This window comes from Ranitomeya imitator, chromosome 3 (genome assembly GCF_032444005.1).
Source record: "Ranitomeya imitator isolate aRanImi1 chromosome 3, aRanImi1.pri, whole genome shotgun sequence".
Classification (NCBI taxonomy): domain Eukaryota; kingdom Metazoa; phylum Chordata; class Amphibia; order Anura; family Dendrobatidae; genus Ranitomeya; species Ranitomeya imitator.
The window spans coordinates 816,526,706-816,598,794 of record NC_091284.1 but is presented as its reverse complement, the minus strand read 5'-3'; positions in this window follow the sequence as shown (position 1 = coordinate 816,598,794).

Below are 72,089 nucleotides of genomic sequence, written 5' to 3'. Positions count from 1 at the left end.
CTTTGTAGGACCACGTTTCACTACAATGCCTGCTGCAGTCTTTTGGGGTCTGTTTCTACCAGCTTCGCACATCTAGAGGGGATATTTTTGACCCTTCTTTGTACACTTACTCTGACTCGGTGAGATTGGATGAAGGCGTCTGTGATCACAAATTTCCGCGTCTTGTCACAGATTCTCAATGGGACTAAGGTCTCTGGACTGTGATTTGGCCAACTACACAAACGAATATACTTTGATCTAAGCCATTCATTGTAGCACTGGCAGGATGTTTACGGTCGTTGTCCTGCTGGAAGGTGAAGCTACGCTCCGGTCTCAAGTCTTTTTGCAGCCTCAAATAGGTTTTCCTATAGGATTGCCCTGTATTTATTTCCATTCATCTTCCCATTAACTCTGACCAGCTTCCCTGCCCCTGCTGAAAAAAAGCCTCCCCACAGCAGGATGCTGCCCCCACCAAATGCGATGATGGGGATGGTGTTTTCAGGGTGTTGGTTGTCTTCCACACATAGCATTTTGCCTTTAGCCCAAAAAGTTCTCTTTTAGTCTCATCTGACTGGAGAACCTTCTTTCAAATGCTCGCTGTATCCTCTACATGGCTTCTTGCAGACTGCAAATGGGACTTCTTATGGCTTAATTTCAAAAGTGACTTTTTTCTTGCCACTCATCCATAAAGGCCAGATTTGTGGAGTAAACGACTAATAGTTGTTCTGTGGACAAATTCTCTCACCTGAGCTGTAGATATCTGCAGCTTCACCAGAATGACCATGGGCTTCTTTGCTGCTTCTGTAATTAGCACTCTCTTTGCTTATGATGTCAGTTTAGGTGGATGGCCAAGTCTTGGCATACTCCACCCATTTTTGGAGGATGGATGGAAAAGTTCTTCGTGAGTTGTTCAAAGAATGTTTTTTTTTTTTTTAATAACGTAACACTTTTCTCTCTCTTCTCAACTTTATCCCTGACCTGTCTGGTGTGTTCCTTGGTTTTCATGATGCTGTTTGATCACTGATGTTCTCAACAAACTTCTGAGGCCATCATAGAACAGCTGTAGTTATACTAAGATTACACAAAGGTGGACTTAATTTACTAATTATATGATTTCCGGAGGCGATTGGTCACTCAGGATTTTATTTTCTGGGGATCAGACTACAGGGGGTTGAATTTAAGTGCACATCACTGTCATATCTATCTATCGATCGATCGATCGATCGATCTATTTATCTATCTATCCATCTCCATGCATATGATCCAGGAATTCTTGCACATTGCTCCTTGCTGCTGTCATATACAATTTCTTACATCTTCTTTTATTTCTTTCATGTAACGCAGTAATAAAGTTGTTGACAAGTTCTGCTATTTAATTCAATTCTTCTGAGGCATATTACCTGGAGGGAACATCGAAATGTAATTATGATTTTTTTCTTTTTAACAAAGAAAGGTTTTGTTCCTTATGAAAATCTACTTTTGCTCTCATAAAATAATAAAAGTGCGTTTGAGCTGTCGTATAAACCAGCAGGTAAGTGGCTTCACTATAAGGAGCTGTATGGAGACACGAGGGTCAGTGGGTGCTCTCGTTCGCTGGCCTGGCTGTGTTTAGAAAGACTGCATGGACCAGGACTCATCTCACTGAACGTTCATACTCCTTTCCCGTGGGCATAATACTACTCAGACAACACAGAGTAAGGGTTGCACAATTGGGTGATACTTTATTGGATCACCTACAGTCAATAACATATAGTACAGTCCCAGCAAGTACATAAGATTCAGCAAATTACAGTCTTGGCCTTCCACTGGATCACCATAGAACATCTAACAGACTAACATAGTTATTAAGGTTGAAGTCCATCTAGTTCAACCCATAGCCTAACCTAACATGCCCTAACATGTTGATCCAGAGAAAGGCATAAAAAACCCATGTGGCAAAGAGTAAGCTCCACATTGGGGAAAAAAATTCCTTCCCGACTCCACATACGGCAATCAGACTAGTTCCCTGGATCAACGCCCTATCAAGGAATCTAGTGTATATACCCTGTAACATTATACTTTTCCAGAAATGTATCCAGTCCCCTCTTAAATTTAAGTAATGAATCACTCATTACAACATCATACGGCAGAGAGTTCCATAGTCTCACTGCTCTTACAGTAAAGAATCCGCGTAGGTTATTATGCTTAAACCTTCTTTCCTCCAAACGCAGAGGATGCCCCCTTGTCCCGGTTTCAGGTCTATGATTAAAAAGATCATCAGAAAGGTCTTTGTACCGTCCCCTCATATATTTATACATTAAAATAAGATCACCCCTTAGTCTTTGTTTTTCCAAACTAAATAGCCCCAAGTGTAATAACCTATCTTGGTATTGCAGACCCCCCAGTCCTCTAATAACCTTGGTCGCTCTTCTCTGCACCCGCTCCAGTTCAGCTATGTCTTTCTTATACACCGGAGACCAGAACTGTGCACAGTATTCTAAGTGTGGTCGCACTAGTGACTTGTATAGAGGTAAAATTATGTTCTCCTCATGAGCATCTATGCCTCTTTTAATGCATCCCATTATTTTATTTGCCTTTGTAGCAGCTGCCTGACACTGGCCCCTGAATATGAGTTTGTCATCCACCCATACACCCAGGTCTTTTTCATTGACGGTTTTGCCCAGAGTTTTAGAATTAAGCGCATAGTTATACATCGTATTACTTCTACCCAAGTGCATGACCTTACATTTATCCCCATTAAAGCTCATTTGCCATTTATCAGCCCAAGCTTCCAGTTTACATAAATCATCCTGTAATATAAAATTGTCCTCCTCTGTATTGATTACCCTGCAGAGTTTAGTGTCATCTGCAAATATTGAAATTCTACTCTGAATACCCCCTACAAGGTCATTAATAAATATATTAAAAAGAAGAGGGCCCAATACTGACCCCTGTGGTACCCTACTGCTAACCGCTACCCAGTCCGAGTGTGCTCCATTAATAACCACCCTTTGTTTCCTATCCCTGAGCCAGCTCTCAACCCACTTACACATATTTTCCCCTATCCCCATTATTCTCATTTTATGTATCAACCTTTTGTGTGGCATCGTATCAAAAGCTTTTGAAAAGTCCATATACACTACATCCACTGGGTTCCCTTGGTCCAATCCGGAACTTACCTCTTCATAGAAACTGATCAAATTAGTCTGAGATGAACGGTCCCTAGTAAACCCGTGCTGATACTCGGTCATGAGGTTATTCCTCTTCAGATACTCCAGTATAGCATCCCTTAGAATTCCCTCCAGGATTTTACCCACAGTAGAGGTTAAGCTTACTGGCCTATAATTTCCGAGTTCAGGTTTTGTCCCCTTTTTGAATATTGGCACCACATTTGCTATACGCCAGTCCTGTGGTACAGACCCTGTTATTATGGAGTCTTTAAAGATTAAAAATAATGGTCTATCAATGACTGTACTTAATTCCTGCAGTACTCGAGGGTGTATCCCATCCGGGCCCGGAGATTTGTCAATTTTAGTGATTTTTAGACGCCGCCGCACTTCCTGCTGGGTTAAGCAGGTGACATTTAATTGGGAATTTTTATCACTAGTCATTTTGTCTGCCATGGGATTTTCTTGTGTAAATACTGATGATAAAAAGTCATTTAGCATATTGGCTTTTTCCTCATCCTCATCCACCATTTCACCCAGACTATTTTTAAAGGGGCCAACACTATCATTTTTTAGTTTCTTACTATTTACGTAGTTAAAGAATATTTTGGGATTATTTTTACTCTCTCTGGCAATGAGTCTCTCTGTCTCTATCTTTGCTGCCTTGATTTGCTTTTTACAGAATTTATTTATTTTTCTGTATTTATTTAATGCCTCATCACTACCTACTTCCTTTAATTCTCTAAATGCTTTCTTTTTGTCACTTACTGCGCCCCTTACAGCTCTATTTAGCCATACTGGTTTCCTCCTATTTCTAGTATGTTTATTCCCATCTGTGACTTTGGAGCTTCCAGGGCCAACTGCCCAAACAGTAGCACCCCACTTTGGCAGACACCCAAAGAGAGGAAGTAGTGGCAAGCTTAGAAAGCTAACAGAGCCCATTGAGGTATGTGGCCAGATGACCTGATTCTCCCAACCTGGGTTCTCCAAATGTCTTAGTGGGTTCAGTGATGGGCAGTGAATCAAATTTGTATTTCTCCGGTTGGAGCCATGGTGCCTTGACTACTGTCCTCTAGAGTCTCTGGAAGCAGAGGCATATCCCCTTTTATAGTTCACAGCTCTTATTCAGTCATTTTTCCACAGGATTGGGGGAAGGTGTGAGATAATCCCTCATTGCTCGAGTGTTCAATTCACCTGCATATTCTGTCCCTCAAAGATAACAGAACAACAATCTACATGGGCGGATACAATAGGTAGTCAGCAAGCATTCAACAAATCAACAATCATTAATTCAACCTACAACAAGAGTCTGGATCATATGAACAATGACTTATGTCTTTTGACCTGCTGAATAATATGTTTAGCGTAATTAAAAATATATACAGTGTCCACACAAGCTGAAAATCAGCCAGGCAATAAGATCCTACTGATCTCTTAAAGGGAGTCTCCATTTACAATTGATTTGTTTATTGTGCCTGGTACAGGACCAGAGGGGTGTGATGGCATAATTTAGATCTTCAAAAAAAAAAAAGTCTTGGAGCCTGAACTTATTATCAATTCACAGGACAGGTTAACATTGCTGATCACTGGTGGCTTACTGCTGAGTACTAGTGATGAGCAAGTATGCTCGTTACTTGTGTTTCTTTGAGCATGCTCGGGTGACCTCCGAGTATTTCAAAGTACCAGAGATTTAGTTTATGTCAACGCAGCTTCATGATTTGTGGCTGCTAGACAGCCTGAATACATGTGGGGGTTGCTTAACAAACAGGCAACCCCCACATGGTATTCAAGCTGTCTGGCAGCTGAAAATCATGCAGCTGCGTCGACATAAACTAAATCTCCGAAATACTCGTAGACCACCAGAGCATGCTCAGAGAAACCCGAGTAACAGTATACTTGATCATCACTACTGAGAACCCACAGACCACAAAAAACTGTTTTCACTGTCCCCCATGTGAATGAAGCAGAGAGCACGTGGACTTGGCTTTCTTTGATAATCCTTCAAGCTTTTAATGGAGCTGCAGTATAGAGGAACATGGGTGTTAGGGGTCGAGTTCCCGCTTCTGCACTGGGGGAATCTCGAGCCACTTCCGCTGCGGTCTCCCATTCTTGTCCAGCCGCAGTGGAGCCTGCTCAGCAAGGACGTCGGTCCCAGCGTCTTGCTCATTCTCACTCTGTTCAGAGAGTTAGTGCTGCTTCTCCAGTCTCTGCCATTAAAGTCAGTACTGGTCAGCAACGAGCGGACTTCTCTGGGACTAAGTCCTTGTCTGCATGTACTGAGCATGCCCAGCGTAAGGTCTCCCGTTGGAGATAGATCGAGGGTCATGTGCTCAGGCTCTGCAGCACATTCCATTGGTCCTCTTGGCAGGTCCTAGAAGGGCAAAAGTGCTGTGGCCACTTCCTGTGCTGTTCCTATATAAACTGCGCATGACCGCACGGCCATGCGCTAGTATTGTCTTGTTATTATGTGTGTGTGTAGATGGATGTATGTCGAAGGATGAAAGCTCCTAAATATCCCTCCCTAGTGTTGTTGACTGTTCGCGGATGACGGTAGCTATCTAGCGCCCGACTTGCCATCTACACGATACACACATCTCAGCGTCCTATAGCTGTGCCTGCCTGTACGGCGCCGTGCGCTTTCCTTGCGCTTTCCATACCCGAGTCTGGGTGGTTAGTGGCGTCCGTTAGTGCGGCATCGCTCGCACTCTTGTGCACATATTTGTCCTAAGGTTCTCTACACACCCAGTTGCGGTGTTACGCCAGCAAGGGTCTAATCGGGCTTCAATCCCGTCTGGGGTTAAGTCCGCTGACCACTTGCTCGCGCTCTAGTGCGGTACTGCGGTCCTGTGAGTTAACAGGATCGCTTTCTTCACGCTGCGTGAGGTTTAACCCACGCGTGTATACTTTAGTGTACCGCCATATTGTCTGCCAATTACTAGCAGCAGGTCTCCACCTGCACGGTGGACCCCGGACTGCGAACGCACCTTTATCATCTGTCTTGGTGCGTTCCGCCAGTCCTATCAGAATACTAGCGCCAGGGTCTGGCTAGTAAAATGGCGGACGACCAGCGTTTACAGCGGTACATCCAGCAGCTGGAGGGAAGGTTGGCGGCTCTTGAGCGTACAACCTCAGCTGTGGATGTCACTGCTGTAGCTGTGCAGGCTGCAAGTGTAGCCGCAGCCAGTTTGTCCACTGCCACCCCTGCTCCGACTTTATCCCGTCTCCCACTACCTGACAAGTTTGCTGGAGAGAGCAAACATTGTCGTGGATTCGTGAGCCAGTGCTCTATCCATCTCGAGCTCCTGGCTGCACGTTTTCCTACAGAGCGGGCTAAGGTGGGATTTATTGTCTCGCTGTTGTCGGGCAGGGCGTTGGAGTGGGCTACGCCGCTGTGGGAGCGTGATGATCATGTGGTGCAGAGTGCTCCGTTGTTTCTGGGCACGCTGAAAAAGGTCTTTCTAGGACCTCAACTCACCCATGATACAGCGCTCCAACTACTGGCATTAACTCAGGGTGAGTCCTTGGTCAGCCATTTTTCCGTCCGATTCCGTACTTTAGCTTCCGAGCTGGAGTGGTCGGATAAAGCCCTTATCCCCATATTCTGGAGGGGCCTGGCTGACCATGTTAAGGACGCTCTGGCTACTAGGGAGATTCCTGCCACACTGGAGGAGTTAATATCTATTTCTACTCGTATAGACCTCCGTTTTAACGAGCGGAGGTTGGAACGAGCCCAGTGTAGGCAGAGGTTTCGGCTGGCTCCTACCTTCGCCAAACCTTTGAAATCTCCAGTCCAGGCATCTGAGTCACATGAGACCTTGGAGGTGACACGAGCGGGATCCAAGTCTCAGTCCGCTCGTGCACATAAGGTTCGTCATGTTTGCCAGCAGTCAGGACGTCTTGCCTCCAAGAGTCCTCAGCGGTCGGGGAAACGTCAGCGTCTAGTGGCAGTTGGAGGAGGTACACTAGACACGGCGATGTTTGCCTCAAAGTTGTCCTTCAGGGGGACAATTACCATAGGCCCATCCACTCTCACGGTCGAGTTATGCTTGGATTCTGGGGCAGAGGGTAACTTTATGTCCTCCGCCTTTGCCCAGCGTCACGCAATACCCTTGGTGATGCTCGCCCAGCCAGTGACCGTTCGAGTGGTAAATGGGTCAACACTACCTTCACAGATTACCCACCAAACCATTCCTTTCACCCTATCTGTGTCTCCATCACATCAGGAGATAATCTCCCTATTAGTCATTCCTGAGGGAATTGATGAGGTCCTGTTGGGGATGCCATGGCTTCGCTACCATTCTCCTCATATTGAGTGGTCCTCTGGGAGAATTTTGGGATGGAGTAAATCCTGTGAGGGTAGATGTCAGAGGGAGTGCGTTCAGGTTGCTACTACACAGGTACCCGCAGATCTTTCCTCTCTCCCCAAGCACTATTGGTCCCATGCAGACGTGTTCTCCAAAAGAGCTGCGGAGACCCTTCCGCCTCACCGCCCCTATGACTGTCCTATTGACCTCTTGCCTGGTGCTGAGCCTCCCCGGGGTCGAGTCTACCCGTTATCTCTCCCGGAGACGGAGGCAATGTCCCAGTATATTCAGGAGAATCTGGCAAGAGGATTCATTAGGAAGTCAGTGTCACCGGCAGGGGCTGGGTTCTTCTTCGTACAGAAGAAGACTGGAGACTTACGTCCATGCATAGACTACAGGGGTCTTAACGCCATTACCGTTAAGAACAAGTACCCATTACCCCTGATATCTGAGCTCTTTGATAGGCTACGGGGAGCAAAGGTATTTACAAAGTTAGATCTGCGGGGTGCTTACAACCTGATTCGCATCCGTGAGGGGGATGAATGGAAGACGGCTTTTAACACCAGGGATGGGCACTATGAATATCTAGTGATGCCCTTTGGGCTCTGTAATGCCCCAGCCGTTTTCCAAGACTTTGTGAACGACATCTTTCGGGATATGCTCACCACCTCGGTCGTAGTCTATCTGGATGACATTCTCATCTACTCTCCAGATATAGACTCCCATCGGAGAGATGTTCGCAAAGTCTTCGACCTCTTACGGGCAAACTCCCTCTACGCTAAGTTGGAGAAGTGTGTGTTTGAGCAGGAGTCCTTGCCTTTCCTTGGTTATATCATTTCTGCCCAGGGTTTGGCTATGGATCCTGCCAAGCTACAGGCTGTAATGGACTGGCAGGAACCCCATTCTCTTAAAGCGGTGCAGCGCTTTATGGGGTTCATTAATTATTATCGCCAGTTCATTCCACACTTCTCAACTTTGGTAGCTCCCTTGGTCGCCCTCACCAAGAAGGGAGCAAATCCCAAGTTGTGGTCAGAGGAGGTCTCCAAGGCCTTTCTCTCGATTAAGTCACACTTCGCTAGCGCTCCCATCCTACATCGCCCCGATGTAGATAAACCATTCATCTTGGAGGTGGATGCCTCATCCGTTGGTGCTGGAGCAGTCCTTTTCCAAAAGGATGCTCAAGGTCGGAAGCATCCTTGCTTCTTCTTCTCCAAGACCTTCACACCAGCGGAGAGGAATTATTCCATCGGGGACAGGGAGTTGCTAGCCATGAAGTTGGCTTTTTCAGAGTGGAGACACCTCTTGGAGGGAGCTCGCTTTCCCTTCCAAGTCTTCACTGACCACAAGAACTTGGTGTATATACAGACGGCCCAGCGGCTGAATTCTCGCCAGGCTAGATGGTCCCTGTTCTTCTCCCGGTTCCATTTTACTCTCCATTTTCTCTCCGGGGAGAAGAACGTTCGTGCCGACGCTCTCTCCCGCTCCGTAGTGTCATCTGAGGAGGAGGAGGAGGAGCCTCGGCTTATTGTCCCTTCTGAGAGCCTGAGAACTGTAGCTCCGGTTTCGCTAGAGTCTGTGCCCCTGGGCAAGACTTTCGTGCCAGCTAACTTGCGACCGGAGGTTCTCTCTTGGGCTCACTCCTCCAGAGTGGGGGGGCATTTTGGGACCAAGAGGACATCAGAGCTTTTGGCGAGAACATACTGGTGGCCGCATATGGCCCGAGATGTCAGGGACTACATTCAGGCGTGCGTTTCTTGCGCCCAGAATCGGTCTCCTCGGCAACGGCCTGCTGGGTTGCTTTACCCTCTACCGGTGGCAGACAGGCCCTGGGAGATGGTCGGGATGGACTTTGTGGTGGGTCTACCCAAGTCGCGTGGCTGCTCCATTATTTGGGTTGTCACTGACCATTTCTCTAAGATGGTGCATTTGGTGCCGCTTCCTCGGTTACCCTCAGCACGGGCCTTGGCGGTGTTGTTCGTTAAACACGTTTTCCGTTTGCATGGTATGCCTGATAAAATTGTCAGCGATCGGGGTCCCCAGTTCGCATCTCGGTTTTGGAGAGAGCTCTGCCGTTTACTCAGCATAGAGTTAAACCTCTCCTCTGCTTACCATCCCGAGACGAATGGGTTGGTGGAGAGAACCAACCAGACTCTGGTGACATATTTGCGACATTTCGTCTCTGCTAGGCAGGATGACTGGGCATCTTTGCTACCTTGGGCGGAATTTGCCCTGAACAACGCCGTAGCCGATTCCACTGGTCAAACTCCTTTTCTCCTTAATTACGGCCAGCATCCGCGTGTCCCTGTGCCCATGCCCGTGTCCTCCACCGATTCTAGGGTGGCAGACTGGGCGGTGGAGGCACGTGACATCTGGGACCGCACACAGGATGCTATCCGGGCCTCCAAGGAGAGAATGAGGGTTTCGGCTGATACACACCGGCGCCCCGCTCCGGTCTTTGCTCCCGGCGACTTAGTGTGGCTCTCCGCCCGTAACATCAGGCTGCGAGTTGAGTCCACTAAGTTTGCTCCTCGCTACATTGGCCCGTTTAAAGTTCTGGAACAGGTCAACCCTGTGGTTTACCGTTTGGCCATTCCTCCACGCCTTGGTATCACCGATACCTTTCACGTTTCCCTCTTAAAGCCCGTTCATTTGTCTCGGTTTTCTGAGTCATCTGCTGGGACATCGGGTTCATCCACGGATGAATTTGAGGTGAATGCTATTGTGGGAAGCAAGGTGGTACGTGGCAAAAAATTTTATTTGGTGGATTGGAAGGGTCATGGTCCAGAGGATAGAACCTGGGAGCCTGTGGAGCACATTCGGGCTCCGCAGCTCATTGCTGCCTTTGAACGTAGCGAGGCCCAAGGAGGGGGGGGGCCTAGGAGGGGGGGTAATGTTAGGGGTCGAGTTCCCGCTTCTGCACTGGGGGAATCTCGAGCCACTTCCGCTGCGGTCTCCCATTCTTGTCCAGCCGCAGTGGAGCCTGCTCAGCAAGGACATCGGTCCCAGCGTCTTGCTCATTCTCACTCTGTTCAGAGAGTTAGTGCTGCTTCTCCAGTCTCTGCCATTAAAGTCAGTACTGGTCAGCAACGAGCGGACTTCTCTGGGACTAAGTCCTTGTCTGCATGTACTGAGCATGCCCAGCGTAAGGTCTCCCGTTGGAGATCGAGGGTCATGTGCTCAGGCTCTGCAGCACATTCCATTGGTCCTCTTGGCAGGTCCTAGAAGGGCAAAAGTGCTGTGGCCACTTCCTGTGCTGCTCCTATATAAACTGCGCATGACCGCACGGCCATGCGCTAGTATTGTCTTGTTATTATGTGTGTGTGTAGATGGATGTATGTCGAAGGATGAAAGCTCCTAAATATCCCTCCCTAGTGTTGTTGACTGTTCGCGGATGACGGTAGCTATCTAGCGCCCGACTTGCCATCTACACGATACACACATCTCAGCGTCCTATAGCTGTGCCTGCCTGTACGGCGCCGTGCGCTTTCCTTGCGCTTTCCATACCCGAGTCTGGGTGGTTAGTGGCGTCCGTTAGTGCGGCATCGCTCGCACTCTTGTGCACATATTTGTCCTAAGGTTCTCTACACACCCAGTTGCGGTGTTACGCCAGCAAGGGTCTAATCGGGCTTCAATCCCTTCTGGGGTTAAGTCCGCTGACCACTTGCTCGCGCTCTAGTGCGGTACTGCGGTCCTGTGAGTTAACAGGATCGCTTTCTTCACGCTGCGTGAGGTTTAACCCACGCGTGTATACTTTAGTGTACCGCCATATTGTCTGCCAATTACTAGCAGCAGGTCTCCACCTGCACGGTGGACCCCGGACTGCGAACGCACCTTTATCATCTGTCTTGGTGCGTTCCGCCAGTCCTAACAATGGGACCCCTCATTCTCATTATCGGTGGTGGTCTCATCAGTCAATCAACAGGAAAACAGCAATAGTTGTAATTGTAGGATAGCTCCTTTAATAGGCTCCGCTTGACCATTTCCAAACTTTTATGTACCGATCAAGAGAGTTCTTTGATCCCTTCTATGGCAGCATTGGCTGCGTCATGTCTGGACTGAAGCAAAGTCCATATTAACTTCATCTGCTGCCAAGCTTCCCAGTGGTCTGCCACATTATATTACCAGTAATATATTACTGTACCTAGTAGTGGCAAAAAGTTCTCAGATAGTACCAAACTATTTTGACGTAATGCTGCTATACTATTAGGTGGTATAGTGTGTAACAATACTATTCACATGGGAGCGATCTGAGGTATCACAGGAACCTTTTTATTTAAAGTCCAGCTGATTTAGTTCAGTCCTCATAAACAACACAGAAAAGCTTAAATGCAGCCTTTGTCCTGCACAAAAGTAAAACATAAAGTAAAAAGTCCATATAATAGTGCTGGTTAGTCTGCCTGGCTTAGAGTATAGCTTCTTAGTCCTTTAGCAAAGGCACTCAATCCAGGAGATCTGCACACCTCCATATACATAGATGTGAGAGACAAATAAGTCTCACTTTACAAAGTAAACCACATCCAGGGGTGGAGATATGGTGAGCAGCCCTTTCTCCCAACTTTTCAGCTGCTCACAAGGCCAATTAACCCTTTTCAGCCCTACTAAAGCATTATTTCAGGTTTATCTCCCATCCACTAGATGTCCTACAGCCACCTTACAAGTCCTAATCTAATCCTGTCATATTGTTTCTGCAGAATAGTGCTATAATATGCTACCTGGTAACTCCACTGGTTGATTCTGGGATCACCTGTGTGCAGCCATTTCTGTGGTAGCTTATGGAGGTTACTGAAATATCCAACTGTTCTAATAAACTTTTCATGAGTGAGCTGTGGCCACCTATCCTTTGATGTGTGTGGACAAGAATGGCACAAAAAATGGCACATCTCATCCTTAAGTACATCATAAGCGTCTAAAATAGGTTGCTCCTAAACCAGGGTTGCCTAACTCCAGTCCTCAAGAGCCACCAACAGATCAAGTTTTCAGGATTTCCTTAGTATTGCCCAGGTGATGGAATTATTCTCACCTATCCTTATTGACAGTGGTCCTTATGGTCTTTGATAGTGGTCCAACAGTGATGACAGTAACTTTTTTGACTGGTTCTGGAGGGGCAGGATATTTCCAGTCGAGTCTTTAAAGTACTTAGTTTTTTTAATCATATCCTCCCTTTTCTGGCTTTAAAAAAAATGGACAAGCCTTAAAAAAAATAATTTAGGTTCACGACCTTCCGAAAACTTCCTGCTGTGCCCAAGGAGACTCGGAGAGCAATAATTGTACTTGTACTTTGTAAACAAGTCAGGTCGCAGCTTTCGGCTCAGGCTCGCCAATATGCTGACATAAAATGTCAATGCTTTTATTCTGTAAATAAATTGCTTGATGCTAATTGACCTTTTTATTGTCAGAATTGTAAACTTATTTAATTATCCAATCACTCAGCCTCGGTCAATGGAGTAATGGTCCTGGGGGAGGAAGGTTGGATCATCTAAAAATTGATAGAAATAACATTTCAATGGGAATATAAATAAACCCGGTCAATGGCGCCGAGGTTCGGCGTGAAAATGAGTGAACTTATTTCAATACTTCTCAACTTGTGTCAAGTAAACAAAGAGTGACACAGACACAGCATTTATAGAAATGGGGCCATTCCTTCTTTGCCTCGTAGTAGGGTAAATGCAGGTGTCCAATACACTGTCCTTGGGGCATAAGTCAGTCTGAAATTCTTTGCTGTTGATAAATATCCATTGATAAATGTCTCAAGGTCTCTAATTTCTCATGATGAAAAGTACAATACATTATTGGTATATGCTAGCAAAACCCTCCACAGGTTGCAATACACAGCACAACCACTGTGTGGCCACATAAAGATACATATAGCATAAACATCTCCTGACAGAGTTATATATATATATACACACTAGATGGAGGGCGGTAATGTCACGATGGGGGCAGGCTTTGCAGCGTTGAGAATCTCCCCCCATGTGCTCACCCACCTATCCACGCTCTCTTTCCCCATGTGCTGACTTCTCCCTTCTGTGCTCTTTTCTTTGACCTGTCTACCCCATGTTTTATCCGCCGTCTCTCTCCGTCCTGTGCTGTGTTCTCCCCTTAAAGACAATACTGACATTACAGCAAGAGATCGCAGAGGATACATTTTGTGAGGTAAAATATTGTTTAAAAACAGTCAGTGATATATTTTACCTCACAAAATGAATCCTCTGTGATCTCCTGCTGTAATGTCAGTATTGTCTTTTGCTTCCTCCCCTGCCCAGGAGATGTGCTATGCTCTGTTCACGGTCAGACACAGACAATTTTTAAAATTAACTTTCGTTTGTGGGAAAACCCCTTTAATGTGACCGGCTTCCTCTGCCTGTAGACACGTTCCGTATCTGCCGCCGGGATCACCCGAATAATTCACTGCATCTGCGAGTAATTTGCAGTAAATCAGACCGCCGCCATCTTTGTGCAGATAGATAGCGGAGGTCACAATAAAACTGCGCATGCGCTCCTCCTGTACAAAGATGGAGGTGAATCATTCAGCTGATCCTGGCGGTGGCGTGTTTGCGATGGTGTTCCGTTGGTGGTACCGCGCAAGAGGCAGCGTACGGCATATACAGTGTGTGTATGTGTGTGTGTGTGTGGTGCGTACGGCGTATACAGTATGTGTGTGTGTGGTGCGTACGGCATATATAGTGTGTATTTGTGTGTGTGTGTGTGTGTGTGTGGTGCGTACGATGTATATGGAGCGCCCCCAGACACAGGGCCGCGGGTTACTCGGTACCGGTCCTCTCTGTCTCAGCTCCTGGGTTGTCATGGTGGCTGGACCCGGTCCGTGACCCTGCTAAGGGGCGTCCAATAAAAGGGGTAATGAAAGTCGGCTAAAGTTTCGTGACGCCACCTGTGGTATTCAGTCAGGTCGACCGACGCTGCTTGGGGTCCACTGGGGTGATGTGATGGCAGCTAGATGGTATTCCTTCCCACAGGTGAAGTATGTCCCCAGGGCTTCCCAGTAATGTAGGTGGCGATGGTGTGAGGTGCAGTCAATAACAAGGACACAGGGTTGCAGTCTCTTTACCTTTTACTGAAGACTTCGGGATCCACAATCCAGAGCACTGCTAACAGGGCTGTCTGAGACCGGCCGGTCCGATGGCACATCCAGAGTTCCCTTTGCAGGTGGAAATCAGTGCCTACCACTAGCGCCTGTGTGTTGTAGTCCTTCCCTGCTGAGCATTCGGGATAGTCCTCACAACTTCTGTTCTCGTTCTTTCTCTTTCTCTCTCTCTCCGTCCCCCAAGTTTATCTGGATAGGACGCACCCGTTTGACGGGAAGGCTCGGAGCTATTCTGGGACCCTCTCCACGCCCCTCTCCACGCTTGCCCCCTATGTCTGCTTAGGTGATGTAAGGTAGACAACCTATAATTAACTGTCCTGCGGTATTTGAAGTAAGGCATAGAGTCAGTTACTTTCTCGGTGTTCCGGTCACCGGCTACGTGCCTCAATAGGAAGTTGCTGTTCTCGGGGCACGACTCCTACTGGCTCTCCTTTGTGCTTGATCTCGTTTCTCACTTTCCACAATATCCTTCTCTTCGTGTCCTTTCTTAGGATACCGCCGCAAGGTAGTGCAGGCGAGGTTCCGTTGCTTTCTATTCGTTCTGTTCGGCCCCTGTCAGGAACCCACCCCTGACAGGTCCTCCCTGGAGCTCTCCCAGGCTGCGTTCTGTCCTAACTTCCTATCCGACCCCTAGTTTTACCAGTGTGAGGAGTGGCCTAATACATAGTGCCTTTTGCTCCCCCTAGTGGCCGGAGTGTGAAGTGTAATGTGTGCTGTGATACCTGGTCAGGTGAACTCCTTTAGTGCAATCAGACATAACATTACTCCCCTTAGTGGCAGAGCGACATTACTGCAACGACCAGGCCTCTGGGGCGCTGCATATACTGTGTGTGTGTGTGTTGCATACGGTGTATATAATGTGTGTCTGTGGTGCGTACTGTGTATACAGTGTGTGTGTGGTGCGACGGTGTTCCACTGGTGGTACTGCGCAAGAGGCTGGTACCACCAGCATTTTCTATTTTGAGACACCCATCAATTGAGTGTCCCAATATGGAGGTCGGTGAACTTCCGCCGCTTGGAATTCTGGGATCCGGACATATCTGGACGGAACAGGATATGAAGACATTAAAAGGCATATATATATATATATATATATATATATATATATATATATATATATATAGGTGGACAGAAAATAATAAAATTTATTTTGATTTATATATAAAATTATATTTTCTAACACAAGCATAACATTGATAATTAAATTTTATTCTGAACAATAATACAAAAGCCCTTAAATGTTATCATCGCAGGTGCTCAAACTTTTTTCCATTACAATTTGCACAGCTTTGAAGGCTGCCTCTTACGCTTCGACAAACATTTTTGCACAAGTCTCATTGGGTATTAATTTCTTGAAAAGCATCTCTTATGTCATTTTTCAAATCACTGATACTTTTTGGTTTTCTTGACAAATTCTAAGAGACGAACGGCACCAGGACTCAACAATGCAGTATTGGGAGCACTGAATCAAATACACCTCTTTAGACCCACAGCAGTATCCATGCAGTACTGGAGCGTGGTGCTCAGCGTAAAAAGCCATAGCAGCACAGTAAAACTTTGCACAAGAAAGGGGAAGAATGCGGCACTCAACCAGGTTGCGAAGTGAATATCTTTAATCTGTCTTTAATCCATGTACAGACTTTTCATAAAAGACAAGCGGAGACGACGAGGGTGCGGGGAAAGTGAGCTGGACGACGGCCGTTTCGCACAATTAGTGCTTCCACGGGTCCATGTCAAGTTTTAGGGTTTGTGCACCCGTCAGGATTTCTTGCAGAAATTTTCCTGAGAAAAACCGGACATTTCTGCCAGAAATCCGCATGCGTGTTTACCACGATTTTACCGCGTTTTCCACGCGTTTTTGACGCGTTTTTATGCGTTTTTTTCCCAAATGCATAGAATAGCAGGAAAAACACAGAAAATCCGCAAAATTAATGAACATGCTGCTTTTTCTACCGCGATGCATTTTTTTCGTGGAAAAAAATGCATCATGTGCACAAAACAAGCAGAATGCATTCTAAATGATAGGATGCATAATGTATGCGTTTTTAATGAGTTTTTATAGCGTTTTTACCTAAAAAAAAAACGCGAGAAAACCTGAACGTGTGCACATAGCCTTACTTTTTGGTTTTCGACTATAAACTTTGTCCTTGAGTACTCCACAAAAGAAAAAATATATTGGGGTCAAGTCTGGTGAATGTGCCGGCAAATCAAGTGGGTCTCTTCGGCCAATCCATTTATTAGGAAATGTTTCATCCAGATACTCGCGGACTACTCTTAAATAATGTGGAGGAGCCCCATCTTGTTGGAAATAAAGGTCATTTGAATTAGGCTGTTGCTGTAACTGGGGAACAACTTGATTCATTAGAATTTCGAGATACTCATCTCCTGTGACTGTTCCATAAAAAATAAAAAAAAGATCCAACAACACCAAAACTTGAAATACCACCCCAAACATTGACCCCAGGCTCATTTCGTTGTTGCTCTAATGTTAAATGCATGTTCTCATTATACCAGTAAATACAATTCTGTCTGTTAATATGGCCAGATAATCACTCCACATAATGTTATCTAAAATTACTGGATTTTCTTCAATTTCGTTAAGCATTATCTCACTAAATTGCAGCCGCCTGTTTGGATCATCCTCCAATAAACCATGAATTAGATGTGGACGCTTTTCACCCAATAGATTTCAGGATTCGCATGATGGAAGCTCGTGAAATTCCCAATTCTAAATAGACTCTTCTGGTGGATTTTTTGGACTCTGAACAAATGTTTCACCAACAAGTTGTTTATTATTTTCTGTACAGGCTGTTTTGGGTCAACAAGTATTTGAAGCATTAAGGATTGGGCCAGTGGCATTGAATTTGTCACAAATGCGTTGAATAGTTTGTCTCTTTGGGGCTTGAGTACCAAATGTTTCGACCGAATTTGCTCTGTTTAAGCATTTTGAGATTTCCAATACTCTTTTAAAATCCATTTTCTTTTATCTGTATTTAAATTATTTGCCAATATGGGTTATCGGAATTATCTGAAAAGAAAACAGATTTGGGGGAGATTTATCTGTGAAAACTGGATCTGTGAAACTGACTCAGTTGTCCTTAGCAACCAATCAGATTTCACCTTTCATTTTCCAAAGAGTCTAAGAAGAATGAAAAGTGGAATCTGATTGGTTGCTAAGGGCATCTGAGTCAGTTTCACTTTACACCATATTTGATAAATCTCCCCCTTTATAACCCTACTACACATACTGTCCACCTACTTTTGGACCACCCTGTACATATATGACATATGAGCAGAAAGAGATACGGCAGCACTCACCAATCTTCTGTGCAGGTTACTTTATTAATACATCAACTTCACGGCACGGGGGTGTGTGTCCAAGGTAATGTGAAGGCTGAACGACGGCCGTTTCGCACCTATCCGGCGCTTCAACGGGTTCAATGTGTGGACGGACATGACGCCTTAAGAGGAGTGCTCGAACCCCACACCCTCCTCCGGCTTCACTCCGCCCACTCACAGTCCAAACTATTAATATTACAATAAAACGTACAATTAAAAACAAATGATAGTACAGCAAAGTACACATTAGCAAACAATTGTGTATATGTCGGCCACTAAAAAATAGCGAAGAATATTCCATATCTTTGTACCTTCTATCTGCATGAGTCAACCTTAAGATGTAACAGACAACCAACTGAAAATCCCTGTATCGCAGAGAGAATATTTAGGTGGGATATATGTGTCTAATTGGTTAGAACCTCTCTATCCACCTGTAGTGCAAAGGGGCATAAGGGGCATGACCTGTCTACGTCCGTGTGTCAGTGCCAAATAGGACCTAGGTGCTCAGATGTATGAACCTAACTTATTATGCATTACGTATACAACTATGAAGGGCCGAATTGTTTCTTGACAGGACTCCATAAATCTACGGTACAGTGAAGTCTTAATCCTTCCATCTTCTATATCAATGGCCACATCTAAAAAGTCCACATGCAGGCCTCCAAAGACTGAGGTAAAAAGAGGAGGCGACCATCATAACCTATTACTTAGGCGAGAAACAGAATGGATCATGCGGACAGGAGCAATGGGTCCCGCAGGACTTAACGAAAAAGTAGACATGTCTATTTTTTTATGAGATTTATGGAGTCCTGTCAAGAAACAATTCGGCCCTTCATAGTTGTATACGGGGTTCGAGCACTCCTCTTAAGGCGTCACGTCCGTCCACACATTGAACCCGTTGAGGCGCCGGATAGGTGCGAAACGGCCGTCGTTCAGCCCTCACATTACCTTGGACACACACCCCCGTGCCGTGAAGTTGATGTATTAATAAAGTAACCTGCACAGAAGATTGGTGAGTGCTGCCGTATCTCTTTCTGCTCATATGCACGTTCAAAGGCTTTCTCGGCTACAGCACCCGATATCTAGCAGACCAGCATAGGTTCATCTACTGGACCGTTCACAGTGAGTTTTACTTTAGTGGTGCGGATCGCTGTTTTCTTTGCCTCATTATATATATGACATAATTTGCTTTACTATGTAATGTACCCAAAGAAAGGAAAAAAATCCAAGTGGGTTGGAATTGAAAAAAGACGCCAATTGGCCCCTATCCTATAAGAATGTCTCCCATCCTGTCAGACATCTTGTAATAATGTCCCCTATCCTGGCCCCTATGCTATAGCAATGTCCCCTATCCTGTAATAATGTCCCCTATCCCGGCCCTCATCCTGTAGCAATGGCCTCCATCCTGTAATAATGTCCCTCATTCTGGCCCCCATTCTGTAGTAATGGCCTCTATCCTGTAATAATATCTCCTGTCCTGGCTTCCATCCTGTAATAATGTCCCTCATTCTGGCCCTCATCCTGTAGTAATGGCCCCTATCCTGTAATAATGTCGCCTGTCCTGGCCCTCATCCTATAATAATGTCTCCTGTCCTGGCCCCCATCCTGTAATAATGTCCCTTATTCTGGTCCCATACTGTAGTAATTGCCACCATCCTTTAATAATGTCTCTCATTCTGGCTCCCTTCCAGTAGTAATTGCCTCTATCCTGTAATATCGTCTCCCATGCTGGCCCCATCCAGTTGTAATGTCTCCTCTTCTGGCCCCCATCCTGTAATAATGTCCCCTATGTCGGCCCCCATCCTGTCATAATGGCTCCTATCCTGTAATAATGTTTACCGTCCTTTCCCCCATTCTGCAATAATGTCCCTCATTCTGGCCCACATCCTGTAGTAATGTCCTTTGTCATGACCTCATCCTGTAATAATATAATCTGTCCTGACCCCCATCCTACACAAATGTCCCCCAACCTATAATAATGTCCACATAATGGCCCCTATCCTGCAATGATGTCTACCATCCTTTCCCCCATCCTGCAATAATGTCCCTCATTCTGGCCCCCATCCTGTAATAATATCCTCTGTCATGACCTCATCCTGTAATAATGTCACCTGTCCTGGCCCCCATCCTGCAATAATATCCTCCATCCTATAATAATGTCTACATATTGGCCCTTCACGACACGCCCGCTACTAGTAAGGCGCTTGTCATGTCTCCCCCTTTGATGTCGGCTCCGGCGCTGAGCCCACATCAAAGTGGCGAGATGTCAGCTGTTATGTACAGCTGACATGTGCGCGCAATGGGTCCCGCAGGACTTAACGAAAAAGTAGACATGTCTATTTTTTTATGAGATTTATGGAGTCCTGTCAAGAAACAATTCGGCCCTTCATAGTTGTATACGGGGTTCGAGCACTCCTCTTAAGGCGTCACGTCCGTCCACACATTGAACCCGTTGAGGCGCCGGATAGGTGCGAAACGGCCGTCGTTCAGCCCTCACATTACCTTGGACACACACCCCCGTGCCGTGAAGTTGATGTATTAATAAAGTAACCTGCACAGAAGATTGGTGAGTGCTGCCGTATCTCTTTCTGCTCATATGCACGTTCAAAGGCTTTCTCGGCTACAGCACCCGATATCTAGCAGACCAGCATAGGTTCATCTACTGGACCGTTCACAGTGAGTTTTACTTTAGTGGTGCGGATCGCTGTTTTCTTTGCCTCATTATATATATGACATAATTTGCTAAACTATGTAATGTACCCAAAGAAAGGAAAAAAATCCAAGTGGGTTGGAATTGAAAAAAGACGCCAATTGGCCCCTATCCTATAAGAATGTCTCCCATCCTGTCAGACATCTTGTAATAATGTCCCCTATCCTGGCCCCTATGCTATAGCAATGTCCCCTATCCTGTAATAATGTCCCCTATCCCGGCCCTCATCCTGTAGCAATGGCCTCCATCCTGTAATAATGTCCCTCATTCTGGCCCCCATTCTGTAGTAATGGCCTCTATCCTGTAATAATATCTCCTGTCCTGGCTTCCATCCTGTAATAATGTCCCTCATTCTGGCCCTCATCCTGTAGTAATGGCCCCTATCCTGTAATAATGTCGCCTGTCCTGGCCCTCATCCTATAATAATGTCTCCTGTCCTGGCCCCCATCCTGTAATAATGTCCCTTATTCTGGTCCCATACTGTAGTAATTGCCACCATCCTTTAATAATGTCTCTCATTCTGGCTCCCTTCCAGTAGTAATTGCCTCTATCCTGTAATATCGTCTCCCATGCTGGCCCCATCCAGTTGTAATGTCTCCTCTTCTGGCCCCCATCCTGTAATAATGTCCCCTATGTCGGCCCCCATCCTGTCATAATGGCTCCTATCCTGTAATAATGTTTACCGTCCTTTCCCCCATTCTGCAATAATGTCCCTCATTCTGGCCCACATCCTGTAGTAATGTCCTTTGTCATGACCTCATCCTGTAATAATATAATCTGTCCTGACCCCCATCCTACACAAATGTCCCCCAACCTATAATAATGTCCACATAATGGCCCCTATCCTGCAATGATGTCTACCATCCTTTCCCCCATCCTGCAATAATGTCCCTCATTCTGGCCCCCATCCTGTAATAATATCCTCTGTCATGACCTCATCCTGTAATAATGTCACCTGTCCTGGCCCCCATCCTGCAATAATATCCTCCATCCTATAATAATGTCTACATATTGGCCCTTCACGACACGCCCGCTACTAGTAAGGCGCTTGTCATGTCTCCCCCTTTGATGTCGGCTCCGGCGCTGAGCCCACATCAAAGTGGCGAGATGTCAGCTGTTATGTACAGCTGACATGTGCGCGCAATAGCGGCAGGTAGAATCGTGATCCACCTGCTGCTATTAACCTGATAAATGCCGCTGTCAAACGCTGACAGCGGCATTTAACTGGCACTTCCAGCCGCACGTCCGGAAATTAGCGCATCGCTGACCCCGTCACATGATCGGGGGTCAGCGATGCGTCAGGATGGTAACCATAGAGGTCCTTGAGACCTCTATGGTTACTGATGCCTGCCTGCTGTGAGCGCCACCATATGGTCGGCGTTCAAAGCAAGCCTGTAATTCAGCTACATACGAGCGATCTGATGATCGCTGCTATGTAGCAGAGCTGATCGAGTTGTGCCAGCTTCTAGCCTCCCATGGAGGCTATTGAAGCATGGCAAAAGTTTAAAAAAATGTTTTTAAAAATATGAAAGAAATAAAAAAATATATAAAAGTTTAAATCACCCCCCCTTTCGCCCCATCCAAAATAAAACAATACAAAAAAAAAAAATCAAACCTACACATATTTGGTATCGCTGCATTCAGAATCGCCCGATCTATCAATAAAAAAAAGCATTAACCTGATCGTTAAACAGCATAGCGAGAAAAAAATTAGAAGCGCCAGAATTACGTTTTTTTGGTCGCTGTGACATTGCATTAAAATGCAATAACGGGCGATCAAAAGAACGTATCTGCCCTGAAATGCTATCATTAAAAACGTCAGCTCGGCACACAAAAACTAAGCCTTCACCCGACCCCAGATCATGACAAATGGAGACACTACGGGTATCGGAAAATGGCACAATTTTTTTAGCAAAGTTTTGAATTTTTTTTCACTACTTAGATAAAAAATAACCTAGTCATGTTAGGTGTCTATGGACTCATAATGACCTGGAGAATCATAATGGCCGGTCAGATTTAGCATTTAGCGAACCTAGCAAAAAAGCCAAACAAAAAACAAGTGTGGGATTGCACTTTTTTTGCAATTTCACCACACTTGGATTTTTTTCCCCATTTTTTTATACAAGACATGGTAAAACCAATGGTGTCGTTGAAAAGTACAACTCGTCCCCGCAAGAAAAAAAAACCCTCACACGGCCATATTGACGGAAAAATAAAAAAGTCATGGCTCTGGAAAGGAGGGGAGCGGAAAAAAGGAAAACGCCGAAGCGAAAAAGGGCCGCGGCGTGAAGGGGTTAACCTGTAACAATGTCCCCCATTGTATAATAATGTCCTTTGTTTAATAATGTCCCCGTCCTGTAATAAAGTCCAGTTGTGGTGCACCCTCTGTGACCGTAAAAATGGCTATACCCCTGAATGTAAGTCCTCCTGTATTATTTTTATTATGTGTTTACTCCACGCATTGTATGGCACGGGCATAACTCCTGAGCCTGCTCATCATATCCCATAGTGAATGTCACTCAGGGGTTAAGACAATCTCCTGCTCATCTTAGCTGTAGACTACAAGGGCATGATGGGGTTGCAGATTCTTGACTGCTGCCCTACAGAGTGAAATAAATGCCATATAGATTCAGCAACCTAAATTTCTAAATGAAATTCTTGAGTCCTTACAAGGGTTAATAAAAAAAATAAGCCCTACAAGCTCTGACAATAAGTCTGATTGATCCAGCCACACATAGACAGCCAGCATAATCCAGCCGACATGGAAAGGAAAATGTTTAATTTTCTCTCCCTGTACTTTCAATTAGAGGGCTCTTTTAATCTCTGTGAAGTCGTTTTTTTTTTTTTTAACTGTATAAAACAAATTAAAAATAATGAAGATAGAAAAAATTGTGCAGACATGTAGCAAGCACCTGTCCAATTCCATAGCAATAACCTATTATAGAGTGAGAAAAGAGGCAGGAGACTAATAAGCCAGATAGGAGTCAAAAATGTACGAGGGCATAAAACCTTATTTAAAGCCATCATTAGCGTGGACAACATTGGAGTTTAAAAATGAAAAATTCTTGAAGTTAAAATCTGTGACTTTTTTTTTTTTAACTTGTTGAAAACTCCTTTGCGAAGAAGACTGAAATGAGAAAATTGTGACCACCTGCAGCCGCCACTAGAGGGAGATGGTGAGCTTACCGTTCATACTCTAGACGCTATATTAAAACAGTATTCAGTGAGCTCCCTCTGGTGGTGACTTTGGGCCAGCAATTATATCATTTGGATGAATGTTCATGAAACAGTTTTGGAACTTTGTACTATCAAAGGTTTGATTCAAATATGTTTATTGCGGCCCAGTTAGAGAAACAAGGGTTATTTTATGCATCCATGAAAGAAATACCATTTACTACAATCTTTAAATGACTGACATAAAAAAATTATTTATGGTGTAATGTGTCTTCCATTTTCTTTTTCTTTAGATGAAAACTTTATTTAAATAGTTCTCCAAGGCTGTGTGTTTACTAGCCCAGTTTCAGTCCTTCTGAGCCCTTATCCACACACACGTCACTTGACAAAAGGTAAGGTTTTAATATTAGAGGTTGGGACCATCCGAATAGGGTCACCATGACGTGGTGGAATGGCTTTTTACATTTGTTTAATCAAAATTATGTTAAATAAGCACCCTATGGGCAGCACGGTGGCGCAGTGGTTAGCACTACAGCCTTGCAGCGCTGGAGTCCTGGGTTCAAATCCCACCAAGGACAACATCTGCAAAGAGTTTGTATGTTCTCTCCGTGTTTGCGTGGGTTTCCTCTGGGCACTCCGGTTTCCTCCCACGTTCCAAAGACATACTGATAGGGAATTTAGATTGTGAGCCTCATTGGGGACAGTGATGATAATGTCTGTAAAGCGCTGCGTAATATGTTAGCGCTATATAAAAATAAAGATTATTATTATTATTTATTTATTTTCATAAGGGTGCTTGCTGTTTATTTATTTACTGTAGAGCATTTGCTTATTATGTTTTCATCTTGTTTTTTGGTAAATAAGTAGATAATGGCCCAAGAACCAGATAAGATACATGTTTTTTCCTATTCCGAAGAAGAGAGATCCTACTGATTTTGAAAACTATCGGACTATTGCGCTCATACTTCATTCCAGCAAAATAGTACTGAAGATCCTACCAAGATGGTTACAGCCTTACTTTGACAAAGAGCTGAGGAATCAGCAGGAACAAGAGATGTGATTAGAAATGAGCGAACTTGTTTGGAAAATTTTTGTCTCAAATTCGGAATGAATGTAGCAGATTCAGATTCATGTTCACATTCCAGAGCATTTTCCTCAAAATTTGGTCAAAGTTCGGTGAATGATTGAGTTTCCACTAATGGCTTTGTTAAGACTTTGGCTATGACAGTGGTGCTGTATAATGAGCTGTGGGGATGTGTTTGTTAGATGAGGGGAAGGAGTGGGGAGTAGAGATGAGCGAACTTGTTCAGAAAACGTTCAGTAATTCTCAATTTTTGTTAGGCCACATTTCCTAATCAAAATCGCTAGGGCTAATAATGTTGTGCAGGCTCCAGGCCACATTTCCTAATAAAAATTATTTGGGCTAATAATGTTGTGCAGGCACCAGGCCACATTTCCTAATCAAAATCGTTTGGGCTAATATTGTTGTGCAGGCATCAGGCCACATTTAGTAATCAAAATCATTTAGGGTAATATTGTTGTGCAGGCACCAGGCTACATTTCCTAATAAAAATCATTTGGGATAATATTGTTGTGCAGGCACCAGGCCACATTTCCTAAGCAAAATCATTTGGGCTAATATTGTCGTGCACATACCAGACCACATTTCCTAATCGAAATCGTTTGGGCTAATATTGTTGTGTAGGCACCAGGCCACATTTCCTAATCAAAATTGTTTGTCCTAATATTGTTGTGCAGGCATCAGGCCACATTTAGTAATCAAAATTATTTAGGCTAATATTGCTGTGCAGGCACCAGGCTACATTTCCTAATCAAAATCATTTGGGATAATATTGTTGTGCACATACCAGACCACATTTCCTTATCAAAATCGTTTGGGCTAATAATGTTGTGCAGGCACCAGGCCACATTTACTAATCAAAATTGTTTGTCCTAATATTGTTGTGCAGGCATCAGGCCACATTTAGTAATCAAAATCATTTAGGCTAATATTGCTGTGCACGTAGCAGGCCACATTTTCGAATCAAAATAGTTTGGGCTAATATTGTTGTGCAGGCACTCGGCAACATTTCCTAATAAAAATCATGTGGGCTTATCTTGTTGTGCACAGGGGCGGATTATCAGAGGGTCAATATGGGCGGTAGCCCAGGGCCCAGTGGTCTGGGGGGGGCCCTGGGCTACCGCACAGATTGACCCTCCACTAATTGTCTGAATGCCCGCCGGCATTTGTGTGCCCCCGGGCCCGGTGGGCAGAGAGAGGGGGCCCGCATTGGTTGGGAGGTGCGTGTATCAGCCGGTCAGCTGAGAGCTCCGAGTCCCTGCACCAGGCCTGCACAGCAGCACACCACATAATGGCTGCTCTGTGCACAGGACCTGTGATGAGGTCACAGGATGGGAGGAGTCAGGGGTCACATGATCGGGAGGAGGACCTCCGTGTACAGGACTTTGCTGGTTGCCATGACGCCGGAGGAGGGTAAGGCAGCGTATGTGTGAGGTCAGGAGGTGTTTACAGGGTGGATGTAGCAGAGCCGTGTGTGTACGAGGTGTATATATCAGAGCAGCGTGTGAAAGGTGTATGGAGCGGAGTCGTGTGTGTACGATGTGTACGGAGCCGTGTGCATGAGGTGTACGGAGCGCAGCCGCGTGTGTACGAGGTGTACGGAGCGCAGCCGCGTGTGTACGAGGTGTACGGAGCGGAGTTGTGTGTACGAGGTGTACGGAGCACAGCCGCGTGCGTTAGAGGTGTACGGAGCGCAGCCGCGTGTGTACGAGGTGTACGGAGCGGAGTCGTGTGTACAAGGTGTACGGAGCACAGCCGCATGTGTACAAGGTGTACGGAGCGGAGTTGTGTGTAAGAGGTGTACGGAGCCATGTGTACGAGGTGTACGGAGCACAGCCGCGTGTGTACGAGGTGTATGGAGCACAGCCGCGTGTGTACGAGGTGTACGGAGCGGAGCAGCATGTGAAAGGTGTACGGAGTGGAGTCGTGTGTACGAGGTGTACGGAGCACAGCCGCGTGTGTACGAGGTGTACGGAGCACAGCCGCGTGTGTACGAGGTGTACGGAGCACAGCCGCGTGTGTACGAGGTGCACGGAGCGGAGCAGCATGTGAAAGGTGTACGGAGTGGAGTCGTGTGTACGAGGTGTACGGAGCACAGCCGCGTGTGTACGAGGTGTACGGAGCACAGCCGCGTGTGTACGAGGTGTACGGAGCGGAGCAGCATGTGAAAGGTGTACGGAGTGGAGTCGTGTGTACGAGGTGTACGGAGCACAGCCGCGTGTGTACGAGGTGTACGGAGCACAGCCGCGTGTGTACGAGGTGTACGAAGCAGAGCAGCATGTGAAAGGTGTACGGAGTGGAGTCGTGTGTACGAGGTGTACGGAGCACAGCCGCGTGTGTACGAGGTGTACGGAGCGCAGCCGCGTGTGTACGAGGTGTACGGAGCCATGTGTACAAGGTGTACGGAGCACAGCCGTGTGTGTACGGAGCGGAGTCATGTGTAAGAGGTGTACGGAGCACAGCCGCATGTGTACAAGGTGTACGGAGCGGAGTCATGTGTAAGAGGTGTACGGAGCCATGTGTACGAGGTGTACGGAGCACAGCCGCGTGTGTACGAGGTGTACGGAGCGGAGCCGTGTGTACGAGGTGTACGGAGCACTGCCGCGTGTGTACGAGGTGTACGGTGCACTGCCGCGTGTGTACGAGGTGTACGGAGCACTGCCGCGTGTGTACGAGGTGTACGGAGCACTGCCGCGTGTGTACGAGGTGTACGGAGCACTGCCGCGTGTGTACGAGGTGTACGGAGCACTGCCGCGTGTGTACGAGGTGTACGGAGCACTGCCGCGTGTGTAAGAGGTGTACGGAGCACTGCCGCGTGTGTACGAGGTGTACGGAGCACTGCCGCGTGTGTACGAGGTGTACGGAGCACTGCCGCGTGTGTACAAGGTGTACGGAGCACTGCCGCGTGTGTACGAGTTGTACGGAGCACAGCCACGTGTGTACGAGTTGTACGGAGCACAGCCACGTGTGTATGAGGTGTACGGAGTAGTGCCGTGTGTGTACGAGATGTATGGAGAGGAGCCGTATGTGTATGAGGTGTACGCAGCGGAGCTGTGTGTGTGCAAGGTATGCGGAGCAGTGTGTGCAATGTGTATGGAGCGGAGCGGTGTGTGTATGAGGTGTACGGAGTAGTGCCGTGTGTACGAGATGTATGGAGCGGAGCCGTGTGTGTATGAGGTGTATGGAGCGGAGCCGTGTATGAGGTGTATGGAGCAGAGTCGTGTGTGTATGAGGTGTATGGAGCAGAGCCGTGTATGAGGTGTATGGAGCGGACCTGAATGTGAACGGAGCGGAGCCGTGTGTGTATGAGATGTATGGAGTGGAGCCGTGTGTACGGAGCGGAGCCGTGTATGCAAAGTTTACGGAGCGCAGCCGCGTGTGTAGGAGTAGCTATGTGTGGCCATTATCATGTGCGGCCAATATACTGTATAGAGCATCATGTGTGGCCATTATACAGTATGGAGCATCATGTGCGGTCATTATACAGTATTATTGAGCATCATGTGCGGTCATTATACAGTATGGAGAATCATGTGTGGCCATTATACAGTATGGAGCATCATGTGCGGTCATTATACAGTATGGAGCATCATGTGGGGTCATTATACAGTATGGAGCATCATGTGCGGTCATACAGTATGGAGCATCATGTGCGGTCATTATACAGTATGGAGCATCATGTGCGGCCATTATACAGTATAGAGCATCATGTGCGGTCATTATACAGTATGGAGCATCATGTGTGGCCATTATACAGTATGGAGCATCATGTGCTTTCATTATACAGTATGGAGCATCATGTGCTGTCATTATACAGTATGGAGCATCATGTGCAGTCATTATACAGTATGGAGCATCATGTGTGGCCATTATACAGTATGGAGCATCATGTGCAGTCATTATACAGTATGGAGCATCATGTGTGGCCATTATACAGTATGGAGCATCATGTGTGGCCATTATACAGTATGGAGCATCATGTGTGGCCATTATACAGTATTGAGCATCATGTGGGGTCATTATACAGTATTGAGCATCATGTGGGGCCATTATACAGTATTGAGCATCATGTGGGGTCATTATACAGTATTGAGCATCATGTGTGGCCATTATACAGTATTGAGCATCACGTGGGGTCATTATACAGTATTGAGCATCATGTGGGGTCATTATACAGTATTGAGCATCACGTGGGGCCATTATACAGTATTGAGCATCACGTGGGGTCATTATACAGTATTGAGCATCATGTGGGGCCATTATACAGTATGGAGCATCATGTGTGGCCATTATACAGTATGGAGCATCATGTGTGGCCATTATACAGTATTGAGCATCATGTGGGGTCATTATACAGTATTGAACATCATGTGTGGCCATTATACAGTATTGAGCATCATGTGGGGTCATTATACAGTATGGAGCACTGTGTGGCCATTATACAGTATCAAGCACTGTGTGGCCATATTTTTTTTTTCATAATTATTCTTTATTAGTGTTGAGCATTCCGATACCGCAAGTATCGGGTATCGGCCGATACTTGCGGTATCGGAATTCCGATACCGAGATCCGATATTTTTGTGATATCGGGTATCGGTATCGGAAGTGTAAAATAAAGAATTAAAATAAAAAATATTGTTATATTCACCTCTCCGGCGGCCCCTGGACATCAGCGGGAGGATCCGGCGTCCGGCACGGCTTCTTTCTTCAAAATGCGCGCCTTCAGGACCTGTGGAATGACGTCCCGGCTTCTGATTGGTCGCGTGCCGCCCATGTGACCGCCACGCGACCAATCAGAAGCCGCGACGTCATTCCTCAGCTAAAGTCCTAGAATGAGCGCCTTCTAGGACCTGAGGAATGACGTCGCGGCTTCTGATTGGTCGCGTGGCGGTCACATGGGCGGCACGCGACCAATCAGAAGCCGGGACGTCATTCCACAGGTCCTGAAGGCGCGCATTTTGAAGAAAGAAGCCGTGCCGGACGCCGGATCCTCCCGCTGATGTCCAGGGGCCGCCGGAGAGGTGAATATAACAATATTTTTTATTTTAATTCTTTATTTTACACTTTAATATGGATCCCAGGGCCTGAAGGAGAGTTTCCTCTCCTTCAGACCCTGGGATCCATGAGGATACATTCCGATACTTGATGTCCCATTGACTTGTATTGGTATCGGATATCGGTATCGGCGATATCCGATATTTTTCGGGTATCGGCCGATACTATCCGATACCGATACTTTCAAGTATCGGACGGTATCGCTCAACACTATTCTTTATGAACAGTGTGATCAGTAGTGCTAAATGGGTGTGGTTGAGACATGGATATGGGTGTGACTAGTGAATGTGTGTGGTCAGAGGTGTGGCCTAAAATTTGCTGCGGCGCGCAACTTTGTCCCTCTTTCCCAACTTCAAAAGTTGGGAGGTATGGTAATATGTGGTCTGGAAATGGTGCGGTGGTATTTGTCCCTTGTATGTGATATTATTGGTCAATATATACCTAAATTGTATTGCAGATTTTAACAAATATTTCCTAGGTTACAGTAGAGTAGGGCCCGGCCCTTTTTCTGGAATAATCTGGTTCGGGTATATCATGACCCCCCGTCACATGACCCCCTTCACATGACCCCCGTCACATGACCCCCGTCACATGACCGGGGGGGCCCACAGTGTGTGAACAGCCCGGGCCCTGGCTACCCTTAATCCACCCCTGGTTGTGCAGGTACCAGGCCACATTTCCTAATCAAAATCATTTGGGCTAATGTTGTGTATGCACCAGGCCACATTTCCTATTCAAAATTGTTTGGGCTAATACTGTGTTGCAGTCTGGAGGCCACATTTCCTAATCAAAATCGTTTGAGCTAATTTTGTTGTGCAGACAACATGCCACATTTCCTAATCAAAATCATTTGGGCTAATATTGTGTATGCACCAGGCCACATTTCCTAATCAAAATCATTTGGGCTAATATTGTCGTGAACATACCAGACCACATTTCCTAATCAAAATAGTTTGGGCTAATATTGTTGTGCAGGCACCCGGCCACATTTCCTAATCAAAATCATGTGGGCTTATATTGTTGTGCAGGTACCAGGTCACATTTCCTAATCAAAATCATTTGGGCTAATGTGTATGCACCATGCCTCATTTCCTATTCAAAATTGTTTGGGCTAATACTGTGTTGCAGTCTGGAGGCCACATTTCCTAATCAAAATCGTTTGGGCTAATTTTGTTGTGCAGACACCATGCCACATTTCCTAATCAAAATCATTTGGGCTAATATTGTGGTGCAGGCACATGGCCTAATTTCCTTATCTAAATCTTTTAGGCTAATATTGTTTTCCAGGCACCAAGGCACATTTCCTAATCATTTGGGCTAATACTGTGCTGCAGTCAGTAGGTCAAATTTCCTATTCAAAATTATTTGAGCTAACATTGTTGTGCACACACCAGGCCACATTTCCTAATCAAAACCGTTTGGGTTATGGGTACAACCAACATGAGTGGGAAAAAGCAAGGTCATGGTAGAAGGGTGTGTGTTCAATGTGTATGTGGGTTAGGTGGCAATGTTACTGAAAGCTCTACTGAACAAACACTGTCTAGTCCTATCCAAAGACAACTGACAACTTCTGTTACTGGATGGACTACTTGACTACTTTTCTTTGGCAGCCACACAGTGGTACACTTTGTACATGAAAGCCAGAAAGAGCATATGCTCCACTGACTGGCAAGTGCTGCATCAAGTGGCCTCTCCTCCTCTTCTTCCACCTTAACATTACACACAATACATTCCTCAGAGGTGGCACCCCATTTACCCTTTTTTCACCTTATGTCACAAGTATGCAACCTCCCAACTGACTGTGAAGAACCAAAGATGGGCGAGTCTGCAGAGTTGTTCACACATTATTTTCCATGGGCATCAGAGGTCTTCTCCAAAGATTCACAGAATCAAGAGGAGGAAAGCATATTCACCGATGTCCAAAATTTTTTCCAGTTGGATCAAGGGCTGGATGAAATAGGGTCCTGGCAGAATCTAGACCCTCATCACTAGACATTAATCCCCAAAGAGTGGGGATTATCCTGATGAGACTCAGATATCTGAGGTGAAAGCACACTGTACTGTGCTGTCAGGGTAGGAAGAGGAGTATTGTGCCTATCAGGGCGGATAGTGGGAGTACAGAGAGGATGATGATAAGGTAGTAGATATCACTTGGTGTAAACCCGGAGTCACGTAGAGGAGCAGCTATTCAAAGGAGATGGAGAAGGAGGAAGAAGAACAGGAGTGATGCAACTACAGTTGTGTTTAAAAGTTAACATACCCCGGCAGAGTTTTTGCTTTCTTGGCCTTTTTTCAGATAATATGAATGATAACACCAAAACCTTGTCTACACTCATGGTAAGTGGTTGAGTGAAGCCATTTATTGTCAAACTACTGTGTTTTCTCTTTTTAAATTATAATGACAACCCAAAACATCCAAATGACCCTGATCAAAAGTTTACATACCCCATTTCTTAATACCGTGTATTGCCCCCTCTAACATCAAAGACAGCTTGAAGTCTTTTGTGGTAGTTGTGGATGAGGTTCTTTATTTTCTCAGATGGCAAAGCTGCCCACTCTACTTGGCAAAAAGCCTCCAGTTCCTGTAAATTCCTGGGCTGTCTAGCATAAACTACACACTTGAGATCTCCCCAGAGTGGCTTAATGACATTGAGGTCAGGTGAGATGGCCACTCCAGAACCTTCACTTGGTTCTGCTGTAGCCAATGACAGGTCGACTTGGCATTGTGTTTTGGATTGTTGTCATGTTGGAACGTCCAAGTACGTCCCATGCGCAGCTTCCGGGCTAATGATTGCAAATTTGCCTCCAGTATTTGCTGGTAATGTACTGCATTCATCTTTCCTTCACCTTTGACTAAGTTTCCAGTGCCTTTGTAGCTTACAGATCCCCAAAACATCAGCGATCCACCTCCATGCTTTACAGTAGGAATGGTGTTCTTTTCATCATAGGCCTTGTTGACCTTTCTCCAAATGTAACATTTATGGTTGTGGCCAAAAAGTTCAATTTTGATCATCACTCCAATTTACCTTGTTCCAGAAGTTTTGAGGCTTGTCTCTGTGCTGCTTTGCGTATAGTAGGCGAGTTGCTTTGTGGCATTTGCACATTTGCGATTTGACCATGCAGCTCATTTTTCTTCAAGTGCCTGCTTATTGTGAATCTTGAAACAGCCACACTGCTAGTTTTCAGAGTCCAGTATTTCAGCTGATGTTATCTGTGGGTTTTTCTTTGCTTCCAGAACCATTTTCCTGGCAGTTGTGGATGAAATTTTTTTGGTCTACCTGACCGTGGTTTTGTTTTTGCAGAGCCCCTGATTTTCTATTTGTTAATGATAGTTTGAATGTTGCTGACTGGCATTATCAATTCCTTGGATATCTTTTTGTATCCCTTTCCTGTTTTATAAAGTTCAACTACCTTTTCCCGTAGATCCATTGACAATTCTTTTGCTTACCCCATGACTCACAATTAGTGTTGAGCCACCCCCCTGTTCGAGTTCGGTTCGTCGAATTGGGGCGTGTTTGACGAATGTTCATCGAACGTTTGACAAACACCGTCAAACCCCATTGAAACCAATGGCAGGCAAAAAAAAACCCATACAAACACATATAAAACACATAGACAACACATAGAAAACACCTTAAAAGGTGTCCAAAAGCTGACAAACTGCTCAGAAGACACAACAAACACAAGGAAAAGACACAACTACATATAGTCATGTGAAAAGAAAAGAGGTGGAGGACTAAAAGGAGGAGGAGACACTGATATAGGCATGTCATGCCCTTTTAAAATCATAAAGAAGAAAAAGCTGTAGACCAAACAACAGGGGATCACCACAAAATAACTGAATAAATTTTATTGATACAAAACACAAACATACACACAATATAAGTTGTTGTCTGCCCTTTTAAAATCAAGAAAGGCTGGAGTAAAAATCTAAAATCACTGTACCAACACCCAGACGTCGTGACAAAAAAATTTAAAAAGGAAATATCTTTAGGTAGAATGGCGGCGGGTCCATTCAGAACACTTTCCTTAGAAGACGTAGTGGTATCCCCGTTGGGAGTCGTGCCAAAAAATGAACCCAATACATTCAGACTAATCCACCATTTGTCATATCCAAGGGGCAGGTCAGTAAACGACAACATCGACGCGGAACCAAGTACAGTACTATGTACTGTACCTCCTTTGACGAGGCAATCATGCGGGTCAAGAAGTTGGGAAGGGGCACCCTAATGGCCAAAACAGCAATTGAGGGGCGTTCCGGTTACTACCTGTGCCTCCGAATAGTGTCCTCCCATTGGGCTGCTTCTGTGAAGGGGCATACTACATACAGTTAGGGCCAGAAATATTTGGACAGTGACACAATTTTCGCGAGTTGGGCTCTGCATGCCACCACATTGGATTTGAAATGAAACCTCTACAACAGAATTCAAGTGCAGATTGTAACGTTTAATTTGAAGGGTTGAACAAAAATATCTGATAGAAAATGTAGGAATTGTACACATTTCTTTACAAACACTCCACATTTTAGGAGGTCAAAAGTAATTGGACAAATAAACATAACCCAAACAAAATATTTTTATTTTCAATATTTTGTTGCAAATCCTTTGGAGGCAATCACTGCCTTAAGTCTGGAACCCATGGACATCACCAAACGCTGGGTTTCCTCCTTCTTAATGCTTTGCCAGGCCTTTACAGCCGCAGCCTTCAGGTCTTGCTTGTTTGTGGGTCTTTCCGTCTTAAGTCTGGATTTGAGCAAGTGAAATGCATGCTCAATTGGGTTTAGATCTGGAGATTGACTTGGCCATTGCAGAATTTTCCACTTTTTGGCACTCATGAACTCCTGGGTAGCTTTGGCTGTATGCTTGGGGTCATTGTCCATCTGTACTATGAAGCGCCGTCCAATCAACTTTGCAGCATTTGGCTGAATATGGGCTGAAAGTATATCCCGATACACTTCAGAATTCATCCGGCTACTCTTGTCTGCTCTTATGTCATCAATAAACACAAGTGACCCAGTGCCATTGAAAGCCATGCATGCCCATGCCATCACGTTGCCTCCACCATGTTTTACAGAGGATGTGGTGTGCCTTGGATCATGTGCCGTTCCCTTTCTTCTCCAAACTTTTTTCTTCCCATCATTCTGGTACAGGTTGATCTTTGTCTCATCTGTCCATAGAATACTTTTCCAGAACTGAGCTGGCTTCTTGAGGTGTTTTTCTGCAAATTTAACTCTGGCCTGTCTATTTTTGGTATTGATGAATGGTTTGCATCTAGATGTGAACCCTTTGTATTTACTGTCATGGAGTCTTCTCTTTACTGTTGACTTAGAGACAGATACACCTACTTCACTGAGAGTGTTCTGGACTTCAGTTGATGTTGTGAACGGGTTCTTCTTCACCAAATTAAGTATGCGGCGATCATCCACCACTGTTGTCATCCGTGGACGCCCAGGCCTTTTTGAGTTCCCAAGCTCACCAGTCAATTCCTTTTTTCTCAGAATGTACCCAACTGTTGATTTTGCTACTCCAAGCATGTCTGCTATCTCTCTGATGGATTTTTTCTTTTTTTTCAGCCTCAGGATATTCTGCTTCACCTCAATTGAGAGTTCCTTTGACCGCATGTTGTCTGCTCACAGCAACAGCTTCCAAATGCAAAACCACACACCTGGAATCCACCCCTGACCTTTTAACTACTTCATTGATTACAGGTTAACGAGGGAGACGCCTTCAGAGTTAATTGCAGCCCTTAGAGTCCATTGTCCAATTACTTTTGGTCCCTTGAAAAAGAGGACGCTATGCATTACAGAGCTATGATTCCTAAACCCTTTCTCCGATTTGGATGTGGAAACTATCATATTGCAGCTGGGAGTGTGCACTTTCAGCCCATATTATATATATAATTGTATTTCTGAACATGTTTTTGTAAACAGCTAAAATAACAAAACTTGTGTCACTGTCCAAATATTTCTGGCCCTAACTGTAGATCGCTGTTTGCCCATGGGGTGCTCCATATCCTGCTCACTATTTGAGGCGTTCAGTTGCTTCCTCAAATGGGTCATCATGGACGTTTCTAAGGGGGCACATATTATCCATTACCTCGACGACTTCTTATGCCTGGGCCCAAAAGATTTGCCACAGTGTGAAAACACGCGGTAGTCCACCTGTGAGAAGGAGAGAGCTGGAGGGAGAGCGGACACCCCAGAGCTGTGGGGTAAGATTGAGAAAGGATGAAGGCGGTGTAGGCTTCATGGATGGGGTACTCTGCTGAGTTACAGAAATTGCTACTAGGCCCAAAGTATTGCCTGGGCTAGATGCAGTTAAAAATTAGTAATTAGGTAAACAGGTGGTGTAGCTTGCTTGATGGGTGTGTACTCTGCTGAGTAGCACAAAATGCTACTAGGCCCAAAAGGATTTCCTGGGCTAGATGCAGTTAAAAATTAGTAATTAGGTAAACAGGCGATTTTGCTTGCTTCATGGGTGGGGTACTCTGCTGAGTAGCACAACATGCTTCTAGGCCCAAAAGGATTTCCTGGGCTAGATGCAGTTAAAAATTAGTACTTAGATAAACAGGTGGTGTAGCTTGCTTCATGGGTGGGCTACTCTGCTGAATAGCAGACACTGAAGCTTTGGAGCAGACCTATGAATCCCAGGCCATAGTATGAATAAACAACTCTGCAGTGACCCCACCCACCTGGAATTGATGATGGTAATGTCATGTAAAACAAAGCAAGGGGACTCCAAAAAGAGTCTCCATTTTTCCAAAAATTCGGCCACAGACACCACTTAAGTGGCATCAATTTCGCCAGAGTTTTTTAAAATGGTTGGTGAGGTGATTTTCAAAAATCATCAAGCTTTTATTCTCCCTAGGATAACACAGGGGTAGAAAAGTCCTTACGGATCCAGGATTTGTTCATCTTGATGAACGTTAGTCTGTCTACATTGTCACTGGACAGCCGAGTTCGCTTATCTGTCAGCACACCACCAGCAGAGCTGAACACACGTTCAGAGAGAGCGCTGGCTGCGGGGCACGACAAGATCTCCAAGGCGTGAGTGGCGAGCTCAGGCCATTTTTCAAGATTGGAAGCCCAAAATGAGCATGGGTCAAGTTCCACAGTCATAGAAGGAAGAAACCTGGCACTCAACTTAATGCTTGTGTCAATTTAATGTAGTACTCAAAACATTTTGGTCCTTTGCCCGGACCTTCATCAGTTACGCACTTGTAGTGTAATCATGGATATTGGAGACAAAACAAGATGTCAGGATGCACACCATGGTCTGCGTCTGTCAATACGCAGTGGATTAGGTAATGGAAGGTGGACTTGGGTTACTCATAGCGCTTGTGTGTGCCAGTGTCCAGATGCGGTATCCCCCGCTGGAGACCACAAAGATTCTGGGCTTCAGTGCAGATCATTTTCTCATCTGGATTCACAGAAGCTCAGGAGCAGACCTCTGGTTCCCAGGCTATAGTATGAGTAAACAGCTCTGCAGACTCAACCATCTGTGTTACCCCATACTCAGACGGGCGTCTGGAGACTTGGAGCTGTGAGGAAGCAAGTGAGATTGGGGTGACACCTCTGAGGACTGGAGTAGTTGTGATGTTGAAGTTGACATGGAGTAGAGCCCACTTGAACGAGCACTTGATATCCGTTCAAGCACCTGCTGTTTTTGTGCCTCATCTAGAATTTGTAGCGATGCTCATAGCGAAAATCGTAAGAAAGGGATCATATCAGATTGTCCACGAAAATAAGTAGAGATCTTACTTTAGCTGGAAGATGGTCTTTCTTCTGCAGATGTTACTGTTGCTTTACCACCTACGCCATGGACGCAACCTTTTTTCCCTGTCCAACACGCCTATTCCCCTTTACACCAGGAGCAGACCTTTTGCCACTCATTTTGGTGCTTAACCTATTGGCAACTCTGTATCTGTAGTTGTTGGCACAAAAAATGATGTATGAAAATCGAGCAGAGTTGAGTGGCCAAACTGTGGTACTAGGTCAAAAAGGATTTACTGGGTTAGATGCAGTAAAAATTTAGATACACAGGCGGTGTAGTTAGTTTCACAGGCGGGCTACTGCGCTGACGTGCAGACACTGCTCCTAGGCCCAAAACAATTTACTGGGTTAGATGCAGTAAAAATTTAGATACACAGGCGGTGTAGTTAGCTTCACAGGCGGGCTACTCCGCTGACGTGCCGACACTGCTCACAGGCCCAAAACTATTTACTGGGTTAGATGCAGTAAAAATTTAGATGCACAGGCGGTGTAGCCAGCTTCACAGGCGGGCTACTCCGCTGACGTGCAGACACTGCTCCTAGGCCCAAAACTATTTACTGGGTTAGATGCAGTAAAAATTTAGATACACAGGCGGTGTAGTTAGCTTCATAGGCGGGCTACTGCGCTGACGTGCAGACACTGCTCCTAGGCCCAAAACAATTTACTGGGTTAGATGCAGTAAAAATTTAGATACACAGGCGGTGTAGTTAGCTTCACAGGCGGGCTACTCCGCTGACGTGCCGACACTGCTCACAGGCCCAAAACTATTTACTGGGTTAGACGCAGTAAAAATTTAGATGCACAGGCGGTGTAGCTAGCTTCACAGGCGGGCTACTCCGCTGACGTGCAGACAATGCTCCTAGGCCCAAAACAATTTACTGGGTTAGATGCAGTAAAAATTTAGATACACAGGCGGTGTAGTTAGCTTCACAGGCGGGCTACTCTGCTGACGTGCAGACACTGCTACTAAGCCCAAAAAGATTTACTGGGTTAGATGCAGTAAAAATTTAGATACACAGGCGGTGCAGCTAGCTTCACAGGCGGGCTACTCTGCTGACGGGCAGACACTGCTACTAGCCCAAAAGAATTGTCTGAGCTAGATTACACCAAATGCTATGAAAAACACTTGCACAGCACTGGCACAGACCTGCCTGGCAAAAAGTGCTATGAACTGCTGTAACCTACCCTGAAAAGGGCTGTTATTACAACTAGTCCTGACTCCCTAAACCTATCTCTCAGAAAATTTGCTCGCAAAAATAGGCTCTTTGACTGTATAGCACCCACAGCAGCAGTGGTGTCTAACACTAAGCGGCAGCTGTGAGGAAATGGTGGCGATGAGGAAAATGGCTGGTTCTTATAGGGCAAGGACATGTGACATACACAGCCAATGACACATGCCCTTGCTTATGTGCATCACATGCACATTGATTTTTGTGTGCACTGCTGATAGGCTGAGAGACTGCACCGCCCCACTGTAAATGCTGGAATGAAAAAAAAAATGGAGATCGGCATTATTTCAGCACAGATCTATCCCCCGCCCCCCCTTTGCCCACTATACACTGAAACAGTCTATTAACAATGATAAACAGTTTTAATGTTCAAATCAAGTTAGGCTTTTGGTGAACGAACAGTTATCGAACAGAAAGTCGAACAGCCGAATTTTAAGCAAATTGTTCGAGTTCGTCTAACGACTCGAACACCGCCCAAAACAGCTCGAATTTGAAATTATTATTATTATTTATTATTATTATTTATTGTTATAGCGCCATTTATTCCATGGCGCTTTACATGTGAGGAGGCGTATACATAATAAAAACAGGTACAATAATCATGAACAATACAAGTCACAACTGGTACAGGAGGAATGAGGACCCTGCCCGCGAAGGCTCACAATCTACAAGGGATGGGTGAGAATACAGTAGGTGAGGGTAGAGATGGTCATGCAGCGGTTTGGTCAATCGGTGGTTACTGCAGGTTGTAGGCTTGTCGGAAGGGGTAGGTCTTCAGGTTCTCTTTGAAGGTTTCGATGGTAGGCGAGAGTCTGATGTGTTGTGGTAGAGGGTTCCAGAGTAGGGGTGATGCTTGAGAGAAATCTTGTATGCGATTGTGAGAAGAGGAGATAAGAGGGAAGTAGAGAAGAAGATCTTGTGAGGATCAGAGGTTGCGTGCAGGAAAGTACTGGGAGACGAGGTCACAGATGTATGGAGGAGACAGGTTGTGGATGGCTTTGTATGTCATGGTTAGGCTTTTGTGCTGGAGTCTCTGGGTAATGGGGAGCCAGTGAAGGGATTGACAGAGGGGGAGGCCGGGGAATAGCGGGGGGGACAGGTGGATTAGTTGGGCAGCAGTGTTTATAATAGATTGGAGGGGTGCGAGAATGTTAGAGGGGAGGCCACAGAGCAGGAGGTTACAGTAGTCGAGGTGGGAGATGATGAGGGCAAACAGTTCGACTCGAACACCGCTCATCTCTACTCACAATCCAGAAACATTAGTGGCTGGATGAAAGATGCAAGAGTCTGTCTGGATCCCAGAAACTCACTCAGCTTTTATGCACACAAACTGATTACAAGCAAACAGATCACAGGTGAGGCTGTTACCTTTAGTAGCCATTCAAATCCATTTGTATCAACTTTTGTGCATGTTATCAGGCCAAAATCACCAGGGTATGTGAACTTTTGATCAGGGTCATTTGAATGTTTTGGGATGTCCTTATGATGTAAAAAGAGAAAACACAGTAGTTTGGCAATAAATGGCTTCACCCAACCACTAACCATGAGTGGAGATAAAGTTTTGGTGTTATAGTTCATATTCTCTGGAAAAAGGCCAAGAAAACAAAAATTCTGCTGGGGTATGTATACTTTTGAGCATAACTGTGTGACAAGCACTGCATCCCCAGAGACCACGGGTCCGCAGTTCGCAGGAGCAGCAAGGGTTGCCTAACCTGGGATTTTTTTGAGAGCCCAAAGGATGACCCAACTCACGTTATCTGCCAACTTTGCAAAAAATGACTCAGTAGAGGCAAAAATTGCAATAATTTGACTTCTACATACATGAACTGGCATATGAGCAATCAACATGCATTAGTCTGGGAATCTCACTTCACTAAAACGTGGACAAGCGGGCCTCGACAAGTTCTTTAATAATCTTAATTAAACCATACTTATGACCTTTCCCATTTCCCCGATGCCCTCGTCATCTGCAAATAAAAAAACCAAACAACAATATTCCTCTCCTTTCCGCAGAGATGCTTTTAATCCATTTGTCCCAGGATGGGTTCAGCTCGGCTACATCTAGATGGTAGGCTGCATGATGTGACCATGCAGCCTATCATCCAGTAGACACTGAGCACCGTGTGCTCAGTGTTGTGAATTCTGTGGCAGAGTTCACTCCTGTGGTCACAAGTGGTACTTCGGCTGATTCTCTCTGGGAGCTTCCGTTTGTGGAGGAAAGTGGTACTGCAGCTTCTGAGTTTCCTCCCTCAGGTGATCTGGTGAGGTCGTTAGCTGCTTCTCTACTTAACTCCACCTGATGCTTTGATCCATGCTTCCTGTCAATGTTCCAGTGTTGGACTTGTGTTTCTCTGGATCATTCCTGTGGCCTGCTGCTCTGCATAGCTAAGTGCTTCTTTGCTATTTGTTGCTATTTTTTCTGTCCAGCTTGTCTATTTGTTTTGCTGGAAGCTCTGGGACGCAAAGGGTGTACCTCCGTGCCGTTAGTTCGGTACGGAGGGTCTTTTTGCCCCCTTTGCGTGGTTTTCTTTAGGGTTTTGTGTAGACCGCAAAGTTATCTTTCCTATCCTCGTTCTGTCTAGAATATCGGGCCTCACTTTGCTGAATCTATTTCATCCCTACGTTTGTCTTTTCATCTTACTCACAGTCATTATATGTGGGGGGCTGCCTTTTCCTTTGGGGTATTTCTCTGAGGCAAGGTAGGCTTATTTTTCTATCTTCAGGCTAGTTAGTTTCTCAGGCTGTGCCGAGTTGCATAGGGAGCGTTAGGCGCAATCCACAGCTGCCTCTAGTTGTGTTTGGAGAGGATGAGGAATTGCGGTCTACAGAGTTTCCACGTCTCAGAGCTCGTTCTATTATTTTGGGTTATTGTCAGATCACTGTATGTGCTCTGATCGCTATTTACATTGTGTTACTGAATTGCCTACCATAACAGTACAGGAAGCCAAAAGTACTAATGATTCTCAATAGAGGGAAAAAAGAAGTTCTGAGACCATTTTTTTTCCTTTGCACTGTGATTTGTCTTTTTTTTCCCCTAGACATTTGGGTGGTTCAGGACACAGGTGTTACAATGGACATTAAAGGTCTGTCTTCAGGTGTAGATCAGCTCACGGCAAGAGTTCAAGATATTCAAAATTTTGTGGTTCAGAATTCTTTGTTAGAACCGAGAATTCCGATTCCAGATTTGTTTTTTGGAGATAGAACTAAATTTCTGAGTTTCAAGAATAATTGTAAACTGTTTCTGGCTTTGGAACCTCACTCCTCTGGTGACCCAGCGCAACAGGTTAGGATTGTCATTTCTTTTTTGCGTGGCGACCCTCAGGACTGGGCATTTTCTCTTACGTCAGGAGATCCTGCATTGAGTGATATCAATGCGTTTTTCCTGGCGCTTGGTGTTGTGAGTTCTGTTTTTGGGCTCCCTCTGGTGGTTACTGATGGTACTGGGTGACTTGTCTTTCCTGGGTCTCTGGGTTCCACCTGTTCCATCAGGATATGGGAGTTTCCTATTTAACCTGGCTTTGCTGGCATTTCCTCGCCGGTTATCAATGTATCCAGTGTGTCTTGTTACCTCTGCTCCCTGCTCCTAGAACCTTCTGGTCAAGCTAAGTTTGGATTTTCCTGTTTTGGTGTTTTGCTTTATTTGGTTTTTTTAGTCCAGCCTGCAGATATGTGTTTATTGCTGCTGGTTGCTCTAGTGGGCTGAAATTGCTCCTCATGTACCATGAGTTGGCACATGAGTTCAAGTAATTTCAGGATGGTTTTTTGAAGGGTTTTTCGCTGACCGCGCAGTTCACTTTTGTATCCTCTGCTATCTAGCTTTAGCGGGCCTCATTTTGCTGAAACTGTTTTCATACTGCGTATGTGCTTTCCTCTCATTTCACCGTCATTATATGTGGGGGGCTGCTATTTCTGTGGGGTATTTCTCTGGAGGCAAGAGAGGTCTGTGTTTCTTCTAATAGGGGAAGTTAGATCTTCGGCTGGAGCGAGACGTCTAGGATCATCGTAGGCACGTTCCCCGGCTACTTTTATTTGTGTGTTAGGTTCAGGGTCGCGGTCAGCTCAGGTTCCATCGCCCTAGAGCTTGTTTGTATCTGTGCTTGTCCTTTAGTGATCCCCTGCCATTGGGATCATGACAGTATAACCGGCCCACAAAGTGTTAATTGTATTGGCTGAAGTAGGAGGATAAGTAGTCTGAGGAAGTTTTTTTTTTTTTTTTTTTTTTCCCTCAGAGTTTGCTGCCTAGCCTTATTGCAGCCTGGCTACTTCCTCCTCCTCTTAATCTTTGAATGGCTCTGATCCCAGCTGTTTATCATGGACGTCCAGAGTTTGGCTTCCAGCCTGAATAATCTTGCCGCTAAGGTTCAAAATATACAGGATTTTGTTGTACATGCTCCTATGTCTGAACCTAGAATTCCTGTCCCAGAGTTTTTTTCTGGAGATAGATCTCGCTTTCTGAATTTTAGGAACAATTGCAAGTTGTTTCTTTCTTTGAAATCTCGCTCCTCTGGAGACCCTGCTCAGCAAGTCAAGATTATTATATCTTTCCTGCGGGGTGACCCTCAGGATTGGGCATTTGCATTGGCACCAGGGGACCCTGCATTGCTTAATGCGGATGCGTTTTTTCTGGCATTGGGTTTGCTCTATGAGGAACCTAACCAAGAGATTCAGGCTGAAAAAGCTTTGTTGGCCCTCTCTCAGGGGCAAGATGAAGCAGAAATTTATTGTCAAAAATTTCAGAAGTGGTCGGTGCTTACTCAGTGGAATGAGTGCGCCCTGGCTGCAAGGTTCAGAGATGGCCTTTCTGAGGCCATTAAAGATGTTATGGTGGGGTTCCCTGCGCCTACTGGTCTGAATGAGTCTATGACTATGGCTATTCAGATTGATCGGCGTTTACGGGAGCGCAAACCTGTGCACCATTTGGCGGTGTCGTCTGAACCGTCACCTGAAATAATGCAATGTGATAAAATTCAGTCCAGAAGTGAACGGCAAAATTATAGGCGGAAAAAAAGGTTGTGCTTTTATTGTGGTGATTCAGCTCATGTTATATCAGCATGCTCTAAACGCACAAAAAAGGTTGATAAGTCTGTTGCCATTAGTACTTTACAGTCTAAGTTCATTCTGTCTGTGACTCTGATTTGTTCATTATCATCCATTTCCGTCGATGCCTATGTGGATTCAGGCGCTGCCCTGAGTCTTATGGATTGGTCATTTGCCAATCGCTGTGGGTTTAGTCTGGAGCCTCTGGAAGTCCCTATTCCTTTGAAGGGAATTGACTCTACACCTTTGGCTATGAATAAACCTCAGTACTGGACACAAGTGACCATGCGTATGACTCCTGTTCATCAGGAGGTGATTCGCTTCCTGGTACTGTATAATTTGCATGATGTCCTAGTGCTTGGTCTGCCATGGTTACAAACTCATAATCCAGTCCTTGACTGGAAATCGATGTCTGTGTTAAGTTGGGGTTGTCAGGGGGTTCATGATGATGCACCTCCGATTTCTATCGCTTCATCTACTCCTTCTGAGATTCCTGTGTTTTTGTCTGACTATCGGGATGTTTTTGAGGAGCCTAAGCTCAGTTCGCTTCCTCCTCACAGGGATTGCGATTGTGCTATAAATTTAATTCGAGGCAGTAAATTTCCTAAAGGTCGTTTGTTCAATCTGTCAGTGCCAGAGCATACTGCTATGCGGGATTATGTTAAGGAGTCCTTGGAAAAGGGACATATCCGTCCATCTTTGTCCCCTTTGGGAGCAGGTTTTTTTTTCGTGGCCAAAAAAGATGGTTCCTTGAGGCCTTGTATAGATTATCGTCTTTTGAATAAGATTACCGTAAAATATCAGTATCCTTTGCTATTGTTGACTGATTTGTTTGCTCGCATTAAGGGGGCTAAATGGTTCACTAAGATTGATCTTCGGGGTGCGTATAATCTTATACGAATAAAGCAAGGTGATGAGTGGAAAACCGCATTTAATACGCCTGAGGGCCATTTTGAGTATTTGGTAATGCCTTTCGGACTTTCTAATGCTCCTTCAGTCTTCCAGTCCTTTATGCACGATATTTTCCGTGAATATCTGGATAAATTTATGATTGTGTATTTGGATGATATTTTGGTTTTTTCTGATGACTGGGAGTCTCATGTTCAGCAGGTCAGGAAGGTGTTTCAGGTCCTGCGGGCCAATTCCTTGTTTGTAAAAGGCTCAAAGTGTCTCTTTGGAGTCCAGAAGATTTCTTTCTTGGGGTATATTTTTTCCCCTTCTACTATTGAGATGGATCCCGTCAAGGTTCAGGCTATTTGTGACTGGACGCAGCCTACATCTCTTAAGAGTCTACAGAAGTTCTTGGGCTTTGCTAATTTCTATCGTCGTTTTATAACTAATTTTTCCAGTGTTGTTAAGCCTTTGACGGATTTGACTAAGAAGGGTGCTGATGTTGCTAATTGGTCTCCTGCGGCTGTGGAGGCCTTTCAGGAACTTAAGCGCCGGTTTTCTTCTGCTCCTGTGTTGCGTCAGCCAGATGTTTCGCTCCCTTTTCAGGTTGAGGTTGATGCTTCCGAGATTGGAGCGGGGGCGGTTTTGTCGCAGAGAAGCTCCGATGGCTCAGTGATGAAGCCATGCGCGTTTTTTTCTAGAAAGTTTTCGCCAGCTGAGCGGAATTATGATGTTGGTAATCGGGAACTTTTGGCCATGAAGTGGGCATTTGAGGAGTGGCGTCATTGGCTAGAGGGTGCTAGACATCGTGTGGTGGTCTTGACTGATCACAAAAATTTGATTTACCTTGAGTCTGCCAGGCGTCTGAATCCTAGACAGGCGCGTTGGTCACTGTTTTTCTCTCGTTTCAATTTTGTGGTTTCATACCTGCCAGGTTCAAAGAATGTGAAGGCGGATGCTCTTTCTAGGAGTTTTGTGCCTGACTCCCTTAGAAATTCTGAGCCCTCTGGTATCCTTAGGGATGGGGTGATTTTGTTTGCTGTCTCCCCAGACTTGCGACGTGCTTTGCAGGAGTTTCAGGCAGGTAAACCTGATCGTTGTCCGCCTGAGAGACTGTTTGTTCCGGATAATTGGACCAGTAGAGTCATCTCCGAGGTCCATTCTTCTGCGTTGGCAGGTCATCCTGGAATATTTGGTACTAGAGACTTGGTGGCCAGGTCTTTTTGGTGGCCTTCCTTGTCGAGGGATGTGCGTTCTTTTGTGCAGTCTTGTGAGGTTTGTGCTCGGGCTAAGCCTTGCTGTTCTCGGGCCAGTGGATTGTTGTCACCTTTGCCTATCCCGAAGAGGCCTTGGACGCACATTTCCATGGACTTTATTTTGGATCTCCCTGTCTCTCAAAAAATGTCCGTCATCTGGGTTGTGTGTGATCGCTTTTCTAAAATGGTTCATCTGGTACCCTTGCCTAAGTTACCTTCCTCCTCTGAGTTGGTCCCTCTGTTTTTTCAGAATGTGGTTCGTTTGCATGGGATTCCTGAGAACATCGTTTCTGACAGGGGATCCCAGTTTGTGTCTAGATTTTGGCGGACGTTCTGTGCTAAGATGGGCATTGATTTGTCCTTTTCGTCTGCATTCCATCCTCAGACGAATGGCCAGACTGAACGAACTAATCAGACCTTGGAAACTTATTTAAGGTGTTTTGTTTCTGCTGATCAGGATGACTGGGTTACCTTTTTGCCGCTGGCCGAATTTGCCCTTAATAATCGGGCTAGTTCTGCTACCTTGGTTTCTCCTTTCTTTTGTAATTCGGGGTTTCATCCTCGTTTTTCCTCTGGTCAGGTGGAACCTTCTGATTGTCCTGGAGTGGACATGGTGGTGGATAGGTTGCATCGGATTTGGAGTCATGTGGTGGACAATTTGAAGTTGTCCCAGGAGAAGGCTCAGCAGTTTGCTAATCGCCGTCGCCGCGTGGGTCCTCGACTTCTTGTTGGGGACTTGGTGTGGTTGTCTTCTCGTTTTGTTCCTATGAAGGTCTCTTCTCCTAAGTTCAAGCCTCGGTTCATCGGTCCTTATAGGATCTTGGAAATTCTTAACCCTGTGTCGTTTCGTTTGGATCTCCCGGCATCGTTTGCTATTCATAATGTGTTCCATCGGTCGTTGTTGCGGAAGTATGAGGTACCTGTTATTCCTTCGCTTGAGCCTCCTGCTCCAGTGCTGGTGGAGGGAGAATTGGAGTATGTTGTGGAGAAGATCTTGGATTCTCGTGTTTCCAGACGGAAACTCCAGTATTTGGTCAAGTGGAAGGGTTATGGTCAGGAGGATAATTCTTGGGTGGTTGCCTCGGATGTTCATGCTGATGATTTGGTTCGCGCTTTTCATAGGGCTCATCCTGGTCGCCCTGGTGGTTCTCGTGAGGGTTCGGTGACCCCTCCTCAAGGGGGGGTACTGTTGTGAGTTCTGTTTTTGGGCTCCCTCTGGTGGTTACTGATGGTACTGGGTGACTTGTCTTTCCTGGGTCTCTGGGTTCCACCTGTTCCATCAGGATATGGGAGTTTCCTATTTAACCTTGCTTTGCTGGCATTTCCTCGCCGGTTATCAATGTATCCAGTGTGTCTTGTTACCTCTGCTCCCTGCTCCTAGAACCTTCTGGTCAAGCTAAGTTTGGATTTTCCTGTTTTGGTGTTTTGCTTTATTTGGTTTTTTTAGTCCAGCCTGCAGATATGTGTTTATTGCTGCTGGTTGCTCTAGTGGGCTGAAATTGCTCCTCATGTACCATGAGTTGGCACATGAGTTCAAGTAATTTCAGGATGGTTTTTTGAAGGGTTTTTCGCTGACCGCGCAGTTCACTTTTGTATCCTCTGCTATCTAGCTTTAGCGGGCCTCATTTTGCTGAAACTGTTTTCATACTGCGTATGTGCTTTCCTCTCATTTCACCGTCATTATATGTGGGGGGCTGCTATTTCTGTGGGGTATTTCTCTGGAGGCAAGAGAGGTCTGTGTTTCTTCTAATAGGGGAAGTTAGATCTTCGGCTGGAGCGAGACGTCTAGGATCATCGTAGGCACGTTCCCCGGCTACTTTTATTTGTGTGTTAGGTTCAGGGTCGCGGTCAGCTCAGGTTCCATCGCCCTAGAGCTTGTTTGTATCTGTGCTTGTCCTTTAGTGATCCCCTGCCATTGGGATCATGACAGCTTGGATTGCTGTACGATGAGCCTAATTCAGTAGATCAGGCAGAAAAAAATTTGCTGGCTCTTTGTCAGGCTCAGGATGAGATAGAGCTATATTGCCAGAAATTTAGAAAATGGTCCGTGCTCACTCAATGGAATGAATCTGCGCTTGCAGCCATTTTCAGAAAGGGTCTCTCTGAAGCCATTAAGGATGTCATGGTGGGATTTCCTATGCCCGCTGGTTTGAATGAGTCTATGTCTTTGGCCATTCAGATCGGTCGACGCTTGCGTGAGCGTAAATCTGTGTACCATTTGGCGGTATTACCTGAGATTAAACCTGAGCCTATGCAGTGCGATAGGACTATGACCAGAGTTGAACGGCAAGAACACAGACGTCTGAATGGGCTGTGTTTCTACTGTGGTGATTCCACTCATGCTATCTCTGATTGTCCTAAGCGCACTAAGCGGTTCGCTAGGTCTGCCGCCATTGGTACTGTACAGTCAAAATTTCTTCTGTCCGTTACCTTGATATGCTCCTTGTCATAGTAACATAGTAACATAGTAACATAGTTAGTAAGGCCGAAAAAAGACATTTGTCCATCCAGTTCAGCCTATATTCCATCATAATAAATACCCAGATCTATGTCCTTCTACAGAACCTAATAATTGTATGATACAATATTGTTCTGCTCCAGGAAGACATCCAGGCCTCTCTTGAACCCCTCGACTGAGTTCGCCATCACCACCTCCTCAGGCAAGCAATTCCAGATTCTCACTGCCCTAACAGTAAAGAATCCTCTTCTATGTTGGTGGAAAAACCTTCTCTCCTCCAGACGCAAAGAATGCCCCCTTGTGCCCGTCACCTTCCTTGGTATAAACAGATCCTCAGCGAGATATTTGTATTGTCCCCTTATATACTTATACATGGTTATTAGATCGCCCCTCAGTCGTCTTTTTTCTAGAATAAATAATCCTAATTTCGCTAATCTATCTGGGTATTGTAGTTCTCCCATCCCCTTTATTAATTTTGTTGCCCTCCTTTGTACTCTCTCTAGTTCCATTATATCCTTCCTGAGCACCGGTGCCCAAAACTGGACACAGTACTCCATGTGCGGTCTAACTAGGGATTTGTACAGAGGCAGTATAATGCTCTCATCATGTGTATCCAGACCTCTTTTAATGCACCCCATGATCCTGTTTGCCTTGGCAGCTGCTGCCTGGCACTGGCTGCTCCAGGTAAGTTTATCATTAACTAGGATCCCCAAGTCCTTCTCCCTGTCAGATTTACCCAGTGGTTTCCCGTTCAGTGTGTAATGGTGATATTGATTCCCTCTTCCCATGTGTATAACCTTACATTTATCATTGTTAAACCTCATCTGCCACCTTTCAGCCCAAGTTTCCAACTTATCCAGATCCATCTGTAGCAGAATACTATCTTCTCTTGTATTAACTGCTTTACATAGTTTTGTATCATCTGCAAATATCGATATTTTACTGTGTAAACCTTCTACCAGATCATTAATGAATATGTTGAAGAGAACAGGTCCCAATACTGACCCCTGCGGTACCCCACTGGTCACAGCGACCCAGTTAGAGACTATACCATTTATAACCACCCTCTGCTTTCTATCACTAAGCCAGTTACTAACCCATTTACACACATTTTCCCCCAGACCAAGCATTCTCATTGTGTGTACCAACCTCTTGTGCGGCACGGTATCAAACGCTTTGGAAAAATCGAGATATACCACGTCCAATGACTCACCGTGGTCCAGTCTATAGCTTACCTCTTCATAAAAACTGATTAGATTGGTTTGACAGGAGCGATTTCTCATAAACCCATGCTGATATGGAGTTAAACAGTTATTCTCATTGAGATAATCCAGAATAACATCCCTCAGAAACCCTTCAAATATTTTACCAACAATAGAGGTTAGACTTACTGGCCTATAATTTCCAGGTTCACTTTTAGAGCCCTTTTTGAATATTGGCACCACATTTGCTATGCGCCAGTCCTGCGGAACAGACCCTGTCGCTATAGAGTCACTAAAAATAAGAAATAATGGTTTATCTATTACATTACTTAGTTCTCTTAGTACTCGTGGGTGTATGCCATCCGGACCCGGAGATTTATCTATTTTAATCTTATTTAGCCGGTTTCGCACCTCTTCTTGGGTTAGATTGGTGACCCTTAATATAGGGTTTTCATTGTTTCTTGGGATTTCACCTAGCATTTCATTTTCCACCGTGAATACCGTGGAGAAGAAGGTGTTTAATATGTTAGCTTTTTCCTCGTCATCTACAACCATTCTTTCCTCACTATTTTTTAAGGGGCCTACATTTTCAGTTTTTATTCTTTTACTATTGATATAGTTGAAGAACAGTTTGGGATTAGTTTTACTCTCCTTAGCAATGTGCTTCTCTGTTTCCTTTTTGGCAGCTTTAATTAGTTTTTTAGATAAAGTATTTTTCTCCCTATAGTTTTTTAGAGCTTCAATGGTGCCATCCTGCTTTAGTAGTGCAAATGCTTTCTTTTTACTGTTAATTGCCTGTCTTACTTCTTTGTTTAGCCACATTGGGTTTTTCCTATTTCTAGTCCTTTTATTCCCACAAGGTATAAACCGCTTACACTGCCTATTTAGGATGTTCTTAAACATTTCCCATTTATTATCTGTATTCTCATTTCTGAGGATATTGTCCCAGTCTACCAGATTAAGGGCATCTCTAAGCTGTTCAAACTTTGCCTTCCTAAAGTTCAATGTTTTTGTGACTCCCTGACAAGTCCCCCTAGTGAAAGACAGGTGAAACTGCACAATATTGTGGTCGCTATTTCCTAAATGCCCAACCACCTGCAGATTTGTTATTCTGTCAGGTCTATTAGATAGTATTAGGTCTAAAAGTGCTGCTCCTCTGGTTGGATTCTGCACCAATTGTGAAAGATAATTTTTCTTGGTTATTAGCAGAAACCTGTTGCCTTTATGGGTTTCACAGGTTTCTGTTTCCCAGTTAATATCCGGGTAGTTAAAGTCCCCCATAACCAGGACCTCATTGTCGTCGTATTCTGTCATGGCGTTTGTGGATTCAGGCGCTGCCCTGAATTTGATGGACTTGGATTATGCTAAACGTTGTGGGTTTTTATTGGAGCCCTTGCAGTGTCCTATTCCATTGAGAGGAATTGATGCTACACCTTTGGCCAAGAATAAGCCTCAATACTGGACCCAGCTGACCATGTGCATGGCTACTGCACATCAGGAGGTTATTCGCTTTCTGGTGTTGCATAATCTGCATGATGTGGTCGTGTTGGGGTTGCCATGGCTACAAGCCCATAATCCAGTATTGGATTGGAATTCCATGTTGGTGTCCAGCTGGGGTTGTCAGGGGGTACATGGTGATGTTCCATTTCTGTCAATTTCGTCATCCACCCCTTCTGAGGTTCTTAATCCTGTGTCTTTTCGTCTGACCCTTCCAGATTCTTTTTCCATACATAACGTATTCCATAGGTCATTGTTGCGGAGATACGTGGCACCTATGGTCCCATCTGTTGAGCCTCCTGCCCCGGTTTTGGTTGAGGGGGAATTGGAGTATATTGTGGAGAAGATTTTGGATTCTCGTGTTTCAAGACGGAAACTCCAGTATCTGGTTAAATGGAAGGGTTATGCTCAGGAAGATAATTCCTGGGTTTTTGCCTCTGATGTCCATGCTCCCGATCTTGTTCGTGCCTTTCATGTGGCTCATCCTGGTCGGCCTGGGGGCTCTGGTGAGGGTTCGGTGACCCCTCCTCAAGGGGGGGTACTGTTGTGAATTCTGTGGCAGAGTTCACTCCTGTGGTCACAAGTGGTACTTCGGCTGATTCTCTCTGGGAGCTTCCGTTTGTGGAGGAAAGTGGTACTGCAGCTTCTGAGTTTCCTCCCTCAGGTGATCTGGTGAGGTCGTTAGCTGCTTCTCTACTTAACTCCACCTGATGCTTTGATCCATGCTTCCTGTCAATGTTCCAGTGTCGGACTTGTGTTTCTCTGGATCATTCCTGTGGCCTGCTGCTCTGCATAGCTAAGTGCTTCTTTGCTATTTGTTGCTATTTTTTCTGTCCAGCTTGTCTATTTGTTTTGCTGGAAGCTCTGGGACGCAAAGGGTGTACCTCCGTGCCGTTAGTTCGGTACGGAGGGTCTTTTTGCCCCCTTTGCGTGGTTTTCTTTAGGGTTTTGTGTAGACCGCAAAGTTATCTTTCCTATCCTCGTTCTGTCTAGAATATCGGGCCTCACTTTGCTGAATCTATTTCATCCCTACATTTGTCTTTTCATCTTACTCACAGTCATTATATTTGGGGGGCTGCCTTTTCCTTTGGGGTATTTCTCTGAGGCAAGGTAGGCTTATTTTTCTATCTTCAGGCTAGTTAGTTTCTCAGGCTGTGCCGAGTTGCATAGGGAGCGTTAGGCGCAATCCACAGCTGCCTCTAGTTGTGTTTAGAGAGGATCAGGAATTGCGGTCTACAGAGTTTCCACGTCTCAGAGCTCGTTCTATTATTTTGGGTTATTGTCAGATCACTGTATGTGCTCTGATCGCTATGTACATTGTGTTACTGAATTGCCTACCATAACAGCTCAGTGTCTGCCTGTGAACTGCTATTCCCTGTCTGATGGCACCACGAGCACGTGCCACTCTTTCTGATGCCCCTAATTTGAGCTGTTTTGGCAGCTTTTGGGCCCCCCTGAAGGTATTGTCTATGTGTTTGCTTTTGCCTCCCATTGAATTCAATGGTGTTTGGCTAGGTTTGGTGAACTGTTCAGTGAACATGTTCGGTGATGATCGTGGCAGACAATTACAGGAGCCCTTGTATCTGGACATTGTGGATGGTTTCTGCACCCTGATTGGCTGCCGGAATCTCCACACATTAATAAAAAAGAATACAGCCCGCCGCTACTCTGACATCTTGCCAATCCCTCCCCTCATCAAACACTTTCCCCAGCTCATCATACAGCACCACTATCCTAGCCAAAGTCCTAACAAAAACATTTGTGGAAAACTCGATGATTTACCAAGTTTGGCCGAATTCTGCTGACTTTGAGGAAAAATGCTCATGAATCCAAACATGAATACGAATGTGCAATGTTCGTGCCGAATTTGAGATTGGCAATTGTTTGAAGGGGAAGGGGACTGATGGGTTGTATTAATAGAGGGTGACCCAACAAAAACATGACTGAATAGACTTAGCACACTGACCATTAGAGATGACCAAATTCAGTCAATGCAAATTGAATTCTTGTCAAAGTTTAGTAAAATCACTGAATTTGAACAATTTTTTATTCAATTTGTGGGAATCACCCAAAAAATGCCTGTCACCATTTTACACAAAACAGAAGATTGCATCAACCAGAGAGGGCTCACATGACCTTTGCTGCATCTGCATGGGCTATCCTATAATAATAATAGTAATAATAATAATAATGATAATAATAATAATTTTATTTATATAGCGCCAACATATTCCGCAGCGCTTTACAAATTATAAAGGGGATTTGTACAGACAATAGACATTACAGCATAACAAAAATCAGTTCAAAGAGGAGTAAGGGCCCTTCTCGCAAGCTTACAAACTATGAGGAAAAAGGGGAGCCACGAGAGGTGGATGGTAACAATTGCTTTCGTTGTTCGGACCAGCCATAGTGCCTTGCAGCTTTTCACATGACACGCATAGTAAAACCCATCAGGAGAGACTATAGCAGCCGTATAAAAGCAGAGACGGAATGCAGCAGTCATTTTGGGCTCAGCAATAGAGAAAAGGAGAGAAAGCAATACAACAATGAATAAAAAATACACACAGTAACAGAAAAGTAGTGAAGACCGGTCACCATTCGATTATCTATAGTTATATATAGTTATATATGTTAAGGTCACTTTGAAATTGCTAAGACTGTGTGTCACGCAGTGACAAAGGGCTATGAGTACCTACCCGATTCCTCAAACTAGGGGCACACTAGGCTATCCTGTATGAATTACACTGGATGGTGAAGATGCCGGGGTCTTGTACCTTGCTATGCTCCTATTTTACCCTTATGTGTTCACCACCCAGGGCGGTGTGAGGCCGAAATGCATAGGCAAACAATTACCTGACAGACAAGGGTAAATAGACAAAGATAAAAGAAAACTACAATCATAGAAATACACTAAAAAAAGGGAAACGGGAGGAATAAGAAGAAAATAAACCAAATTGAAGAGGACAAGAATAAGCATGAAGAATGAACAAGCACTAAAATGCTAGTGTGCTCATTACATAGTAACATAGTAACATAGTAACATAGTAACATAGTTAGTAAGGCCGAAAAAAGACATTTGTCCATCCAGTTCAGCCTATATTCCATCATAATAAATCCCCAGATCTACGTTCTTCTACAGAACCTAATACCGTATATACTCGAGTATAAGCCGACCCGAGTATAAGCCGACCCCCCTAATTTTGCCACAAAAAACTGAGAAAACTTATTGACTCGAGTATAAGCCTAGGGTGGAAATGCAGCATTTACTGGTGAATTTCAAAAATAAAAATAGATCATTATTTCCCCATAGCTGTGCCATATAGTGCCCTGCACCGTTCATTATTTCCCCATAGCTGTGCCCCATATAGTGCTCTGCACCGTTCATTGTGCCCCATTGCTGTGCCCATATACGGTGCTCTGCACCGTTCATTGTGCCCCATTGCTGTGCCATATACGGTGCTCTGCACCGTTCATTGTGCCCCATTGCTGTGCCATATACGGTGCTCTGCACCGTTCATTGTGCCCCATTGCTGTGCCATATACAGTGCCATATGCTCCCTGCATGTCCCACATATATACACAGCTCTGCCGCCTGCATGTCTCACATATATACACAGCTCTGCCACCTGCATGTCCCTCATATATACACAGCTCTGCTCCCTGCATATCCCACATATATACACAGCTCTGCTCCCTGCATGTCCCACATATATACACAGCTCTGCTCCCTGCATGTCCCACATATATACACAGCTCTGCTCCCTGCATGTCCCACATATATACACAGCTCTGCTCCCTGCATGTCCCACGTATATACACAGCTCTGCTCCCTGCATGTCCCACATATATACACAGCTCTGCTCCCTGCATGTCCCACATATATACACAGCTCTGCCGCCTGCATGTCCCACATATATACACAGCTCTGCTCCCTGCACCGTTCATTGTGCCCCATAGAAATCTCTGCCGCCGCCGCCGCAATAAAAAAAAAAAACACATACTCACCTCCCTTGATTGCAGCTCCCGGCGTCTCGTTCCGGCGCCTCCATCTTCCCGGCGTCTCTGCTCTGACTGATCAGGCAGAGGGCGCTGCGCACACTATATGCGTCATCGCGCCCTCTGCCTGAACAGTCAGAGCGCAGACGTCGGGAAGATGGAGGCGCCGGCCGGGAAGATGGAGCGACGCCCGGCGGCTGGAACGAGGACAGGTGAATATGACATACTCACCTAGTCCTGGCGATCCTCGCGCTGTCCCTCTGCCTGGTCTTCGGTGCCGCAGCTCTTCCTGTCAGCGGTCACCGGCACCGCCGATTAGAGGAATGAATAGGCGGCTCCGCCCCTATGGGAGGTGGAGCCGCTTATTCATATCTCTAATGAGCGGTCCCACGTGACCGCTGAAGAGAGGAAGAAGCTGTAGCACAGAAGACGGGGAGGAAGGCAGGGACAGCGCGAGGATCGCTGGGACTAGGTAAGTATACCTCAGCGCCCTCACCCCCTCACCCGCCGACCCTGCCACCCACATTGACTCGAGTATAAGCCGAGAGGGGCACTTTCAGCCCAAAAATTTGGGCTGAAAATCTCAGCTTATACTCGAGTATATACGGTAATTGTATGATACAATATTGTTCTGCTCCAGGAAGACATCCAGGCCTCTCTTGAACCCCTCGACTGAGTTCGCCATCACCACCTCCTCAGGCAAGCAATTCCAGATTCTCACTGCCCTAATAGTAAAGAATCCTCTTCTATGTTGGTGGAAAAACCTTCTCTCCTCCAGACGCAAAGAATGCCCCCTTGTGCCCGTCACCTTCCTTGGAATAAACAAATCCTCAGCGAGATATTTGTATTGTCCCCTTATATACTTATACATGGTTATTAGATCGCCCCTCAGTCGTCTTTTTTCTAGACTAAATAATCCTAATTTCGCTAATCTATCTAGGTATTGTAGTTCTCCCATCCCCTTTATTAATTTTGTTGCCCTCCTTTGTACTCTCTCTAGTTCCATTATATCCTTCCTGAGCACCGGTGCCCAAAACTGGACACAGTACTCCATGTGCGGTCTAACTAGGGATTTGTACAGAGGCAGTATAATGCTCTCATCATGTGTATCCAGACCTCTTTTAATGCACCCCATGATCCTGTTTGCCTTGGCAGCTGCTGCCTGGCACTGGCTGCTCCAGGTAAGTTTATCATTAACTAGGATCCCCAAGTCCTTCTCCCTGTCAGATTTACCCAGTGGTTTCCCGTTCAGTGTGTAATGGTGATATTGATTCCTTCTTCCCATGTGTATAACCTTACATTTATCATTGTTAAACCTCATCTGCCACCTTTCAGCCCAAGTTTCTAACCTATCCAGATCCATCTGTAGCAGAATACTATCTTCTCTTGTATTAACTGCTTTACATGGTTTTCAATCATCTGCAAATATCGATATTTTACTGTGTAAACCTTCTACCAGATCATTAATGAATATGTTGAAGAGAACAGGTCCCAATATCGACCCCACTGGTCACAGCGGCCCAGTTAGAGACTATACCATTTATAACCACCCTCTGCTTTCTATCACTAAGCCAGTTACTAACCCATTTACACACATTTTCCCCCAGGCCAAGCATTCTCATTTTGTGTACCAACCTCTTGTGCGGCACGGTATCAAACGCTTTGGAAAAATCGAGATATACCACGTCCAATGACTCACCGTTGTCCAGCCTATAGCTTACCTCTTCATAAAAACTGATTAGATTGGTTTGACAGGAGCGATTTCTCATAAACCCATGCTGATATGGAGTTAAACAGTTATTCTCATTGAGATAATCCAGAATAACATCCCTCAGAAACCCTTCAAATATTTTACCAACAATAGAGGTTAGACTTACTGGCCTATAATTTCCAGGTTCACTTTTAGAGCCCTTTTTGAATATTGGCACCACATTTGCTATGCGCCAGTCCTGTGGAACAGACCCCGTCGCTATAGAGTCCCTAAAAATAAGAAATAATGGTTTATCTATTACATTACTTAGTTCTCTTAGTACTCGTGGGTGTATGCCATCCGGACCCGGAGATTTATCTATTTTGATCTTATTTAGCCGGTTTCGCACCTCTTCTTGGGTTAGATTGGTGACCCTTAATATAGGGTTTTCATTGTTTCTTGGGATTTCACCTAGCATTTCATTTTCCACCGTGAATACCGTGGAGAAGAAGGTGTTTAATATGTTAGCTTTTTCCTCGTCATCTACAACCATTCTTTCCTCACTATTTTTTAAGGGGCCTACATTTTCAGTTTTTATTCTTTTACTATTGATATAGTTGAAGAACAGTTTGGGATTAGTTTTACTCACCTTAGCAATGTGCTTCTCTGTTTCCTTTTTGGCAGCTTTAATTAGTTTTTTAGATAAAGTATTTTTCTCCCTATAGTTTTTTAGAGCTTCAATGGTGCCATCCTGCTTTAGTAGTGCAAATGCTACCCTTTCTTATTATTTGATTGAGGCACTATAGTTGGTGCCGTCAAGGATGTATGGTTGACCCTGCTTGTAATGTTTTCGCAGGCTTTGCACTGTCTGCCACAACTACACTTTTTTTTTACAATATTTGAATGAGGCACTACAGTTGATGCCTTAAAGGGTGCATGGATCACACTGCTTGTAATTTTTGGCAGGCTTTGCACTTAGTGCATAGCATTTATGTGTCTGAGAGTACCACTGCCTGACAATTTGAACATAATATTTAGGAGGTCATTCTTTATGTATAATACATGGTGTATCTGAGTCCCTCTTCCATGACATTTTTGGCAGTTCTTGCTTCATTCATAAATTGCACTGACATTTCCAATGTTTTAATAAAAAAATTCAAGTTTGTTTTACTGAAATGATTTATTTTTTTAAATCCTTTTTAAATTTTGCCTTATATACAAGTCATTATACAGGAAAGAAGGTTAATACTTTTTTTCTTGCTAACTCCAACTTCTCTTTGATTTTGATTGTTTTATTGTCAGTCTTAACATCGAGTAATAGTGTAATTAAAACTTACTGACAGAGGGACCCTGAACGCCCACCAAGACATGCGTTTCGGCATTGGCCTTCGTCAGCAAGTTCCTCTATCAGTAAGTACTAATTACACAATAGTTTTATCCCCTACTCTGTATCTACTTTATGTATACAATTGAGTGACACATAATGTCACAGTCTTACCTTATAGAGTGCATGTGTGCTGCACTCATTTTTGACTGCCCAATGCAGTATACATTGACAACAATTACGAATTCAATTATTTTGTCCATTCCATGCAGCATATATAAATATGTATTTATGAGATGTATTTGTCATGATATCCTTCTATTTTATGATTTAAAATAATGTTTTATTTCGTGATAACATTTTGTACATGCCCCTGCCTTGTTGTATGTTTGTTATCTTCCTAATCCGCAGTAAAACATATTTTTAATTTTATAATCTGGTTCTAGATTTTCTGGTTGGTTTTTTCTTTTGCTCTTCTTTCTCACTCATTCAAATATTTAAGATTAAAAACACTTTAAATGCTGTTGTCATCTGGTGGTGTGGAAAAATCGGAGCAAATCCAGGCTTTGTTCATTTTTATCAGAGTGAGCCTGTCAGTAGTTTCTGCTGACAGGGGAAAGCGCCTGCCTGTTATGACCCCCTGGTGGCACTAAAAACCCGCTCAGACTAGATGCTAGCGGCAGGGTAGCACAGCACCTCCAAGGCATAAAGGGACAGCTTATGCCAGGTGACCAGATTTGAGACCCAATAGCTGAAGTCCGCAGAGGAATAAGAGAGTATGCTGGTTTTGTCGGCCAGGTATTTCTTGACCATCTTTAAAAACTTTTCTCAAAAATACCTGGTAAACAGGGCCTGGACATTGAGAGGGGGTCATAAAATTGGCCTAGGCCTTTGACAGTGTAACCCTGCATCTGCTGTATTTGGTGTGTGTCTCCCTTGCCTCTCCTCCTTGTTTGGGCAAGGAAGCTTGCCACCTGCCACTAGTGTTGTCTGATGGGATTTTTTTCAACTTATTTTCCACAATGGCCTTCTGTTATAGCACCACTTTAGTAGACCTCTCCACCTCAGGAAGGAGTGATGCAAGGTTCTCCTTGTAGCGTGGGTTTAGCAGGGTGAACAACCAGTACTTTTTTTGGCCAAGATGAATGCAATGTGAGGGTCACAGTAAAGGCAGCGGTCCATAAAGTCGACAAGCTTTCTACAGTCAACATTTCTCAGTCTTCAAAATGAAGATGACTCTCCATGTCCTCCTCCTCCATCTCTTCCTCCTCATTCCCCTCCTCAGACCATCCACATGGAAAGGACGAGACAAAGCTTGTGTGGGTACTAGCCTCTGTTGCACAAGCAATCAGTTCCTATCTCTTCTCCTGGGCCTCCACCTCCTCATCGTTAACGAATCCATGCTGAGCAGATGAAATGAGGCTTGGCAGGGTAGAATCTCCCTATCTTAAAGGTACCGTCACACTAAGCGACGCTGCAGCGATACCGACAACGATCCGGATCACTGCAACGTCGCTGTTTGGTCGCTGGAGAGCTGTCACACGGACCGCTCTCCAGCGACCAACGATCCCGAAGTCCCCGGTAACCAGGGTAAACATCGGGTTACTAAGCGCAGGGCCGCGCTTAGTAACCCGATGTTTACCCTGGTTACCATCGTTAAAGTAAAAAAAACAACCACTACATACTTACCTACCGCTGTCTGTCCTCGGCGCTCTGCTTCTCTGCGCTGGCTGTGAGCGCCGGGCAGCCAGAAAGCAGAGTGGTGACGTCACTGCTGTGCTTTCCGGCCGCTGTGCTCACAGCCAGAGCAGAGAAGCACAGCGCCGGGGACAGACAGCGGTAGGTAAGTATGTAGTGGTTGTTTTTTTTACTTTAACGATGGTAACCAGGGTAAACAACGGGTTACTAAGCGCGGCCCTGCGCTTAGTAACCCGATGTTTACCCTGGTTACCAGCGAAGACATCGCTGAATCGGCGTCACACACGCCGATTCAGCGATGTCAGCGGGAGATCCAGCGACGAAACAAAGTTCTGGACTTTCTTCCCCGACCAGCGATATCACAGCAGGGGCCTGATCGCTGCTGCCTGTCACACTGGACGATATCGCTAGCCAGGACGCTGCAACGTCACGGATCGCTAGCGATATCGTCTAGTGTGACGGTACCTTAAGTCTTCTTCCATCTCCACCTGGTCCATATGCAAAGATTCAGCTTTAATTGTGAGCAGAGACTGTTTTGGTAGGCACAAAAGTGGGATCGTTGGGCTGACTATAGTGTCATCACTGCTCACCATGTTTTTGGAGTCCCCAAAGTCTTGGATAACAGCAGAATGTCAAAGATCTATGAACACTCTGTTAGGCACCGGGATTCTCCTGCTGCACAGGCTAGATCCCAAGCATTGCCTGCATCTGCAGTCTCCCATCCAGCTTTGGCCACTGCGGGTGCTGCTGAGCATACATATTGGTCCCAGCGTCTTGCCCAGGCTCTTGCTATTCGTCTAGTTACTGTTGGCTCTTCAGCCAAGCCTATGGTAATCAGAAAAAGGCAGAATCGAGCGAACGCTCTGGAGACTAAGTCTAGAGATCACCCTTCTGAGCATGCTCATGATGTGGCGACATCTCATTGGTGGTTGGTCATCAGCTGCTCTGGTGATGTGGCAGCTCCGGATTGGACCACGGGCAAGGTCCTGTCTGACTGGACTTGAGCTTTACATGTGAAAGGCTCTCAGAGGCACATGCCGGTGTGCTAGTATCAACCTCTTTCCATGTCCTTGTCAACATGTGCTCAGGGTCAGCGGTAAGCTGTTAGAATTCTGGCACCTCCACAGAGAAGTTTGTCTGTATGGATTCAGGGCTGGTATCTAGCCATTAGAATTTCGGCACCTCGGGAGAGGAGTTGGTTGAGTGCTGTTGCTGACTGTGTGACCACTAGGGTTGAGCGAAACGGGTCGAACATTTTCAAAAGTCGCCGACTTTTGGCAAAGTCGGGTTTCATGAAACCCGATCCGACCCCTGTGCGGGGTCGGCCATGCGGTACGCGACTTTCGCGCCAAAGTCGCGTTTCAATGACGCAAAAAGCGCCATTTCTCAGCCAATGAAGGTAAACGCAGAGTTTGGGCAGCGTGATGACATAGGTCCTGGTCCCCACCATCTTAGAGAAGGGCATTGCAGTGATTGGCTTGCTGTCTGCGGCGTCACAGGGGCTATAAAGGGGCGTTCCCGCTGACCGCCATGTTACTGCTGCTGATCTGAGCTTAGGGAGAGGTTGCTGCCGCTTCGTCAGAAGCAGGGATAGCGTTAGGCAGGGTCCATTAACCACCAAACCGCTTGTGCTGTAGCGATTTCCACTGCCCAACACCACCTTCGGTGTGCAGGGACAGTGGAAGCTACATTTTTCTTTTTTTTTCCCTCAGCGCTGTAGCTCATTGGGCTGCCCTAGAAGGCTCCCTGATAGCTGCATTGCTGTGTGTACGCCGCTGTGCAAAGCAACTGCTTTTTTCAAAGCACAAATCCTCTTGTTCCTTCCTTTCTGCACAGCTATCTTGTTTGTTTGTCCACACTTTTTATTAAATTTGTGCATCAGTCCACTCCTTATTGCTGCCTGCCATACCTGGCTGAGATTACTGCAGGGAGATAGTAATTGAAGGACAGTTCCTTTTTTTTTTTTTTTTTTTGTGGGAGATTAAGATTGGCATTTCTGCTAGAGTGCCATCCCTGTCTGTGTCATCTCTCACTCAGTGGGCCATAGAAAGCCTATTAATTTTTTTGCTTGATTTGGGTTCCAAAATCTACCTGAAAAAATCAATAATTCAATCAGTGGGAGATTAATTTTGGCCTTTGGGCTTGTGTGCCAGTCCTAAGCGTGCCATCTCTCTCTCTCAGATAGTGGGCCATAGAAATCTTATTTATTATTTTTTTTATTGGGTTTATAAATTTTCCCTGGAAAAAAAAAAAAAAGTGGGAGATTAATATTGGCCTCTGGGCTTGTGTGCCAGTCCTGAGCGTGCCATCTCTCTCACAAATAGTGGGCCATAGAAAGCCTATTTATTTTTTTGGTTGATTTGGGTTCTAAATTCTACCTGAAAAAATCAATAAATCAATCAGTGGGAGATAAATATTGGCCTCTGGGCTTGTGTGCCACTCCTGACTCCTGTGTGCGTCCTCTCTCACTCAGTGGGCCCTAGAAAGCCTATTTTTTGTTTTATTTGTTTTCTAAATTCTCCCTGAAAAAATCATTTTATTTTATTTGGTTTCTAAATTATTCCTGAAAAAATCATTTTTTTTTTTTTTTTCTAAAGTCTCCCTGAAAAAAACAAACAAAAACAAAACAGTGGGAGATAAATATTGCCCTTTCTGCTTGTGTGCCAGTCTTGACTCCTGGGTGTGCCATCTCTCTCTCTCCAATTGTGGGCCATAGAAAGCCTATTAATTTTTTTGCTTGATTTGGGTTCCAAAATCTACCTGAAAAAATCACTAAATCAATCAGTGGGAGATAAATATTGGCCTCTGGGCTTGTGTGCCACTCCTGACTCCTGTGTGCGTCCTCTCTCACTCAGTGGGCCCTACAAAGCCTATTTTTTGTTTTATTTGTTTTCTAAATTCTCCCTGAAAAAATCATTTTATTTGGTTTCTAAATTATTCCTGAAAAAAATCATTTTTTTTGTATTTTTTTTTTCTAAAGTCTCCCTGAAAAAAAAAAAAAAAACAAATCAGTGGGAGAATAATATTGCCCTTTCTGCTTGTGTGCCAGTCTTGACTCCTGGGTGTGCCATCTCTCTCTCTCCAATTGTGGGCCATAGAAAGCCTATTAATTTTTTTGCTTGATTTGGGTTCCAAAATCTACCTGAAAAAATCACTAAATCAATCAGTGGGAGATAAATATTGGCCTCTGGGCTTGTGTGCCACTCCTGACTCCTGTGTGCGTCCTCTCTCACTCAGTGGGCCCTACAAAGCCTATTTTTTGTTTTATTTGTTTTCTAAATTCTCCCTGAAAAAATCATTTTATTTTATTTGGTTTCTAAATTATTCCTGAAAAAAATCATTTTTTTTGTATTTTTTTTTTCTAAAGTCTCCCTGAAAAAAAACAAAAACAAATCAGTGGGAGAATAATATTGCCCTTTCTGCTTGTGTGCCAGTCTTGACTCCTGGGTGTGCCATCTCTCTCTCTCCAATTGTGGGCCATAGAAAGCCTATTAATTTTTTTGCTTGATTTGGGTTCCAAAATCTACCTGAAAAAATCACTAAATCAATCAGTGGGAGATAAATATTGGCCTCTGGGCTTGTGTGCCACTCCTGACTCCTGTGTGCGTCCTCTCTCACTCAGTGGGCCCTACAAAGCCTATTTTTTGTTTTATTTGTTTTCTAAATTCTCCCTGAAAAAATCATTTTATTTTATTTGGTTTCTAAATTATTCCTGAAAAAAAATCATTTTTTTTGTATTTTTTTTTTCTAAAGTCTCCCTGAAAAAAAACAAAAAAAACAAATCAGTGGGAGAATAATATTGCCCTTTCTGCTTGTGTGCCAGTCTTGACTCCTGGGTGTGCCATCTCTCTCTCTCCAATTGTGGGCCATAGAAAGCCTATTTATTTTTTTGCTTGATTTGGGTTCCAAAATCTAGCTGAAAAAATCAATAAATCAATCAGTGGGAGATTAATATTGGCCTTTGGGCTTGTGTGCCAGTCCTAAGCGTGCCATCTCTCTCTCTCAGATAGTGGGCCATAGAAAGCCTATTTATTATTTTTTTTATTGGGTTTATAAATTTTCCCTGGAAAAAAAAAAAAAAAGTGGGAGATTAATATTGGCCTCTGGGCTTGTGTGCCAGTCCTGAGCGTGCCATCTCTCTCACAAATAGTGGGCCATAGAAAGCCTATTTATTTTTTTGGTTGATTTGGGTTCTAAATTCTACCTGAAAAAATCAATAAATCATTCAGTGGGAGATTAATATTGGCCTTTGGGCTTGTGTGCCAGTCCTAAGCGTGCCATCTCTCTCTCTCAGATAGTGGGCCATAGAAAGCCTATTTATTATTTTTTTTATTGGGTTTATAAATTTTCCCTGGAAAAAAAAAAAAAAAGTGGGAGATTAATATTGGCCTCTGGGCTTGTGTGCCAGTCCTGAGCGTGCCATCTCTCTCACAAATAGTGGGCCATAGAAAGCCTAATTATTTTTTTGGTTGATTTGGGTTCTAAATTCTACCTGAAAAAATCAATAAATCAATCAGTGGGAGATAAATATTGGCCTCTGGGCTCGTGTGCCACTCCTGACTCCTGTGTGCGTCCTCTCTCACTCAGTGGGCCCTAGAAAGCCTATTTTTTGTTTTATTTGTTTTCTAAATTCTCCCAGAAAAAATCATTTTATTTTATTTGGTTTCTAAATTATTCCTGAAAAAAATCTTTTTTTTTTTTTTTTCTAAAGTCTCCCTGAAAAAAAAAATCAAATCAGTGGGAGATTAATATTGCCCTTTCTGCTTGTGTGCCAGTCTTGACTCCTGGGTGTGCCATCTCTCTCTCTCCAATTGTGGGCCATAGAAAGCCTATTAATTTTTTTGCTTGATTTGGGTTCCAAAATCTACCTGAAAAAATCACTAAATCAATCAGTGGGAGATAAATATTGGCCTCTGGGCTTGTGTGCCACTCCTGACTCATGTGTGCGTCCTCTCTCACTCAGTGGGCCCTAGAAAGCCTATTTTTTGTTTTATTTGTTTTCTAAATTCTCCCTGAAAAAATAATTTTATTTTATTTGGTTTCTAAATTATTCCTGAAAAAAATCATTTTTTTTGCATTTTTTTTTTCTAAAGTCTCCCTGAAAAAAAAAAAAAAAAAAAAAAAACAGTGGGAGATTAATATTGCCCTTTCTGCTTGTGTGCCAGTCTTGACTCCTGGGTGTGCCATCTCTCTCTCTCCAATTGTGGGCCATAGAAAGCCTATTAATTTTTTTGCTTGATTTGGGTTCCAAAATCTACCTGAAAAAATCACTAAATCAATCAGTGGGAGATAAATATTGGCCTCTGGGCTTGTGTGCCACTCCTGACTCCTGTGTGCGTCCTCTCTCTCACTGGGCCCTAGAAAGGCTATTTTATGTTTTATTTGTTTTCTAAATTCTCCCTGAAAAAATCATTTCATTTTATTTGGTTTATAAATTCTTCCTTAAAAAAATCATTTTTTTTTTTTTTCTAAAGTCTCCTTTTTTAAAAAAAAAAACACAAATCAGTGGGAGATTAATATTTACATTTGCGCTTCAGTGACAGTCCTGCGTGTGTGGCATCTCTCTCATTTGTTGCCACCAACAACAGAGTGTGTAACATTGTGCCTGATTTTCGTTGTGGTCTCACCCACCTGTAAAGGGGTAGCTAAATCATACTGAAGTTATAGCTCACCGTGTAAGTTGTGTGACAGCAACAAATACCGTTAGTTTGGTAACGTTTTTAAAACAATGAGGAAGTCTGGTGGAAGAGGTCGTGGCCGGGGGCGTTCATTGTCAGCTGGTAATGAGTGTAGTGGTAGTGGTGGAGCATCAGGTGGTCGTGGGAAAAAAAATATTGCACCTAAGTCTGGAGCTGTGGAGCCAGGTTCGTCGTCTGGCTACACAAGGCCTCGAACGCTCCCTTTTCTGGGAGGAGTAGGAAAACCGCTTTTAAAGCCGTAGCAGCAAGAGCAAGTTTTGGCTTATCTTGCTGACTCAGCCTCTAGCTCTTTTGCCTCCTCTCGTGAAACTGGTAAAAGTAAAAGCAGCGCGTCGTTAGTGGATGTTCACGGTCAGAGACAAGTCGCTTCCTTGTCCTCTTCAGCAAAAACAACAACAGAGAAGAATGCAGCAGGCGACACAACGGGTTACTCCATGGAGCTCTTTACACATACCGTCCCTGGCTTAGAAAGTGAAGCAGTTAACAGTCCATGCCCATTACAAGTTGAATCTGACATGGAGTGCACTGATGCACAGCCACAGCCAGACTACTATGCTGGTCCTTTGACTCAGACCACAACATTGCCCTCGCAGGGTGCTGATCAAGAATCAGACCCTGATGAGACTATGTTGCCCCATCACGAACGCTATACCACCGACCGACAAGGTGACACTGACGAAGTTGCATACGAGCTACAAGAAGAGGTAATAGATGACCCAGTTCTTGACCCCGATTGGCAGCCATTGGGGGAACAGGGTGCAGGCGGCAGCAGTTCTGAAGCGGAGGAGGAGGGGCCGCAGCAGGCATCAACATCGCAACAGGTTCCATCTGCCGGGCCCGTATCTTGCCCAAAACGCGTGGCAAAGTCAAAACCTGTTGGAGGACAGCGTGGCCATCCGGTTAAAGCTCAGTCTGCAATGCCTGAAAAGGTATCCGATGCTAGAAAGAGTGCAGTCTGGCATTTTTTTAAACAACATCCAATTGATCAGCGCAAAGTCATCTGTCAAAAATGTTCAACTACCTTAAGCAGAGGGCAGAATCTGAAAAGTCTCAATACAAGTTGCATGCATAGACATTTAACCACCATGCATTTGCAAGCTTGGACTAACTACCAAACGTCCCTTAAGGTTGTAGCACCCTCGGCCAATGAAGCTAGTCATCAACGCAACATCCCTTCTGGCAGTGTAGGGCCACCATTTTCTGCACCACCTGCAGTATCTGTGCAGGTTTCTTTGCCAGGCCAAAGAAGTCAGGGTCAGGGAGTCACCAGTTTCGTAGTAGGAAACACTGCATCTAGGGCACCGGCGGCAACAATACCATCTCCCACCGTCTCTCAGTCTGCCATGTCCACCGGCACCCCCGCTAGTTCCACGATCTCCATCTCTCCAGTCCAGCTCACCCTACATGAGACTATGGTTAGAAAAAGGAAGTACTTAGCCTCGCATCCGCGTACACAGGGTTTGAACGCCCACATAGCTAGACTAATCTCGTTAGAGATGATGCCCTACCGGTTAGTTGAAAGCGAAGCTTTCAAAGCCCTGATGGACTACGCTGTACCATGCTACGAGCTACCCAGTCGACACTTTTTTTCCAGAAAAGCCATCCCAGCCCTCCACCAGCATGTTAAAGAGCGCATCGTCCATGCACTCAGGCAATCTGTGAGCACAAAGGTGCACCTGACAACAGATGCATGGACCAGTAGGCATGGCCAGGGACGTTACGTGTCCATCACGGCACACTGGGTAAATGTGGTGGATGCAGGGTCCACAGGGGACAGCAAGTTTGGGACAGTTCTGCCTAGCCCACGGTCTAGGAAACAGTTGGCTGTAGCCATTCGCACCCCCTCCTCCTCCTCCTCGTCCTCCTGCAGAAGCGAGACCTCGTCCACAGACCGCAGTCGCACAACCACTCCATCCGCAGCTGCCACTGTTGCACACCAGGTCTCCCATTATGGGGCAGCTACTGGCAAACGTCAGCAGGCTGTATTGGCTATGAAGTGTTTGGGCGACAACAGACACACCGCTGAAGTTCTGTCCGAGTTCTTGCAGAAAGAAACGCAGTCGTGGCTGGGCACTGTAGATCTTGAGGCAGGCAAGGTAGTGAGTGATAACGGAAGGAATTTCATGGCTGCCATCTCCATTTCCCAACTGAAACACATTCCTTGCCTGGCTCACACCTTAAACCTGGTGGTGCAGTGCTTCCTGAAAAGTTATCCGGGGTTATCCGACCTGCTCCTCAAAGTGCGTGGACTTTGCTCACATATCCGCCGTTCGCCCGTACACTCCAGCCGTATGCAGACCTATCAGCGTTCTTTGAACCTTCCCCAGCATCGCCTAATCATAGACGTTGCAACAAGGTGGAACTCAACACTGCACATGCTTCAGAGACTGTGTGAACAGAGGCGGGCTGTTATGTTTTTGTGGGAGGATACACATACACGGGCAGGCAGTAGGATGGCAGACATGGAGTTGTCAGGTGTGCAGTGGTCGAAGATTCAAGACATGTGTCAAGTCCTTCAGTGTTTTGAGGAATGCACACGGCTGGTTAGTGCAGACAACGCCATAATAAGCATGAGCATCCCCCTAATGCGTCTGCTGATGCAAAGTTTGACGCACATAAAGGATCAGGCGTCTGCAGCTGAGGAAGAGGAAAGCCTTGATGACAGTCAGCCATTGTCTGGCCAGGGCAGTGTACAGGACGAGGTAGCGGGCGAAGAGGAGGAGGAGGACGAGGAGGATGATGGGGATGATTATATTTTTAATGAGGAAGCTTTTCCGGGGCCAGTGGAAATTGTTGGCGCGGCAAGGCCGGGTTCTGGTTTTTGGAGGGACACAAGTGACGTGGATTTGCCTGAAACTGCCCCTCAACCAAGCACAACCACAGATTTGAGAACTGGAACTTTGGCCCACATGGCGGATTATGCCTTACGTATCCTCAAAAGGGACACACGCATAACAAAAATGATGAACGATGACGATTACTGGTTGGCCTGCCTCCTTGATCCTCGCTATAAAGGCAAATTGCAAAATATAATGCCACATGAGAACTTGGAACTAATATTAGCAACCAAACAATCAACTCTTGTTGACCGTTTGCTTCTGGCATTCCCTGCACACAGCGCCCGTGATCGTTCTAACACGAGCTGCAGGGGCCAGCAGACCAGAGGTGTTAGAGGGGCAGAAATCAGAAGTGTCGTTGGCCAGAGGGGTTTTCTGACCAGGTTGTGGAGTGATTTTGCTATGACCGCAGACAGGACAGGTACTGCAGCATCAATTCAAAGTGACAGGAGACAACATTTGTCCAGTATGGTTACTAACTATTTTTCATCCCTTATCGACGTTCTCCCTCAACCGTCATTCCCATTTGATTACTGGGCATCAAAATTAGACCCCTGGCCAGAATTGGTAGAATATGCATTGCAGGAGCTTGCTTGCCCGGCAGCTAGTGTCCTATCAGAAAGAGTATTCAGTGCTGCAGGTTCAATACTAACAGAAAAAAGGACTCGTCTGGCTACCCAAAATGTAGATGATCTAACCTTCATTAAAATGAACCACAACTGGATTTCGAAATCTTTTGCCCCACCTTGCCCGGCTGACACCTAGCTTTCCTATGTAAAGGTCTTGCCTGTGGACTATTCTGAACGACTTTTCCAATCTCGTAATTTGCAGCACATGATTGTCCAGCATCCGACATGTTAACACCTCCCTAAATGGCCAAAGTCCCCACACGGGGCCGTGGTATCGCCACTTGGCGCCAGCACCCGTGAGAGTACTGTTTGTCTGAAGAGGTGGGTGTGCCCGCTTTTGGTCGACGGCACTGCCACTAGGTCCCTCATAGTACAATAAAGTGTCTGGCGGTGGTGGTGCGCACCCAACGTCAGACACACCGTTGTAATATGAGGGGCCCTGGGCCTGTACCGCCGGCCACAAGACAGTTCCCCCCCCCCAGGTCAAACAGTGCTCTACCACTTGCAAAATTTTCTCTCACAGCTCCACCAATGTTTAGTCTATGCGCTGACATCCTTCAATGCCTGGCACTGTCAATACCATTGTATTGACATTTTTCTTATGTTAGGCCTTCGAAGCCTGTCTGCGGTCACTCCTTCCACTAGGCCTCCACTGACCTGTCTACTGCTGCCCGGGTTCCCCTGGAACCAATTTTAAATTGCCTACAGCCAGCCCAATTTATTATGTTAGGGCTTCGAAGCCTGTCTGCGGTCCCTCCTTCCACTAGGCCTCCACTGACCTGTCTACTGCTGCCCGGGTTCCCCTGGAACCAATTTTAAATTGCCTACAGCCAGCCCAATTTATTATGTTAGGGCTTCGAAGCCTGTCTGCGGTCCCTCCTTCCACTAGGCCTCCACTGACCTGTCTACTGCTGCCCGTGTTCCCCTGGAACCAATTTTAAATTGCCTACAGCCAGCCCAATTTATTATGTTAGGGCTTCGAAGCCTGTCTGCGGTCCCTCCTTCCACTAGGCCTCCACTGACCTGTCTACTGCCGCCCGTGTTCCCCTGGAACCAATTGTAAATTGCCTACAGCCAGGCCAATTTATTATGTTAGGGCTTCGAAGCCTGTCTGCGGTTCCTCCTTCCACTAGGCCTCCACTGACCTGTCTACTGCCGCCCGGGTTCCCCTGGAACCAATTGTAAATTGCCTACAGCCAGGCCAATTTATTATGTTAGGGCTTCGAAGCCTGTCTGCGGTCCCTCCTTCCACTAGGCCTCCACTGACCTGTCTACTGCTGCCCGTGTTCCCCTGGAACCAATTTTAAATTGCCTACAGCCAGCCCAATTTATTATGTTAGGGCTTCGAAGCCTGTCTGCGGTCCCTCCTTCCACTAGGCCTCCACTGACCTGTCTACTGCTGCCCGGGTTCCCCTGGAACCAATTTTAAATTGCCTACAGCCAGCCCAATTTATTATGTTAGGGCTTCGAAGCCTGTCTGCGGTCCCTCCTTCCACTAGGCCTCCACTGACCTGTCTACTGCTGCCCGGGTTCCCCTGGAACCAATTTTACATTGCCTACAGCCAGCCCAATTTATTATGTTAGGGCTTCGAAGCCTGTCTGCGGTCCCTCCTTCCACTAGGCCTCCACTGACCTGTCTACTGCCGCCCGTGTTCCCCTGGAACCAATTGTAAATTGCCTACAGCCAGGCCAATTTATTATGTTAGGGCTTCGAAGCCTGTCTGCGGTCCCTCCTTCCACTAGGCCTCCACTGACCTGTCTACTGCCGCCCGGGTTCCTCTGGAACCAATTGTAAATCGCCTACAGCCAGGCCAATTTATTATGTTAGGGCTTCGAAGCCTGTCTGCGGTCCCTCCTTCCACTAGGCCTCCACTGACCTGTCTACTGCTGCCCGGGTTCCCCTGGAACCAATTTTACATTGCCTACAGCCAGCCCAATTTATTATGTTAGGGCTTCGAAGCCTGTCTGCGGTCCCTCCTTCCACTAGGCCTCCACTGACCTGTCTACTGCCGCCCGTGTTCCCCTGGAACCAATTGTAAATTGCCTACAGCCAGGCCAATTTATTATGTTAGGGCTTCGAAGCCTGTCTGCGGTTCCTCCTTCCACTAGGCCTCCACTGACCTGTCTACTGCTGCCCGTGTTCCCCTGGAACCAATTGTAAATTGCCTACAGCCAGCCCAATTTATTATGTTAGGGCTTCGAAGCCTGTCTGCGGTCCCTCCTTCCACTAGGCCTCCACTGACCTGTCTACTGCCGCCCGGGTTCCCCTGGAACCAATTGTAAATTGCCTACAGCCAGGCCAATTTATTATGTTAGGGCTTCGAAGCCTGTCTGCGGTCCCTCCTTCCACTAGGCCTCCACTGACCTGTCTACTGCTGCCCGGGTTCCCCTGGAACCAATTTTAAATTGCCTACAGCCAGCCCAATTTATTATGTTAGGGCTTCGAAGCCTGTCTGCGGTCCCTCCTTCCACTAGGCCTCCACTGACCTGTCTACTGCCGCCCGTGTTCCCCTGGAACCAATTGTAAATTGCCTACAGCCAGGCCAATTTATTATGTTAGGGCTTCGAAGCCTGTCTGCGGTTCCTCCTTCCACTAGGCCTCCACTGACCTGTCTACTGCTGCCCGTGTTCCCCTGGAACCAATTTTAAATTGCCTACAGCCAGCCCAATTTATTATGTTAGGGCTTCGAAGCCTGTCTGCGGTCCCTCCTTCCACTAGGCCTCCACTGACCTGTCTACTGCTGCCCGGGTTCCCCTGGAACCAATTTTAAATTGCCTACAGCCAGCCCAATTTATTATGTTAGGGCTTCGAAGCCTGTCTGCGGTCCCTCCTTCCACTAGGCCTCCACTGACCTGTCTACTGCTGCCCGGGTTCCCCTGGAACCAATTTTAAATTGCCTACAGCCAGCCCAATTTATTATGTTAGGGCTTCGAAGCCTGTCTGCGGTCCCTCCTTCCACTAGGCCTCCACTGACCTGTCTACTG